The following is a 71,340-nucleotide window of genomic DNA, read 5'->3' as shown; positions in this document are numbered from 1 at the left end:
ACTGGGGCACAACACCTGGTTTGTTAAGGCCACAAAAATGGAGGCAGGAACCTCTTCTCTCCTGCTGGCAAAGAACCCCAGGTACCTAAAAGACAGAGACTCACATCCCTGAATGGGCTTTAGAAAAGGCAATGGTTAAAAAGTTTGGCCCCGACCATTTCTTGTTTCCACAGACTAGACATTTTAGCAAACTTTAGAATTCCTTGGTGCTAAACACTGTGAAACTCCCCTTTCTCCTTCACACAGGGCTTTAACGCCCCTTATCTCACTCAGGCTCTCGACTGCCCAGAGTTCGAGAATTGTCCCTGTTCCTATTGGGCAGATGGGAAGGAGCCTGAGGTATAGAGAAGGGAAGTGACCTGTCACCAGATGGATCAGACTGAACAGGTTTCAGACCTCGAGGAGGCTCTTACCTTCTAAACAGGGACGGCTGTTTTCTAGTAAAATCACTAAAAGGGAAGGAGAAAACTCGAAAGAGGTTCCTCCTGGCGCTCACGTGCGTGAACCCGAATACTCTCTCAGTCCTCAAAGAGAGACCTGGAGAAGGAGACTTGCTGAAGCAAAGCCACAGGGGTCTCTGAGGTTTCCCTGGCCCCTCACCCCGGTCCTGCCTGGCTGATGTCAGCATCTCTCTGTGAGGTCACCACCTCCCCACCACCTTGGACCAATAGGCTGAGGTCCTGCAAAAGGCCTTTGTGATGTCACTGCCGCACCCCTCCCTTGCTGTGCCAATGTCCTGCCCCTGCCCAGGCACTTTGGAGGTTTGAGCTACTCCCTGTGGATCACCCCACTCAAGGAGCGTTCGTTCTAGGCAGCAAGCCGGCTAGACAGGGAAACAGCAGACGCTGCTCCCAATGCTACACTCAGTTTTTCAGAAATGAGTCGACTTTATGGCCAGAAGAGACCATTAGAGCATCTAATCTGAACCCCTGCATATCACAGGCCTCCTGTATGACACAAGAGCTACTTTGGGGGCAAACACATTCCAGAAAGGCATCTTGTCTTCATTAAATGACATCAGGAGATGGAGAATCCATCACTTTCCTTGGTAGCTTGTTCCTGTGGTGAATCATCCTCGCTGTTGAATATTTGTGCCTTAGTTGTAATGTGAATTTGTCTCTTTTCACCTTCATAAAATCAGAGAATCTCAGGGTTGGAAGGGACCTCAGGAGGTCATCTAGTCCAACCCCCTGCTCAAAGCAGGACCAAACCCAACTAAATCATCCCAGCCAGGGCTTTGTCAAGCCTGACCTTAAAAACCTCTAAGGAAGGAGCCATTGGGTCTTGTTATGCCTTTCTCTGCTCGATTAAAGAGCCCTTTAATACCCAATCTTTTTTCTCCATTAAGGCACTTCAACACTTCAATGAAGTCACCTTTCAATCTTCTTTTGATCAGCTAAACAGGTTGAGCTCTTTCAATAGCTCACTAGAAGGCATTTTTCTCCAGCCCTCAGAACATTTGGTGGCTCTTTGCTGCCCCAGCTCCAATTTCACAACATCTTTTTCAAATGAGGACACCAAAACTGGAGGCAGTATTCCAGTATCAGTCTCACTGATGCCGTGTCACCTCCTGTGACGTTATTGACATAATCTGTAACCGTATAGATCACTGTTGCGACCGCTGTTCTACTTGTAGCCAATATTGTAGAAAGCTTGTCGCGTAAGGGGTCTATGGAGAGGTTCTGATTGGCTGATTATAATTATGCTATTTCTAGATGTGTATCATTTTTATAGTTGACGTTATGAATTCCTGCCCATTTCCCCACTGGCTGGAGCATGGCTAGAGTGTGTCTGTGGTTAATGATGTTGCTGTAGATTGTTCATTTCGTGCCTGGGCAATTCACACAGTTCCTTTTCCCAACATATCTCCAGCACATCATTAGTTCCAATAACAGGGGCAGCTTTTCTCTGGGGCACTGAGATTTTTTGGGGAGTTTTTTTCTTTCCTCACCCTGGAGTAAACTCAGCTTTTTATTCCATGGTTCATGTTTTATGGAATAACAACATCAGCATGCAGAAAGAGGAGAGGGAATATCTCACTGCCAGGGCTGAAGGTGGCCACGTCCCCGCTGTTTGACCATTACCATTGCAGGAGAGAAGTTGTCAATACAATCGAATGCCCTGGCTCAGACAAGAGACACAGGGAGGTTTTGCTGTTCAGGGATCCATGAAAAGGAAATTGTGTGTCTGTGTGAAACTGAGAAGGGAAATGAAGCAGCCACAGGGTGGCGTAATGCCCTAAGCTAAGGCAGGAGGGTGAAGGAATCGGGCTGAGGAATGACTGAAGTGGACTCACCTGGGATTGAAATGACATTTGTTTGTGTCAGGCAGTGAGAAATTGACATTAATTCAGTTGCAGGGTTGAGGCTTCTTTAGCTCCTTGTAAAACTTTTGAACTTGATTTCCCAGAAGGGAGAAAGGGAAAGTCTGGGGCTGCCTTGAGTCCCTGGCTGGGTCTCCTGGGCAGTGGAAAACGTCCCTTATTTGGCCCTGCCAAGGGGATCATGGATGCTGAGACGTCCCTCGGCTTGGATCAAAGGGGGAGTTGGATGGAATTTATCACACAACCCTCCCTGCTCCCCAGAGCCCCACAGGGAGAAGCTAGAGAAGGGGGAGTCATTCCTCCCCTGCACTCCCAGAAGAGCTGCTAGCAGGGCCGCCCAGATGGGGGGGGGCAAGGGGGGCAATTTGCCCCAGGCCCTGGGTCTTGCAGGGGCCCCCACAAGCAGGAGCGTAGCTGGGGGGAGCAGGGGGGGCTGCCGCTCCTCCACTGAGCACATTAAGCCTTCCTGTGGCATAACCGAACTACGGCCTAGTGTAATAAGGTGTAAAGTTTAGATTGTGAATTTATCTTTAATTTCCATGGTAACTTACTTTGCTCTTTTATGCCTACCACTTATAATCCTTAAAACTCCATCTTTCTGTAGTTAATAAATCTGTTTTATGAAACTGGTGTATTTTGCTTGAAGTTCTTGGGAAATCTCAGCTCCATTACAAGGCTGGTTCATGTACTATTCACAGTGAGGGAGGGGTGGACCCTGCGTAATAAACTCACTATTGTGTCATACAAGAGGCCTGTGATATGCAGGGGGTTACATTAGATGCTCTAATGGTCTCTTCTGGCAATAAAGTCGACTAATTTCTGAAAAACTGAGTGTAGCATTGGGAGCAGCGTCTGCTGTTTCCCTGTCTAGCCGGCTTGCTGCCTAGAACGAACGCTCCTTGAGTGGGGTGATCCACAGGGAGTAGCTCAAACCTCCAAAGTGCCTGGCCAGGGGCAGGACATTGGCACAGCAAGGGAGGGGTGTGGCAGTGACATCACAAAGGCCTTTTGCAGGACCTCAGCCTATTGGTCCAACGTGGTGGGGAGGTGGTGACCTCACAGAGAGATGCTGACATCAGCCAGGCAGGACCGGGGCAAGGGTCAGGGAAACCTCAGAGACCCCTGTGGCTTTGCTTCAGCAAGTCTCCTTCTCCAGGTCTCTCTTTGAGCACTGAGGGAGTATTGGGGTTCACGGACGTGAGCGCCAGGAGGAACCTCTTTCGAGTTTTCTCCTTCCCTTGTAGGGATTTTACTAGAAAACAGCCGTCCCTGTTTAGAAGGTAAGAGCCTCCTGGAGGTCTGAAACCTGTTCAGTCTGATCCATCTGGTGACAGGTCACTTCCCTTCTCTGTACCTCAGGCTCCTCCCCATCTGCCCAATGGGAACAGGGACAGTTCTCGAGCTCTGGGCACTCGTGAGCCTGAGTGAGATAAGGGGCGATAAAGCCCTCTGTGAAGGAGAAAGGGGAATTTCACGGTGTTTAGCACCAAGGAAATCTAAAGTTTGCTAAAATGTCTAGTCTGTGGAAACAAGAAATGGTCGGGGCCAAACTTTTTAACCACTGCCTTTTCTAAAGCCCATTCAGGGATTTGAGTCTCTGTCTTTTCGGTACCTGGGGTTCTTTGCCAGCAGGAGAGAAGAGGTTCCTGCCTCTATTTTTGTGGCCTTAACAAACCAGGTGTTGTGCCCCAGTTCTCATCTGAGATCCCTGAAAAAGAACATCTTCCCATCCATGAACAAGACAGGACCTATCTTTCAAAGGGGAACAAAGAGACCCCTGGGACTTACAGACTAGCCAGCCTCACTTCCACAGCTGGAGAGATACTGCAATACATTCTTAAACACTCAGTTTGTCAGCAGCACCTACAGGATAATTTGATTCTTAGGACGAGGGATCATGGATTTGTCAAAAACAAATCATTCCAAACCCAGCCTCTTTCCTTCTTTGGCAGGGTCACAGGCCTAGTGGAGGTGGGTAAACAGTATGAATGATGATTTGGAAAATGGAGTGGAGAGTATCGTTCTAAAATGTGCAACTGACACCAAGCACTTTGGAGCTCAGGATTGGAATTCAAAACGCCCTTAACAAATTGGAGACTTGGTCTTCTTGAGCCAAACCCCATGGCTGGGCCCCTCTCTATCGACTGGGCTGAAGTGAAACCCCAGAGCCAGACACTCCTCCTCCTGGGCAGTGCGCTCCGACCTTGAATGGTCAGATGCTGCTTAGCGCTGTCAGAGCAGCTTTGGCTGGGGGATTCTCCCAGCACTTTCCAATAGCGGGAAGGTACGAAATCCCCATTTGCCTGCTGGGGACAGAACCCTAGAGGGGGGAGCAACTTGCCCAGAGTCCCCCAGGAAAAGGAAAACAACCAGCAGTGGAACCAATAGGAAACCCAGCAATGGAACTCAGGAGCCCTGGGGGTGTGCTAGGGTGACCAGATGTCCCAATTTTATAGGGACAGTCCCAATTTTGGGGTCTTTTTCTTATCTAGGATCCTATTAACCCCCCACTCCCTGTCCTGATTTTTCAAACTTGCTGTCTGGTCACCCTCGGGTGTGCACATGTGTGGGTCCCAGCTGCTCCCTGCCCCCCTCATTGAAGCAGGTGTGCAGGGTTACTGCCCTGGGAACTGCAGGGCACCAGTGGCCATGGGGCTGGCTGCAGGCAGGGCAAGGGGCTGATTGGAGGTAGGGTCTGGCTGCAGGCAGGGCAAGGGGTGCCGGGCTTGCTGGAGACAGGGGTGTGTGGGGCAGGCTGGCTGGCTTCAGGCAAGGATGCAGGGGGGGTGCATCAGGGGTTGGCAGGGCTGAAGACAGAGGAGTGCGGGACTGGCTGGCTTCAGGCAGGCGGGTGTGGCAGGAGTTGGCTGGAGACAGGGCAGGGTGTGCACAGCTGGGGGTGTGTGGGGGCTGGCTGGCTTTGGGCGGGGCCACAGGGGGGTGCAGCAGGAGTTAGCTGGAGACAGGGCAGGGGATGTGGCAGGGGCTGGCTGTGGGAATGTATTGCTAACTTGGCGGATGGGAGTGTGGGAAGTTAAGGTATGTAGGCTTCAAGGACGGGCTAATTAGGCTGTGAGCTGTGTAGTTAGATTGGCTTTGGCTGGTTCTCATCTGCTAGTAGGCAGTAAACAGGATAATAAATCAGAAGGTTGTACAGGATGACAATTATCCAATGAAGTTATAGCTGTGCCTGTGTGTATTTTATTAACCAATTAGCAATTGCTTGATTGCTTGCCTTAATTGTATATAACAAGTATGCTGGAGAGAAATAAATGATTCTGCTTGCAATCATATTGGTTGTTGTGCTTTATCCCGGCCCGCATGAGATGCACTGAGATGCAACAAATGGTGACCCCGACGTGATTCGGATTGGATCGAGTCGTTGTCCTGAACAGGCGGGAGAACAGCCGCGGCAGGAGGTACTGGGGAAGAGCCAGCTCCTGGGCGTCCGGAAGGGAGACACATTTGAGCTCAAAGGTGAGCGGCTAGTGAATCATGGGTACCGCTGCATCAGCGGAAGAAAAAACGGTGCATGAATATTTGATACGCATCGCGGAACGGCAGGGAGAAAAGCTCCCCTCTGATACGTTGTCCCGCCTGCTGCGGTGGGGACAGAGAAGGGGACTTTTCGTTAAGCCAAGTACAATTTTTGATAAAACTGTCTGGGAGCGGCTAGGCTCCGAGCTTTGGGAGTCGGTGACTCAGTGCGATAAGGAAGCCTTCTCCCTGAGTCAAGTATGGAGTAAAACAAGGAAGATAGTAGACACTCTCGCGGCTGAGGCGGGAGTGCAGGCGGCCCTTCATGAGATCTTCCGCCCAACACCCGAAATGCCTTCTGTGTTGCCGGTTGGAGCCAGGGAGTTTTTTGGTGGCGAGGACACGGTAATACCTTTGGCTCCCGATTTGGATGATGTTGCCCCTGTTACGGTCCCACTACCCTCCAATGTGGCCCTCGGCCCCGACGTGATTGATCCTGCTACGGTCCCGTTACCCCCTGATACGACCGAGCCTATGGAGACAGCCTTGCCGCATGCACCCCCCCCCAAGGCCGTGCCGAGTTCACGGGACCTGGGGGTGTCACGATTGCGGGGAAACAGAGGAGGCTCGGATGGAACATGTGCCATCAAAGATATATCCCGATTTGACTACGCTTACTCAGTTTACTCAGTCTGATGCCTTCTCTAAGGAGATGGAGCGCCAGGGTCAACAGCTGCAGGATATTTATAATAAGTTGGATCAAATGCAGGGTTTTCCGCCTGGATCATCGCGTTCGCATCTTCATGAATGTTTTCATCCATCTCGCTTATCTGAGCCACCCCCGACTCACCTTTCCGCCCCATCTGGCCCCGGGGACCCTCCGGATCCGGTACAGCACTGGCATGGGGTTCTAAAGGAAGCCATCATTGAAGGTTTGACACCCGAGGCTTTCCCGGTGATCACACCAGACCCTCACAATCCTAACGGTAGGCGGTGGGCTCCTTTGGACTGGAAGTTGATCCGTGAAGCGCAGAAATCGATTATGGCTTATGGATTAGATAATCCGTATGTACAGTCTATAATTGAACAGGTGTTTGCTGGACAGGCAATGTGTCCATACGATGCGATTAAGCTAGCTGATATGCTTCTTACACCTACACAGAGATTGTTGTGGAAAGATGATTGGGCTAAGAGAGTTGATTTGGCTCTTGTCCGTAATCTGGATTTACCGGACGACGATGCTCGGCGCGTGGCCACCATCGATATGCTTTTGGGGACCGGCTGATTCGTTGAGCCGCATTTGCAAGCCCGCCTCAGTCCCCGAATCCTGCAGCAGTCGCAGGAACTGGCTTTGGCTGCCTTTAAGGCGGTGCCCCAGATGGGAAAGCCGATCCTTCCATACGCTAAAATTACACAAGGCCCGTCGGAACCTTATTCCACCTTTTTGGATCGCCTTCGTGAGGCTATTGATAGATCTCCTAATTTAACGCCGGAAGCCAGAACCGCAGTTGGACTTGATCTTGCCACCCAGAATGCAAATTCCGCTTGCCGCCGTATATTAGCCACTTTGCCAAAGACTGCGTCCCTGATGGAAATGATCGAGGCATGTAATAGGGCCGCTATGTTTGAGGAAGCGGATAAGGCAACAATTCACGCTAAGGCACATGCCACTGCACTGGCCGTTGCATTACAACCTCTGATCGGGCGGAAGCGGGGGGCCAGAAGGATAGCCCGGTCAACCGGCCTTTGTTTTGCCTGTGGAAAACCCGGACATGTCAGGCGGGACTGCCCTGTGCCAGACGGGAAGCGAGCCCCTGATGTGCCGCCTAAAGCTTTTACCGGCACTTGTAATCGATGTGAGAAGTTTGGACATCGCGCTTCTGAGTGCTGGTCGCGTTGCAAGAAGGATGGAACACCGCTGCCGGGAAACGGACCTCAGAGCGCCCCTCGGAGGAGCGCGACGACACAAGTGCCTCCAACCACCAAACCGGCTGCCTGGAACGCCTTACCGGAGCAACCCGTGGCAGTGCCGGAGTGGATTTGGCCACAGCGACAGACATAGTTTTAGAGAATGACAAGGTCCAAGTTCTTCCTTCTAATACTGATGGCCCATTAGGATTTGGACTGAGTGCCCTTTTGATCGGGTCGCATTCGTCAACATCAAAACAAGGTATTTTTGTTTTACCTGGCCTTATTGATGCTGACTATACGGGAAATATTGGGATAATGGTACGCGCCCTTTGTCCCCCTATAACTATAACTGCTGGTACGCGTCTCGCTCAGTTGATACCTTTTAAAGGATGTGTGCCCAGACCGACTCGGATTGACCGCGGGTCTCGAGGGTTTGGATCCACCGGACCTCCTCAAATTGCCTTTGCAATGGAAATCACTTCGCGTAAGCCCGTCCGAACTGTTCGACTTCAGGGGTTTGATGGGCGGCAGATTATTCATGAAGCCCTGTTGGACACGGGGGCCGATGTGACTATAATCCCCTCTCGGTTCTGGCCGGAATCCTGGCCCTTGCGCGATGCCGCCACACCCGTGAGAGGAATTGGCGGGACTCAGTTGACTCGCATCAGTGTGGATTTTATTACCATTGTTGACGTGGAAGATGCGGCCACAAGCGCGAAGGTTCGCCCTTATGTGATGCCGGCTCCGATCTGGCTATTAGGTCGAGACTGCTTAAGTCAGTGGGGCGTTGTGCTACAGAATTCACCTTTTGCCTAGCGGCCATTGAGGGGCGGCCGATCCTACAGCTGGAATGGACAACCTCCACGCCGGTCTGGGTCGCTCAGTGGCCGCTGCACAAAGACAAGCTCGCCCGAGTATATGAACTTGTGCAGGAACAACTGGCTAAAGGTCATCTTGAACCTTCTTTCAGCCCCTGGAATACCCCTATTTTTACCATACCTAAAAAGTCTGGACACTGGCGTTTGTTGCAAGATCTACGAGCTGTTAATGCTGTGATGAAGGACATTGGCGCCCTCCAACCTAGGCTGCCCACGCCTACTATGCTTCCGCATGGATGGCCTTTACTTGTTGTTGATCTTAAGGATTGCTTTTTTACTATTGCTTTGCATCCTGCGGACCGGGAGAAGTTTGCCTTTTCTGTGCCTTCTGTTAATAAGGCTGAACCTGCCAAACGGTATCAATGGACTGTTTTGCCACAAGGTATGAAAAATTCTCCTACCATTTGTCAGTTTTATGTTGCTTGGGCTATAGCGCCTCTGCGAGCGGCACATCCTGACTGGATTATTTATCATTACATGGATGATCTTTTGTTTACCAGCGCTCACTTTTTAATGGAAGCAGCCATTGTTGAAATTGACTCTGTTTTACAAAAGGCTGGTGTAGTAATTGCTCCAGAAAAGATTCAACAGCAAGCCCCGTATCGGTATCTTGGTATGGAGATAACCGATTCGATTGTGCGGCCGCAAAATTTAACCATTCGATTGGATATTCGTAATTTACATGATGTACAACGTTTAGTGGGCGACCTGCAGTGGATCCGCGGTCTTTGTGGAATTACCAATGAGGATCTTGCACCTTTAATTTCATTGCTCAAGGGTGGTCGTGCCCCGGATGATCCTCGCTCTCTTCAAGCTGAACATCATGTTGCCCTGCAAACCATTGCCAATAAGTTAGCCACGCGTTATTCCGGCCGCATTTATCCGGACTTACCTGTTTTTATGGCTATTTTTTCCACAGATATTTCCCTAACGGCCCTACTTTTTCAGTGGCATGAAGCTCTTTTAGATCCGCTTGTGGGCATTGAGTGGGTTTTTCCGCCCTCGCATTATGCCATGACTGTGACCATGCGACTTGATGCAGTCGCTCATCTTATTCGAGTGGCCCGACAGCGTCTGCTAGCGATTGCGGGCACGGATCCTCACATGATTTATTTGCCCTTTGATGATGCTACCGTGACTCAATTGCTTGCTACCCACCTTCCCTTTGTACTTGCCACCAGGATCTTTGGCTGCTTTGTTTGATTTTGTGTAATTGTATATTAATTGTGTTGTTTTAATATTACCCATAGGTTTGGTGACGCGCGCTCCGGACAGTGCAGCATGGTCAGTTCCCCAATGCGTTCCACAAGCCTCCGTGATTCTGGGCTGGGCTCATATTCTGTCGGATGCGGAGAACCATCCTCGCCTGGTTTTGCCTTTTTGCTTGTTGTGGCGCTCCTTGTGAGGGGAGGCGCCATGTATGATTTTATGCCCCCAGTAAATGCTTGGCTGACTTTGGCGCAGAGTGCCAAAAATACAACGGCCTTTTGCCTGCCCCATGTTGTTGCAGTGGGAGCCCTTATGGAAACCTGTTTTGTGGGTGTTTGTACCGAATTGGAGGTGCTACAGCAGCACTCCTGGCTGTTTCGTATTTCCAAGGATTTATCTTATGAAGAGTTGTATGCTTTAGGCCCTGGAGCTGCCCAATATAAGCTAGATGCCAGTATGTATTCGTTTCGTTTGGCTAATGTGACAGCTGCAATTACATGTATGAATTTTGTTAATGCTAAGCATGTAGCTGTTAATCATAATAATGTGGAACTCGTTTGTCGCCACAAGAGGGATGTATCCTTTGCTTATGGACATATGAAGTTGCCCCTGGGGTGGTTTTTGTTATGTGGCCGCACAGCCTTTACTTATATTCCGGCTAATAGTTCTGGTGGCCCCTGTGCTATTGGCCGTGTGGCCCCTTTGTTGTTTCCCCATCCCCTGGTGAAAGGGCATCGCCAACGGCGGGAGAGCATCCCCTTGAGCCCTACCTGCAAGGCAGATGTTACCTTGTTTTCAGAACGAGAGGCAGCAGCCCTTACCTTTACCCTGGTGGGCCTCCCCGGTCTGGTGGTGCATAATTACCATGCCGTAGCACATCTTGCCTGTACTGTGGCGAAAGCTTTGAATTTAACTTCTACTGTTCTTGCCTTATTAACTCAAGAAGTGGGAGAAGTTCGCCGAGGAGTTTTGCAGAATCGCTTGGCCATTGATTATTTATTGCTGCGACATGGTCATCCTTGCTCTGATTTTGTGGGAATGTGTTGCTTTAATATTACAGATGCGAGTGCGGCTATTGAGGCTGATTTGGATCGTCTGCGCCACCTTGCGGAGGGCATCCGCCAGCAACAGGGAGATTTCTGGCTGTGGTCATGGCTCTCATCGTTACGTGGCTGGGCCGCACACTTATTGCAAGGTTTAGTGCTAGGGGTGCTGTGTATTTTTTGTGCATGCCTTTTGTATTTTTGCTATTTGTGTGGCCGCCGTTGCTGTTGTGTGGCACGTACCTTGGCGGGACCCTCCTGGCCCCTTGGGCCGCTTATGTTTGCTAGAGGAGGGATGTAATGGGTAAGAGCAGGGCACTGCGGAAGATATTGTTACGGTTTATTTAGGCAGCTGGTGTTTTTACTTGCCTTTTAGTTTTGGATTGTAATAGATTGTAGTAATGTGATGCTATGAGCTGGGAATGTATTGCTAATGCCTCCCCTTTTTTTTAATTTTGAGAAAAGGGGGGAGATGTGGGAATGTATTGCTAACTTGGCGGATGGGAGTGTGGGAAGTTAAGGTATGTAGGCTTCAAGGACGGGCTAATTAGGCTGTGAGCTGTGTAGTTAGATTGGCCTTGGCTGGTTCTCATCTGCTAGTAGGCAGTAAACAGGATAATAAATCAGAAGGTTGTACAGGATGACAATTATCCAATGAAGTTATAGCTGTGCCTGTGTGTATTTTATTAACCAATTAGCAATTGCTTGATTGCTTGCCTTAATTGTATATAACAAGTATGCTGGAGAGAAATAAATGATTTTGCTTGCAATCATATTGGTTGTTGTGCTTTATCCCGGCCCGCATGAGATGCACTGAGATGCAACAAGGCCCCCTGTGTGAAAACCAGGAATCCTGACCACTAGCCCATATGGGACTATTGGTGCATCTGATGAAGTCGGGATTCAGCCACGAAAGCTCCTGCTCCAATGCGTCTGTTAGTCTATAAGGTGCCACAGGACTCTTTGCTGCTGTTATTACTACAACTCTCTAAGCCAACCCCTCATGAGCGCAGCAGGGTCTAGCGTGACCGGATGTCCTGATTTTTGGGTCTTTTTCTTATATAGCATCCTATTACCCCCACTCCCTGTCCCGATTGTTCACATTTGCTGTCAGGTCACCCTAGCAGGGGCTGCACACAGGGCTGCATTAACCCTTCAGGTGCTGAGGTTTCCCTCTCTCCATCCCCAGTGCCTGTGATCAGGAAACAGACATCAGGGCTCCCAGGTGCTGCACAGACCATGACTGAGATCGGGACCCCATATTGCGCTAGGTGCTGTACGATCCCTAGCCAACACTGGGACACCCAGGGCGTTGCCCTCAATTTCCCTGAGCCTCTGCTGCCCAACTTCTTCTGACTCCATCTGCATCACCCAGGAGCGGTGACAGGGTTTCTGGCGCCCTAGGCGGCATTTTGTGCACTACCCGGTTCCACTCCCGTCATGCCACCGAAGAAGGACTCTCCGCCAAAATGCCGCAGGCAACAGCAGCAGTCATTGAGCTGCTCAATTGCCTGCTGCTGTTTTCCGCGGCATGTTGGCGGAGGGTCCATCTTTGGTGGTGCAACGGGAACGGAACCGGAAGCTCCCGGGCTCCCCATGGGGAGCGCACAAAATGCCACCCCCCCAAATCCTAGCACCCTAGGCGACCGCTAGCGACAGCTCCTGGGGGCGGGACTATGGCACAGACCGGGGGCGGGGCAGCTCCTGGGGATGGGGCTCTGGCACAGGCCGGGGGCGGGGCAGCTCCTGGGGGTGGGGCTCTGGCACAGCCCGGGGGCGGGGCAGCTCCTGGGGGCGTGGCTCTGGCACATTGTGACGCGGAGCCCGGGCTCAGCAGCTGCTCCCTGGTGACCACGTGCTGCCAGCAGCGCTGGAGCCGCCGGAGGAGCCGCTGTTCTCAGCTGCAGCCAGGATCTGCCACAGGTGTGACGACACATTGTGAAACCCTCCCGTTTTGCAACTAGGTGCAGTTTATGCCGCGCAACGTGACCATCTGGGCCCCTGCTCAGGACTTGCTGCCGCCTGGTCCATGGGGTTGTGAATCAGGAGAGACAGGTTTTGTGGTCGAAAACACTCACATTCTGCTTCCTCCTGGCTAATGTGCCAAAATGACCTATTGCAGGGGTCTGGGGGGTTCTGCATTTTAATTTAATTTTAAATGAAGCTTCTTAAGCATTTTAAAAATCTTATTTACTTTATATACAACAATAGTTTAGTTCTATATTATAGACTTATAGAAAGAGACCTAAAAATATTAAAATGTATTACTGGCATGCAAAATCTTAAATCAGAGAGACTAAATGAAAACTCAGCACAGCACTTCTGAAAGGTTGCCGAACCCTGATCTTTTGGATGATTGAGGCACGCTCTTTCACTTTTTTGTGTGTGAATATGTGAAAAGGGAGGTAAGGTTTGGGGGTACAGAGCACACCCCTGACCCCAAGGTGATAACCAGAGTGGCCCCTTTCATTTTTTCCACTGGCTTCCTCCTTGCTTATTTCCAATGGTTGCAAATCTGGAGGGATGGGGTTTGTGGTCGAAAACACTCACGATCTGCTTCCTCCTGGCTAATGTGCTGGCCTTCTACCTGTACCGAACCAGGCTGTTCAGGAAGTCCTTGCAACTATTCGTTGCGTCGGACAAGCGGATTGGGGGGAACCAGTTTCCATCCAGCGCATTTCCTGCTGGATCACCTTGTGCATACGCACGCGTTACGACTTGGCAGGGGTTACCCCACCGCCTATAGTGAAGGTGCATTCTACGAGAGCGCAAGCCTCATTGGCCGCCTATGTCACCCCCATCCCTATGCAGGACATATGTAGGGCTGCCACATGGTCATCTGTCCACATTTTTTCCTCGCACTATGCGATCGTCTCCCAAGCACAGGATGACGCCGGGTTTGGTAGGGTGGTACTCCGTCCAGATAACCCTTAAACTCCTACCCACCTCCATCAGATATAGCTTGGAGTCACCTACTGTGGAATACACAGGAGCAGTCACTCGAAGAAGAAAGGACAGTTACCTGTTCCGTAACTGGCGTCCTTCGAGATGTGTTGCTCTTGTCTAGTCCACATCCCAGCCTCCTTCCCCTCTGTCGGAGTTGTCTGCCAAGAAGGAACTGAGGGTGGGGGGAGTGCGCAGCTCCCCTTATAGCGCTATAGAGGCGCCATTCCAGGGGTCGCAGCAGTGCTCCAAAAACTTCCGGCACCGGTGCACGTGGCAAGCACGCACACCTACTGTGGACTAGACCGGAGCAACACATCTCAAAGAACACCAGTTACGGAAGAGGTAACTGTCCTTTTTAAAGGATGTCTAGATTTCATTCCTGTAGTAACGGAACTGGTGATAGGAAAGCAGGAAGAGAGGTGTGTGTGTGTGTGTGTGTACAGCTTAAATTGGTTAAATAGTCTAACTTTCAGTACTCAGTGTTTCAAAAATGATAGACTGGCAACCTGTGTCGTAGAGATGTCTTCTGTTTTTTAAAAAACCCATGAATAAAGCTACTTTAAGGGAAATTACTGCTTTGTCCAACCCTGAAGAGCTATGAGATCTTTGCTCACCAATTCTCATAAAGCTTGTATTTGTTATGCCTTTTTGGTGACTTTAGTATTATGATCTATTATAAATAAAGTGCATTTCACTGATTGATTTTAAAATGAAATTAGTAACTGGAAAAAATGGCCAGTATTTTTTTTAAACCTGTGACAATTATAAGCTACTGTATTCTGTCATTTAGTTTCTAGAATCAAAAGTATATCTAAGTATACTCTAAAGTTCTCCTGCAAAATGCCGGCTGTGCAAAACCTTCTGTGGCTGGATCATTCTTGGGTTTTTATTTGAAGTACAAAATAAATATGTATAACAAATTTAAACGTATGTAATTAGTAATTCGATATGTTGGGTGGTGCCTCTTTTTATGTGTTTGCTCCCCTGATGTTAGAACCTGGCTATGCCACTGCTGTACAGGGCTCATCACCCAGCAGCTGGGGGCCACCATGCGGGCTCAGCAGGGCTGCTGGCCACGGGGCCAATGGGTGTGGGTGGGCTGGGTGGGATCTCGGGAGTCACGTCTCAGGGATCTGCCCCGCTCCCCAGCACTGCTCCAGCTCTGAGCTGTCTCCACTGCCTGGGACCTGTGGGGCCCCACCTGCCTCCCCGGGGGAAGAGCCACCTGGGACTGGTGCAGAGGCTGGGCCAGTCTCAGCCACTCACAGGGGACAGTCGGGGAGGGGGGAGGCTCAGCTGGGTCCTGAGGGAGCCTGGCCCGGGTAGGCTCTGCTCCTGCTCCAGCCTGGCTGCTTCCACCACTCCCAAGGGGCCGGAGTTCTCCTGCCCCAGGACCAGCTCTGGCTGCGCTGCCAGCTCAGCCTGGCAGACACAGTCACCTCCCATCAGGGCCGGCTACTGTGGCTGGGGGTTAGGGTGTGGGAGAGTAGGTCTCTAGTGGGTCTGGGGGGGTGCTGGGCACTGGGGGGTGGGGAGATCTGTGTGTGTTGAGGGGCTGTGCAGTGGGGGAGATCTGTGTGTGTGTGGGCGCTGGGAAGTGTGGGGGGTCTGTGTGGGGCACTGTGCAGTTGTGGCAGTGGGGGGCACTGGGCAGTGAGGGGATCTATGGAGGGACTCTGGGTGGGGAGGTGCAGAGCACTGTGCAGTTGTGGCAGGGCTGTGGGGGTCTTCAGCTAGGGGGGCACTGGGCAGTGAGGGGATCTGTGGGGGGTGTTTCTGAGTGGGTGGGGCCATGATCTGGGAGGGCACTGGGCAGGGGGGTTTGTGGGGGTTTCTGGGTGGTGCGGCACTGGGCGTAGGGAGATGGAGGTGTGCTGGGCAGGGGGTAGCATGGTGCAGCATGAGCCCACCCCCAAGGGGAAGAAGCACGATGGCAGTGCAGGGCTGGGCTGGACAGCGTGGGTCTGGCAGCTCCCGGTTGGTAAACAGGGCCCTTGTACTGGGCTGGGGGGAGTGGGGCTGTCCCTGCCGTGCCATGACCCATCTCCCATTGCCCCCAGCCAGCCCCTCGCTCTGAGGACTCTGCCCCCTGCCCCCTGCCCCCATTTCCCCCAGGGGAACCCACAGATATGTTTAGCGCCGGGCCCACAAAAGGTTAATCCGGCCCTGTTTGGGGTGCAGGCTCTGGGGAGGTTGAGTGAGGGGTGCAGGCTCTGAGGAAAGCCCCTCCCCCCCGCTGCGATTTGCCCCCCGGGGCTTTTCACCCCCCCGCGGAGCGGGCAGGGAAGCGCCGGGAGCAGTGAGGGCAGAGAGCGGGCAGCGGCCACAGCGGCGGTTACTGCGCAGGCTCCGGTCGGCTGCGCATGCTCAGTGCAGCCCAAGTAGCGAGTCCGGAGCGGGGACTGTTACTGGCGTTACGCCTGACCCGTCACGTGACCCCTCCCCCCCCCGGTCCCCCGCGGTTTGCGTCACTTCCGGCCGCTGCGGGGGGGAGGCTCCGGGCGCGCGGCAGAACCGGTAAGAGCCGAGCGGGGCGCGGGGAACAGACACCTGGGCCCGAGACACCCCCCTCCCCGCCCTGGGCCAGGCCGGGAGCTGGGGCGGGGCGGGGGGTCCCGGTGCGGCCTCCGTAGCGGGGCGTGGGGGGCCGGGAAACCCCCCGTGGGGGGGGAGGAGGTGGTGAGTGTGTGTCCGTGTCTCGCACCTGCCCCTCCCCCACTGCCGCCCCCTCCGGGCTCCCTGCGGCCCGTGTGAGGGGGGGGAACCGTCACTGCCCGCGTGCGCTGGAGCGTCCCGTAAAAATCCCCCCCCGCGGGGCCCCTCGCCCCGCCCTCCCCCGCGCTGGAATCGGGACCGGGAGCTGTTTCTGTCGTCACTTCCGGTCCAGGGAGCGTCCGTTCCCTGGGCTGGAGAGGGCGGAAGCGCCCCGGGGCAGGCTGGGAGATGTAGTTCCTCACTCTCCCTGGACCGGAAGTGACGTTGGGTGGAGAGACCGAGCCGAGTTGCAAACGCGCGCGGGCCCCTGCGGCTCTGCCTGGCTCGCGCTGGGCCGTTGGAGCCTCTCCCGGGCCGGAGAAGGGTCGGTGCCGGTGGAGCTCTGGGCATGCGCAGATCGCGGCGGGAGAGCCCTTTATTAACCGGGGGCAGGTGACCCCCGAGGAGCGGGGAGAGAAAGGGGGGGGCTGAGATCCCCTCGGATTTACCGCTGCCCCCTCCCGTGGGGACCCCCCTCCTCCCCCGTCCTGCCCCCTTTCTCCCTAGAGAGCCACGAGCAGCGCCCAGGGTGACCCCCCCTCCCCCACCCCTGAGAAGTTCCCTGTCCCCCCCCCCCCGATTGTGCCCCATTTTCTCTCCCCTTCGCCAGTGGCCAGTTCAGGTCTCAGGTTTGGGGGGTTTCCCCCATTTCCACCTGCAGGGATTTGTCCTTGTGCGGGTGGGAAATGGTTCCCCCCAGTGATTCCTGAGCTGGGCAGAGGGTGAATGGGCAGAGGCTGGGGGGGCCCTGAGACAGGGACACCTCTGGGCTGGGCTGGGCTGGGGGGGCCCTGAGACAGGGACACCTCTGGGCTGGGCTGGGGGGGCCACTCTCTGCTGGCAACGGGGCCTGAGAAGGGCCAGGAAGGGGAGGGAGGAGCAAGTGTCCCCCATGGAGACGGCCCAGCCCCAGGTTTCCCTTCCCAGCTACTTCCCCTCCCCCACCCTGCCCAACCCAGCAGCCCCCCCCCCCCCCACCACTTGCTAGTCACATTCCCAGACCCCACTGCCAGGCCCTCCCCACTGATAGTCACTTTGTGACTCCAGCCCCCTGCTGGCCATGTGAGTGTGGGGCAAGAAGAATCCCTCCCATTCTGTTGTTGATTCAATATCCTTGTATAATCGCCTCCAATTTCCCATCTTTTCTCTCGAGCCTTTAAATGGTGACACAAAATCTCCCAGATGTTGGTGCTTCTCTCTTATATTGGCAAATATTTAGTTTGTGCCCCATTTTCTCCTCAGTTCTGAAATACTGATATCTAATGTTCAAAAATCTTCCCCCTTTTCTCTCCAGGTGTGTGACTGAGATCAGGGCTCTTATCGTACTGCCAGGCGCTGCAGAGACCCCAACTGAGATCTGGGCCCTGTTCTGCCAGGCACTGAAGAGACCCCAGGTGAGATCAGACCCCACTGTTGTGCCAGGTAAAACTGAGACCTGGACTGAGATCACGGCCTCCCTTGTCGCAGGCAGCGCACGACTGCGACCCAAACTGCTGCCTCCATTGTGCTGGGCACTTCAGAGACCTCGACTGAGATCTGTGTCCCCGTTGAGTCTGGGTCTGGCACTGCACTGACCCTAATGAAGATCCCGCCCCACCACTGTACTGGGCACTGCACAGACTCTGACAGAGATCCTGGCCCCACAATTTGCCAGATGCTGCATGGGCCCTAAACAAAATCCGGGATCCTGTAATGCTGGGAGTTGCAGAGCCCCCGACTGAGGTCAGGCCCCCTGTTGCGCAGGGCTCTGCACAGACACTGACGAAGATCAGGGTCCCCATTGTGACAGGTGCTGAACAGACACCAAGGGTATCTCTACCCTGCCATTAAAACCCCCAGCTGGCCCATGCCAGGTGACTCAGGCTCACGGGCTCAGGCGAAGGGGTTGTTTAATTGCAGTGTAGATGTCTGGGCTTGGGCTGGAGCCAGGCTGTAGGACCCTGCGAGGTGGGAGGGTGCCAGACCTTGGGCTGCAGCCCCAGCCGGAACATGGACACCACAATTAAACAGCCCCATAGCCTGAGCCGTGTGAGCCCAAGTCAGCGGGCACGGGCCAGCCGCCGGTGTCTGACTGCAGTGTAGACATGCCCACAGGGACAGAGAGACCTTGCCACAAAAAGCTCAAAGGCTAAATAGGCAATTATTCACAGCAATAAGATTTACAGATCCATTTGTGCACCAAAGTCCAGATAGCAGCATGTGTATGTGTGTAGTTTGGTTGGGGCTGGTGTAATTGTGCCCCCAGCCGCCGGTGTCTAACAAGTTTGCATGGAGAATTTGGGGCAAAACTGGGAACTGAACCCAGATTGTTTGAATTCTTGCCTCTCCCCTTAACCCCAGGCCCAGCGTGTGTGTGTGCAGCGTTGTTTTGGTCTGTGTTTGCCTTGCATTGGCTTCCAAGGGAGGCTGTGGAATTTCCTACATTGGAGGTTTTTAAGACCAGGTTAGAGATGCACCAGTCTGGGAATGTCTAGGGATACTTGGTCCTGCCTCAGCACAGGGGGCTGGAGTAGATGCCCTCTCAAGATCCCTTCCAGGCCTACACTGAAATAATTCTCTTTTGTGCTGTGTCCTGTTCTACGCTGATCTGTTTTGCATGGTGCCATTTGAAACTGTGATCGCACCATGCTGTGTAGCAGTTTTATGGTGAATTGTTTTGCCTCAGCTTGTTTGGTGCCTGTGCTGTGTTGGTTTGAGTTGCGCTATTTTCCATTGTGTACTTTTGTCCTAGGATGTCGTCGTTTGCATCTGTTGCTTTCTTCTCCTTTGTATTGTCATTTTATGCTGTGGAGTGTAGGTTGTGTTTTTTTTCCCCCTGAATTGCCTGACATTATGTTGTGGTGGGTTTTATTCTGTATGTTGGGTTTTTATACGTATATATCGCATCGCATCCTAGAAATGTAGGGCTAGATAGGACCTCAAGATGTCATCAAGTCCAGCTCTCTCTGCTGAGGCAGGACCAAGTATCTGTAGATTATCTCTGACAGAGCTTTGTCCTACATGTTCTTTAAAACTTCCAGGGACAGAGACTCCCCAGCCCCCCTTGTAAGACTATTCCCGAGCTGACCTGCCTTAGCTCTGGGGACACCCACACAGACTGTAGTGGTGAGCAGCTCTGGAGAGAGAGGAGACCCCAGTGAGTGGCAGCTGGGTACAGAGACTGAAGTTGGGAGGAGAAACATTGACATGTCCAAGGTCACCTAGGCTGTCTGTGACCGAGCTAGAAATAGGTTCTAGTGCCACCGTACTGCTGTTTCTGAAGGTCTCTGCCACACTGGTGTTTTAGGCACTAGTGCAAACCCTTAGTACAGACAGAAATTACACTAGTGCACTCTGATTGGCACTGGTGCACCATGTCCCTGTTTGAAGGTTTGAGGTGGTGGAGGCGGGGGAAGTGACCTCATAGAGGCCTGGGGCTGGCTGAACAGTGCAGCTGGTAAGGGAGGGGCAGCAGTGAGTGCTGGAGGGATGAGCCAGGAGCACAGCCCCACAGGGCTGGACACTGACTTCTCCTGACCCAGGGGACACCCCCCTGCTAGGTGGTTTGTCCATGGATGCACAAGCTGTCTTGGCAGGGCAGCTCAGCTGCAGTCCCTGCACACCTCTTCCTGCAGCCTAATACAGTGTGCTCGGGGGGCCTTTCCAAGCTGCGGGTGACGGGGCTCTGGCATTAACAGGGTCTGTTCCTGCCTCTGTCACAGACCTGTTTACTGACCATGGGGAAGTCACAGCCCCTCTCTCTGTAACGCTGTCTTCAGTGACTCGAGCACGAGCACCAGCCTCGGGCAGACTGGTAAGAAGCAGGGCACAAACCCCAAATTGGGTGTGAGGTCTGTATGGAGATTTCACCAACCAAGTATCCAGTGTAAACGCTTCAGGCACTGTAACAGCATTAACATGGAATCTCAGACAATCCCCTTGGGTGATCCCATATATCTTGCCACGCAGGTGAGCTCACCTTCGTGACAGATGATCCCTTATTCCAAGGGTTCTCAACCTTTTTCTTTCTGAATCCCCAATGATGGAGATTCCACAACCTCTCTAGGCAATTTATTCCAGTGCTTAACCACCCTGACAGTTAGGGAGTTTTTCCTAATGTCCAACCTAAACCTTCCTTGCTGCAATTTAAGCCCATTGCTTTTTATCCTGTCTGCAGAGGTTAAGAAGAACAATTTTTCTCCTTCCTCCTTGAAATGACCTTTTATGTACTTGAAAGCTGATCATGTCCCCTCTCAGTCTTCTCTTCTCCAGACTAAACAAACGCAATTTTTTCATTCTTCCCTCATAGGTCATGTTCTCTAGACCTTTAATCATTTTTGTTGCTCTTCTCTGGACTTTCTCCAATTTTTCCACATCTTTCCTGAAATGTGGCACCCAGAACTGGGCAAACATTTCCAGTTGAGGCCTAATCAGCGCGGAAGAATTATTTCTCGTGTCTTGCTTACAATACTGCTGCTAATACATCTTAGAATTATACTTGCTTTTTTTGCAACAGTGTAACATTGTTGACTCATGTTTAGCTTGTGATCCACTGTGACTCCCAGATCCGTTTCTGCAGTGCTTCTTCCTGGGCAGTCATTTCCTATCTTCCATGCGTGTAAGTGATTGTTCCTTCCTAAGTGGAGTACTTTGCATTTGTCCTTATTGAATTTCATCCTGTTTACTTCAGACCATTTCTCCAGTTTGTCCAGATCATTTTGAATTTTAATTCTGTCCTCCAAAGCACTTGCAACCCATCCCAGCTTGGTATCGTCCACAAACTTGATAAGTGTAACAGAGAGAGACTGCTGCTGGGAGGGTTTCACCATGTCTCAGAGGGTTACACCCTGGTGGGAGGGGGCTAGGCCTGAACTGGGATAAGGTCACTCTGTGCTTCACAGTGTGGCAGAACCTGGAATGTCCATTAGCAGGGAACAATGCTGGGGGGAAACGACATGTGGAAAGGACAGAAACCCTGTCTGAATTCTCTCACATTGCCCTTCTCGCCCTGGCAGGCTACAGAATAACGTCCACATTTCGCCCCAAATCATCCCCTCCTTCCAGCGGGAAGGGAATGGCTGCAATGGAGCTGGCTCAGGTAAGGGATTCTCAGGGAGGTGGTGATGGGTTCTGGTTGGAGGGAGAGGAGCAGTAAATGTATAGGAGGGTGGGAGGCAGGAACTATCTAGGGTGCGGAATGGGAGGGGAAAGGATGTGAAAAACCTGCTGAGACTTGTGTACTCTAGGGTGTGATGGGTTGTCACCCCGGGGTGCAGTCTGGGGAGCTTCTGGGAACCGCTGTGCCCTCTAACCCTCAAGCTGGGCTGGCCCTTCTGTCACGGAGTGTGGGGGAGTCCGGTCCTGCACCCTTCTTCCTGGGACTCACAGTGACTCTCAGCCAGCCAGTAAAACAGAAGGTTTAATGGACAACAGGAATGCAGGTTACAGCAGAGCTTGGAGGCACAGCCAGGACCCCTCAATCAAGCCCCTCTGGGGTCCAGGAAGCTTAATCCCCTAAATTCCAACCACCCAGCCCAAAACCGAAACTAAACTCCCCTCCCTCCAGCCGGCCCCTTCCTTTGTCCACCTTCCCGGGCAAAGGTGTTGACACCCCTCCCTGCTCCCTGGATCAGGTTACAGGCTGAGCACTTGTCTCTCACCTAAAGTAATCCCCGGCTCTGCCATCTCCCACACAGACAGCCCCTACTCCATCACACCTTCTCACACTGCTTTGCTGGAGATTCCGCCAGCCTCTCCAGGCCCTGTTATCACCCAACACGACAGCAGGTGGCGCCATACACCCAACTAAGCTACCTGAGTGCTTTACCTGAGCCACTCAAGGAGAGACAGACGACAACAGCCAATTTCCCAGCCATAACTGTTAGCAAACAGATCAAAGCAGATGACTTAGCAAATGACCAAAAACTCAAAAAAGCCTAACATACTAGATGGATAGAATTTGAATTAGCAATTTCTCACCCTGACTGATGATAGAAGCAGTCCCCCAAGTTTCCATACACAAGCTAGAAATCTCTTTACCCTGGGACCAGCACTTCCCCCAGTTCAGTCTTTGTTCCTCAGGTGTTTCCAGGAGTTCGCTTGTGTGGGGAATGAAGCCAAGAAATGATGTCACATCCCACCTTATGTAGCCTTTCCATATGGTGGGACCCCTTTGTTCCAAACTCAGTTCTCAGTCCAGTTTGTGGAAAAATACAGGTACCAAAATGGAGTTTAGTGTCAAATGGTCTGGTCACATGCACTACCATGTCCTGCTGAGTCATAGTAGCAGTGACTCATAGGCTGGCTGAAACATTCACAAGAAGGCTCAGCTCTTCCATGGTCCATTGTCTTTGTTGATGAGCCATGAACACTGTCTGGCTTCTTTGTTGTACCTGAAAAGCTCGTTGTGGCTGTTACCCAGAGTAAGCACATTTGAAAGACAGATACAGAGTCAATATCCATAACTTCAGATACGAACATGATATGTGCACACAAATAGGACAGTCATATTCAGCAAATCATAACTTTTCCAATGACACTGAACATGACGCATCTTGCACAAAATGAATCATAATTATGTCCTAATCATTTGATAATCATACCACTATGCTGAATGTGGGGTGTAGTGTCAGGGCCTAATTTCAAGGCACAGGAGTTGGGAATGGAACTTCCCTCTTTGTGGAACAGGAAATAACCCTCCAGCCAGGGCTGGGACAACTTCCCAGTCTCCCAGTGCTGGAGCCTGAACCTACTTCATTAGTTACCACCAACCCCAATCTTTGTGGCAACTGCAAACGTTATCAGTGATGATTTTATATTCTCTTCCAGGTCATTGATAAGAATGTTAAATAGCACAGGGCCAAGAACCAATCCTTGTGGGAACCCCCTAGAAAGAAATCCACTCGACCATGGTTCCCCATTTACAATCATAGTTTTTAATCTATTTAATGTATGTTGTGTTTATTTTGTATCTTTCTAGTTTTCTAGTCAAAATGTTGTGCTGAACCAAGTCATATGCCTTACAGAAGTCTAGGTATATTACATCAATACTATTAGTTGCAACCAAACTTTTTGATCTCATCCAATAAGGATATCCCGTTAGTTTGATTGGATCTGTTGTCTCTGAACCTTTAATTGTTACTAATTATATTACCCTCCTTTAATTCTTTATTAATTAAATCCATATTCGCTGCTCCATTATCTTGCCCAGTATCAGACTAACACTCTTGAAATTAGCTGGGTCATCTCTTTTAAACTTTTAAAATATTGGCACGGCATTAGCTTTATTCCAGTCTTCTGGAATTTCCCCAGTGTTCCAAGTCCTAATTAAAATCACCAGTAACAGTCCTCCACACTCCTCCACCAGGTCTTTCAAAACTCTTGAATACAAGTTATCTGGACCTGCTTATTTAAACATATCTAACTGTAATAGCTGCTGTTTAACATCCTCATGAGTTATTGTTGGAATGGAAAGACTGTCGTCGTCAACATCTTATATGACTTACATCATCCGTTTCTCTCCAAATCCAGGAGAGAGATATTTATTGAACACTTTTACCTCTTCTACATTATTTTTTATAATTCTGCCATTTCCATCTAGTAATTTGCCACTTCCATTGTTAGGATTAATTTTGTACTTAATATATTTTTTAAAAACTTCCTTCTTATTTTCATTAATTGGTCATTGATTTCTGATGGCTTCCCTTGCCAACTTTCTACAATTCTGACCTTCTATTCTTTACTATTGACTTCCCCTTTCTTCCATATATTTTATTTGGAGAGTGGTGGGATTCCTACCAGGGAGCCACCAGCAGGGTCCAGAGACAGCCCCATCTTATATCAAGCCCTGGCTAGTAGGTATGTGATAAACATGAAGACTCTACCTCCGTCTGTCAGCTGGGAGACACAGAGGTTCTCTCTCTCCACCCTCTGATGCCTCCTGGCTGCTCTAGGCAAGATGGGGTGGGACTCTGTTAACATGTGCCTCCCGGAGCTTCCATTTCCCTGGTGCTGCTGTTCCATGAATAGTGGGGTTGTGAGTGGGGCAGCAGGTCCTGAGTGCTGGACTCTTGCTCTTTCAGGAGCCGGTGACCTTCGAGGAGGTGGCTGTGTATTTCACCAAGGGAGAGGGGGCTCTGCTGGACCCCACTCAGAGAGGCCTCTACAGGGATGTCATGCAGGAGAACTATGAGACGGTGACCTCACTGGGTAAGGAGTCCTGTCCCCTGGGTTATTAGAAGCTGTGGGGTCTCTAAAGAACCTGAGCAGTAATAGCTTTATACCTTTATTCATCATACAAGTTTTGACAAGTTTCCTTGCCCCCCCTTTTTTGCCTTATCGCCCACCCACTAGTATCATTTTTGTCATGTGCCTTTTTGGTGCCGTCAGTCATTTTAAAATTGCATTGAATATATCCTTATTGGCTACATGAATAACTACATTAATCACTGTAGCTTTCATGCCTTGTCCTCATTTTAAGAGGAAAATACGCCACCTGTAGAATTCTAAATTGAGTAAATAGGTGTATGACTCATGCATGGCTTGTGTGACAGTCAGATGAGCTCCTCTTTTGATAGGAGAGCGTATAATGTTTCCATTCAGGACCCCACGGGTGAAGGGAGAACAGAGCTGTGGGAGGGGAGGAGAAGGGGGGAGTAGATAATTCTGGGGTGCCAGGACATGGGGAGGGTGTGTGCAGGGTTAGAGCTAAGAAGCAGCAGGGAGGGATGAGGTTGTGAGACACGAGGAGGGAACACAAGAAGCTCCCAAGGTGCCGGGAGGTGGTGCTGGCTGAGAATAATGGGAAGAAGTGGAGAGGAGTGTGCAGGAAGGGCATTGTGACGTTATTGATATAAATGGGGACCATATAGAACATGGGTTGCAACCAAGGTCCTGTAGTGGCACCAAATCCTAAGTAAAGGGGGTCATATAAGGTGTCTAAGACCAGGTTCTGGGTTGCTGGTTATGATTATGCTGTCTGTATGTCTGTGTATCATTTTGTAGTTGAAGTTATAAGTATTGGCTCTGTAATGTCTGTATTCTGTATTATGCTCTGCCTCTGGGAAGTGTCCCAGACAAAGCTGATGTTAGCCCGGCATAGCTGGCTTGATGGCCCATTAAAGGGCCATCGGCTACACAATTGACCCATGGAGAGAAGGCAGATACGCCTTGTGACTCAGCAAAGTATGCAGGGACTGGCCCATGTGACTCCAGGCTCCATTTTGCTGTAAATTTCCACAGTGAAGACAAAGGGATTCTTACACCTGGAAAAGTCTATATAAGGCTAATGCCTCATCTCCATCTTGTCTTCAATCCTGCTTCTAACCTCTGGAGGGACTTGGCTACAAACTGAAGCTCTACACAAAGGACTGAATGACCCATCCCAGTGGGGGATGTTCCAGAGACTTGATCTGAACCTGCAGTTTATGCCAACGCTGCTGCAAGCCTGAACTAAGAACTTTGCCATTACTGTATGTAATTGATTCCATTTAACCAGTTTTACCTCTCATCTCTACCTTTTTCCCTTTGTAAATAAACCTTTAGATTTTAGATTCTAAAGGATTGGCAACAGCGTGATTTGTGGGTAAGATCTGATGTGTATATTGACCTGGATCTGGGGCTTGATTCTTTGGGATCGAGAGAACCTTTTCCTTTTATTGGGGTGTTGGTTTTCATAACCAGTTATCCCCAGGACGAGTGCACTGGTGGTGATACTGGGAGACTGGAGTGTCTAAGGAAATTGCTTGTGTGACTTGTGGTTAGCCAGTGGGGTGAGACCAAAGTCCTTTTTGTCTGGCTGGTTTGGTTTGCCTTAGAGGTGGAAAAACCCCAGCCTAGGGCTGTGACTGCCCTGTTTAAGCAATTGGTCCTGATTTGGCACTCTCAGTTGGGTCCCGCCAGAACCGCACCGTCACAGTGGCGTAGTCGGCAGGATCCACAGAACCAGGTCAATTAAGCTTTGGGTCAGAACCCCACGCTATCCAAATTTTAACTTTGGGATTGAGAGTTTGGTTGGTTAAAGATCAGTGACCATGAGACAGAAAGCATCAGGAAAAGCAAGGAAACTGCAAGCCTTGAGAGACAGCCTGCAGTTTGATTATGAGCAAGAACTGGCAGAAATTCGAATGGAGAAAGAGGCTGAGGAGAGAAAGAAAGAAGTTGCTAAGAGAGAAGAAAAAGCTCGTAAGAGGCGTCTGGAGCTGCTGGCTGCTGAGGAGAAAACTCGACAAATGCAACAGGAGACAGCTAGACTCCAAATCCAAGTCAAAAAAGCAATGGAAGAACAGCAGAGACTGTATCCTCTTGAAAGTCCAGTTTGTAACAATGTTGGTATGTTGTATAAATCTGAGCAGTTGTCTGGGGGTAACCAAATGTACCCCAACAATGCCACCTTTTATGTCAATGCTGTTACTGTGTGTTCAATAGGGGTGGCCCCATAAATTGTGCCAGTGCTATGGATGGGAATGGTAATGGAAAATTCATAGAGTGTGTAAAAGTCAATGGTAAAAGCTGTTTAGGGCAAATTATGGCTTCTAACATCACTCTTGTTAAAGCAGATCTGGTCAAAGAGGAAGATTATTTACCAAATCAGAGTGTGAATGTTGTGATCCTCTGTGAGTTTACTGTCCGTGTGCCTTTAGCCAGAATCCACCTTGAGTGGAATGGGACTCAGCATGAAGTGATAGCTGGTGTCAGGAAGTTATTGCCTAAAGATCTTTTAATTGGGGAAAATGTGAAAGCTTTGTTCAGTCCAGGTAGCCAGTCACAGGAGAGGAATAATCTTAAACCTGTGTCTAATGTGAGCAATGATTTGCCTGAGGAGGGTTGCTCCAAAGGTTTGTCTGTGCAAAAAAGCAGTGTGTCTGGGAATGAAGTTTCTGAATGTCTGTCTGATGTCTCAGAAGGAAATCTGAAGTTAGATCAAGAGCAGAAAAATCTCATTGGGGAGGAAAATGTTTCTCAGGTTAAATCCCTAACTGAGGAAGGAGAGGGTAAATTTGTAATGGGTAATGGATTGGTGGCTAGTGCAGCTTGTAGAAGTAAACCTGAAATGGGTAACTGTGATTTGCTAAAAGTAGCTCAGTGTAGCGAAAAGAGCAGCAGCTTATCTGTTGGGAGAGGCAATGTGCCTGGTAGGGAAAGTTTGGAGGAGCCTAGGCAGCCTTGTGAGCGGATGGCTTTGTCTAATCAGCAGTTTGGGAAGGGAGGGATAGTGGAAAATGAGTGTCCATATCCCTTACCTGTTTCCTGTGTGGAGAAATGTGACAGTGGAGGGAATGTGCCTGTGTCTGTCAGGGGTATTGACTTGCCTATGAAGGAAGCTACCCCAGTCTCCAAGCAGTTGTCTGTGAACAGCCCTGTGTGCTGGGACAAGGGAAGTGAAATCCCAAGCTGTGTGTCTGGTAAAGGAGAATGTGTCTCCGGCGCTTCTGTGTCTGTGGAGCAGACAGAAGGTGCCTGTCAGCCTGTGATGGTTGAGGGTGATTCAGTTGTCTCGGAGTTGGTTGTAAATACAGCTAAAGCCCAGGAAGGGAATAGTCCTGAGTTTGTGTCTGCTGGGGAGAATGGTACTGTGACTAGGTTGCATCCAGTTAGTGTCATAGCAAGGTCCCAAAGACCAGACAGTTCTGGTGCTTGTAGTTTGCCAGTTGCTAATGTGTGGTTGGAAAAGGGTGCAGCAACTCTGTCTGATCAGGGAGATACCCTAGCCAAGGCACAAGGAGAGCATGAAAGTGATTTAAGTGTGTTACTTACTGACAGTTTGACAACTTGTAGCAAGAAGGAAAAGATTCCTGAACTTGTTCATGGCCAAGGGAAGGAGACTGCTTCTGACCTGTTATCTAGAAAGTCTGTAGGTGTGCCTAAAAGGGGATTGTGTAGAAATCCGCCTGTGGGGCCTGAAGTGAGTCTAAGTGTAGGTGAGACCCAGAAAGCGGCTGTGGTTGCTCAGGGAAGTGTTCCTGTAAAGCAAGCCCTAGGTGGAGAGGGGAAGGGCAGAATTTCTGTGAGGGGTGAATTGCTGCTTAGAGAAGCTCCTAGGGAAAGGAATCCTCATGGTAGCCTGTGCAAGCAGTTTACTGCAACTGAAGGGTGTAAAAGTGATTTAATCAGGGAAGTTTCAGTTCCTAACAGCCCCTATTCCACGCAACAGAATCAACTTGGAAGAGAGACGCTACATGTGCCATGAGTGCGGGAAAAGCTTCAATCAGCGCTCAAACCTTATCAGACATGAGAGAATCCACACTGGGGAGACGCCCTACACGTGCTCTGAGTGCGGGAAAAGCTTCAGGCTGAGCTCTACCCTTATTGCATATCAGAGAATCCACACAGGGGAGACGCCCTACACGTGCTCTGAGTGTGGGAAAAGCTTTGGGCAGAGCTCTACCCTTATCACACATCAGAGAATCCACACTGGGGAGATGCCCTACACCTGCTCTGAGTGTGGGAAAAGCTTCAATCAGCGCTCAAACCTTATCACACATCAGAGAATCCACACTGGGGAGATGCCCTACACATGCTCTGAGTGTGGGAAAAGCTTCAGTCAGCACACAAGCCTTATTGGACATCACAAAATCCACATGAGAGAGAACTGTTATAAATCCCTTGACTAGGGCTGGCCAAAGTTTGTTTTTTTAAATCACATTTGTTAATTCCCACATAGTGATTTTTGCATCAGCTCCACCAGATCAGTTGCCTGCTTCTGCCTTTTGCAGCTCACCCTTCTTTGGGGTCAGTCCTGTGATCTTTTCTATCAACTCCTTTCCTTCTGAGTCACAGGAGTGTGTCCCTCCTGCCAGGAATGTTCATCAGCTCCAGGTGGGAGAGAGGTTTGATTCCAACAAGCTACACTGAGGCTAAAACTACCTGTGCCTGAGATCCACTAGGGCTGTACATGGCGTTGGCTGCTCAAGTTAGTGATCTTAATGTAGAAAATTGTAGTGCAGATGCAGCCCAGGTGCAGGGGTTGCCATTAGCTTTCCCCTTGACCTGACCTGAACTCCATCACTTTTCCTAGTCTAAACAAACCCTGAGCATCTCGGTTATATTGTTCCCCCATTTCACAGCAATTGTTAGTCATCGAGTTCTCCCTGGGGAACCAATTGTTTTATTCCCAGTTGCTCTGATGTTGTTTCAGGTTGTGCTGGGGAGCAGATATTTTTATTATCATTTTCCGCACTTAAAATATATTGAACTATAACAAAGAGCAGGAACAGGGCAGGGATAGGGAAAAAAAGTCATTTCCCCCATTGTAACAACAGATGTCGTTAGGGTAAGTCAGAGGGATTCCCTTATTCCCCATCACCATCCTCCTTCAATCCGTGCTAGAGCCTAAGAATCCTTTTCCTTTTCCCCAGTTGTGAGATGGGAGACTTCCAAAAGTGCTCCCTGTGCTATAGCACATGGCTAAGCTCAGAGAATAAACCCCCAATAGCCCCTGAGCTTTGCTTTTTGAATTCTGTGTTTCCGATTACTTCAAGCCTGGGCATTGTGATTATTTACCGGTTTCTCTAGCATTGTTCCTACCACTGTTTCTGTAACATATTTTGTTTTTTATGGGACAGGGTTGTTGTTCCTTTGCCTAACCCCAACCTGGAAGGCCAGGGTGTCTGTTTTCTCTGGCCCCTCCCCACAGACAAATCTGACATGGTTGCACCTGCAGGAGCAAACAAAAAACCCCACTGGTCACACACACAAAGCAGATAGACACACACAAGACACAGAAGAAACTGAATTATTTGAGCTATCAACATTTCCACTTTCCCACAGCATGTTAGTTCTGAAGGTTGTTTTAATTTGCTTATTTTGTTGGAACCAGAAATGGGGAAAGAGACACTGGAGTCAGTGGAATTACAGCAGGAAGGGATAAGTCTCATGATTCATCACTAACCAAAGGCTTTGTGAACAGAGCAATAATGTTACTGAATGGTCTGGCTAACCCTGCAGTTAGAAACAATCAGCTCTATGGGTGGTAAATTTACAGAGGCTCTGCTGCTGATCATGAAATAGAAGCACATTACCTTTAAACAGCTGCTATTTCAGTGCCTCTGGAAGTACAGAAAACAATGATATGTGTTAAAGGAAAGTTGCCATTTCTCAGAGCCCCAATTTCTGTTGTGTGTGTACAGGAAGGTTTGAATGTGTAGCAGGTAGTTTGGTCAAGCTTAGCTATTTTATGTGTGTAACAGGCTCCTGCCCACCTCCAGCAGAGGTTTCAATCACATACGACGGCAACTTACCGAATGTCACACAAATTAGTCCATCCGTCCCCATATTCAGTCTCTGACGGGAATGTTCGAATGAGGCAGAGAACTGGGAAAGTATCGCAGTAGGAATACATTAAAAAGTGGGATTAATCAGAGCTGAGCTGCAGACAGAGCCTGTTCTACAGCTGGTGAAGTGACAGGGACACACTCCCGCTAGTGCTGGCTCTGAAATAACAGCAGAAGGAGATCGAAGAGCTCATGGGCAGCTGCCCTGTCAGTGCATCACTCACCTGGCAGGTGTTACACAAAACACAGCACTTCCCGCCACTGCCACCACTTCATTATACTGTCCATGGGGCTGTTTGTCCTGCAGGACTTTGATCTCTCCGGGTGGTCCAGGGTGATTCATAACAGAGCCATTGGGGAGCAGGAGTCATCCTAATGGAAATCTCTCCACTTCTTTCTCAGTGTTACCTTCTTAGCCCTGGCTTTGGAGATGACATTAGCCTTACTCCTGTCTTGATTTTAGGTAGGATTTTGATCACCTTCTGGGGCTTGGCAGCTTAGAACTTTTGAGGGCTTTTCTCTGCCATTTTGGTCCCTGCTGCAGTCAGTACATTCTAGACATGGGCATGGTGACCTCCCTGAGGATCTTGACAGCTTTAACCAGCTTCTTGGTGGCTATTTTCCTGCTCAGAGCCACTGTCTTCTTCTCATGCCTTGTCCTGGGGGCCCAGCTGCTGGTTGAATGGGAAGGAGCCAAAGTGCTGGTGACTTTAGCCCACACCAAGTGCCCTTTGCTCGTCAGACTCCTGAACCCCAACTGGATGTGGGTCTTGTTCTTCTGCACAGCACAGCCCTGGAGAGGAGGAATCTGCAAATGTACATTCATATGATCCCTTTGTTTAATTGATGAAAACATAAACTAGACACTTAGAGGATTGGAACTGATTTCAGCTGATGGGCAGGTTTGCTAGGTTTTTATGCATTTGGACAGTGAAATGTTGAGTGTTTACATTCATTTCAAGCATCCCCGTATAGTGGAGCTCCTGAACATAATGGAGAATGGTAATCAAAATGTTTTCCCTTTTTTTTTAAAAATAAAAAAAATAAAAGAATAAGGAGAGGCTTATTAGAGGGCACTTGGATTTGAAGCAGGGACCACTTGATCTGCAGTCAAACACTCTACCACTGAGCTATACCCCCATGAGAGCAGATGCTTTCCCCGTTGTAGCTGAAGCACATCAGTGATTCCAATAGCAGGGGCAGGTTCTCTCTGGGGCACAGAGATTTTTTGGGGAGTTGGTGGCTCCTTTCTTTCCTCACCCTGGAGTAAACTCAGCTTTTTATTCCATGGTACATGTTTTATGGACTAACAGCAGCAGCTTGAAGAAAGAGGAGAGTGAATATCTCACTCTCAGGGCTGAAGGTGGCCATGTCCCCTCTGTCTGACCGTTGCCATTGCAGGAGAGAAGGTTTCAATGGAATTGAATGCCCTGACTCAGACTAGAGACACAGAAAGGTTTTGCTGTTCGTTGAACAGCAAAGGAAATTGTGTCTGTATGTGAAACTGAGGAGGGACATGAAACGCCCACAGGGTGGCGCAATGCCCTAAGCTAAGGCAGGAGGGTGAAGGAATGGGGCTGAGGAATGACTGAAGTGGACTCACCTGGGATTGAAATGACGTTTGTTTGTGTCGGGTAGTGAGAAATGTGACATTAATTCAGATGCAGGGTTGAGGCTTCTTTAGCTCCTTGTAGAACGTGAACTTGATTTCCCTGAAGGGAGAAAGAGAAAGTCTGAGGCGGCCGTTAGTCCCTGGCTGGAGCAGTGTATGAAAAAGGCTCCAGAGACGCAGCTGGCAATTACAGGCCACTAAGGCTAACGTCAGTACCAGGCACATTGGGTGGAATTGTAGAGCCCAATGATTAGACTCATAGCTAACCAGGATTTGCTGGGTGTATCTATTGGGTTTCCGGGAAACGGGGTGGGCGGAAGCCCGCCCAATGCTAATGGATCCCCCCCTCAGCCTAAGGGGAGGATCCACAGGGCCTCAGAAACCCACTAATTCCGGGGGACAACTAATAAAAGAACAGGGACAGGAGTGCGGTCAAAGGGTCATAAGAAGGGAGCCTGACGGGGACACCGAGCAGAGAACCCCGGACAGCGCCCACTGCTCCTCGAAGGTGTCAAGGGAGCCAGCGGACGCCGCCCAGAGGAACTCCGCCCGGATACGTGAACGGACTAAGGACCGGAAACAATCCCCACAGTCGCAGGACTCTCTGTTGGCCAACCGCCTCTCCCTGGTCACGTAGATGGCCATTTTAGCCAGGGCGAGGAGGAGGTTGACCAGGAGGTCCCGCGACTTTGTGGGGCCACGGATAGGGAGTGCATGGAGAAGGAGGTGGGGGGAAAGTGCAGCCAGAAACGCAATAGGATATTGGTGAGGAGCCAGTATAGGAGCTGCAGCCTGGTGCACTCTAAACAAACGTGCACCAGGGTCTCCACTTTGTTGGGTGTAGTGGGGTGGTCCCCTGCTCCTGCCCTGCGGGGCTTGAAGCAGCCCAGGAGAGGGCTGGGGCTGGGGCAAGGAGCCTGGGCTGATTGAGGAAAGCAGGCTCAGCTGTGGCCATGCCCCAGTCAGGCCCAGCTGGCCCCTATAAGAGGCTGTGAGCCAGGAGCCCAGTCAGTCTCCCTCTGCTTGTAGCGAGAGAAGGGCCTGGCTGCAGGGACCTAAGCAAGACACCTAGAGTGGGAGCAGGGCCAGAGGAGCTGGGAGCTCTGGCCTGGAAAGCCCCAGGCTGCAGGCCTGACTCTAGGCTGAATAGGTGCAGGGCTGCAATGGGGCAGCCCAGGGGGAAGCAGAGGTGGCAGGTCCAAACCCCTTTGCCTGTGATGAGTGGCTCATACTGCAGTCTGCCCCAGTGAACGGGGGCTGGATGGAGACTGGGCAGTAGCCAAGACTGAGGTGAAGTAGGGATAGTGGGTGGGGGTTCCCCTGGGAGGGGGAGACCCAGAACTGTGGGGGTACTGCCAGGGTAAAAGGGGCACTGGGGTCCTGGGAGGGACAGGGGGCCAGCTGCGGTAAGGCAGATCACCGGCTTGCAGAGTGTGCTCTGACGGCTGGAGAGCTAATTCCCAAGACGACCAGCAGGAGGTGCCGCCGGGTGAGTCTGCCCCCGCTTACATTGGGGAAGAATGAACATGGTTTTTGTAAAGGAAAATCATGCCTCACGAATCTACTATAATTCTTTGAGGGAGTCAACAAGCATGTAGATAAAGGTGATCCCGTGGATATAGTATACTTAGATTTTCAGAAAACCTTTGAGAAGGTCTCTCCCCGAAGGCTCTGAAGCAAAATGGGATAAGATGGAAGATCCTCTCTGGGTTAGGTAACTGGTTCATGTCTGAATTAGCTGGGGGTTCGTCAAGCTTGGTATTGAGTGAGGAAAAGACAGGCAGGACCAGGGTAACACTAAAAAGCCAAGTGGCTGCGTTTATTTAGGGGATAATTACAACTTGGGCTGGGGGAGTAGGCAACTTTGGCTGGGATGGTATCAAAAGTACAAACACACCCCAAAACACAGTAATAATACACTTTATACTGCTCACCACACCACACCAAATAGGCAGACACACCAATCACACAGATAGGAATCGGGTTCGTCAGGGCGATGCCCGGTGCAAACACAGAAAAGAGACCCACGGGCCACTGCCTCGGCCACCCTTGCTTTCACACAGAGGGTAAACCCAGAGTGTGGTGCGGCTGCAGCTGGGCAGATTCCACTCACTCAGACCGCGGGGACTGGACCCCCTTGGTCAGCTACCCTCTAAGTAGAGGCAGCTCCCAAGTTAAACACACACACACACTGGACACAGACAGAGCAGTGATTCAAACACATAAAGCAGTTGGCAATTAACAATTTAATAACAGCTAGAACTATTATACAAGCTAGCTAAGCAATTGTGCAATTCTGAGCTCACTAATACAATCCTGATATCCTGAGTAGATATTTGGTACCAAGTTAGGGAGGGGAACAAATAAAAGGCTAGATAAGCTAACTGTCAGATATCAAAAAGCAAATACCGCACTCCAGGCGCAGCTGACCAGCAGAACAGACACCAGAAGCATGACGAGCAGACAGGGATCGGGTCCAAACGACAACGAATCCAAACGATACGACACGAGTGCACTTTACCGGGAGGAGACCCTGGCCGAACGAGTGATCAGGTCCTTCAGCTAACACGCGGATGCTCCACACAAATTTTGGGGGGAAACCTAGTTTTATAGAAGGGTCTCACTCCCTCGTGTCAGCATCTGATTGGCTCCCTGGTCCCTCCTCCCTTCAGGTTTCGAGCTGTTGCCACCCCACGTCGGAAGGCTTTGCACACGGCACACTGGAGTTGACGAGTAAACAAACCTGACCCTTAGATGACTGGGTCCAAAAAAGAGCAGGAAAATGAGTCTCTGGGCAGAATTAACCTGACCTCCAGACGACCGACCCAAAAAAAACAGGTTGCTGGGCAGAATCAGGCCTCCACACACAGAACTAGCCTGACCTTTAGATGGCCCAGCAGGAGAGAAAAAAAAACAAAAACACAGGAGAGCATACACAGCTAGTGTTGCTGGGCAGGATTGAGTCTCTGCCCTCTCTTATACAACAGGAACCTGGTCCAAAATGGAGGCTGCCTTGTCCTTTTAACAGGACAAGATGGCCATGGACCGACAAGTGGCCATACATAGCCATAACTATGAATCGGATTGCGACAGTTCAAAGACAAGAAAGAAAGGGTCTGATTTTCAGAATGGAGAGAGGTAAATAGTGGTGTCCCCCTGGGGTCTGTACTGGGACCAGCACTGTTCAACATACTCCTAAGTGATCTGGAAAAAGGGGTAAACAGTGAGGTGGCAACATTTGCAGATGATGCAAACCAACTCAAGTTAGTTACGTCCAAAAGAGAGTGCGAAGTGTGACAAAGGGATCTTGCCAAACTGAGTGAGTGGGCAACAAAAAGGCAGATGAAATTCAATGTGGATCAGTGCAAAGTAATGCACATGGGAAAACATGATCCCAATTCTACATCTAAACTGATGGGGTCTAAATTAGCTCTTACAACTTAAGAAAGAGATCTTGGAGTCACTGTGGATACTTCTCTGAAAACATCTACTCAATGTGCATTGGCAGTCAAAAAAGCCAACACAATGTTGGGAAGTCATTAGGAAAGGGATGGCTAGCGAGACAGAAATATAATATTCCCTGTCTATAAATCTATGGTATGCCCACCATTGGTTTGATCCAGTATGGCCATTCTTATGACCAATAGAGGGCAGTCCCCACCAGCAATATTTATATTTGGTGCGCTGAAAGTTCCAACATTCCAAAGCTGACCCAAAGGTTTAGTAAAAGTGTTTTGGAGAAAAACATTAAACAGAACAATGTAAATGAAAACTGGGAGCTATTGTTTAAGAGCTTGTTAGATGGGGCATAAGCCACATTGCCTAATTAGCTGAGCTTGCAATGGCCTTCCACTCAACTCCCTGACATTTCTCCATCTGCAAATGTGGTACCCACTTTAAAACCTAGATCCAATCAATTACAACATGTCAGGGAAGATTCTAGGCATCAATGATCTGATCATTGGGTTGATGGCGGTAAACAAGAGATTCCCATAAGGCTCCCTCCCTCTTCCCAAGAGCCACCCTCATCCTCTCTCCCCTTTCTGCTCCCGCATCCTCTGCAAACTTTCGAAGACAGATGCTTCATGATGGCCTTTGCTCGTGGGGATGTTGCCTCTTGGTCAGGGTTTCGGCCCTTTTGGGGGGAAGGATGCAGCAGATGGGGTGAGGGGGGAGCCCAGGGCCTCCCATGGGCTCTGACCCAGGCCACTCTGAGGGTAACACTTCTTACCACCCCGCTATTGTCCTAAGTTCACAGTTTATCACAGGAAGCTCTGAACGATGTCAGCTCACTGCTCGGTACCTCTTCTCAGCTGGGCGTGGCATGGCAGCTCTCTCCTTGGGGTGGCAGCTGCCTCTGTTATGCTGACAGATCCAGGTTGGTGACGCGGTGGTGGGCGGGATTGAACCGGGGACCTCTGGAGCTTAGTGTGGGGGCCTTTACAGCATGAACTAAAAGCCGCCTGGCTGTTAGCGAAGGCTGTATAGAAGACAGGTTTTATTGCTCCTTCTAAGTGATCTCGGTGCCACTAGCTGGGACACACCACCACGCCCTGGAGGTGTGTGGGTTACATACTTCCCCTAGCTCAGGAAGCGCATCCTGAGCGTCGGAGAGTTCCCGGATGACCCCTGTAACAATGCGACCACTGGTGGGACACTGCTGAGAGTATCAATTCAGGACAAATTGCTTGGAGCAGGGCAGTCACACCCCAAGGCTGGGTGCCTTTTACTATTAAAGCACGTCACACCAGCCATGCAGAGAGGACTTTGGTTTCACCCCACTGGCCAATCGGACGTCATACAAGCAATTCCCTCAGCTATTCCAGTTCCCTTGTATCACCACGAGCACCACTCCCTATGGGGATGAATGGTTATGAAAACCAATACCCCAGTAAAAGAAAACCGTTATGGAAATGGCCTCCCCGAAGCTGGTTACAGACAGCCTTATAAAGCTTAAAACCACAATCGTAATATGCAAGTTACATACATCATTTCCTTATTATTTTGCTAAAAAAATATTGCAAAGTTAATGCTGATTGGAGCAGGAGTAAATTTCTTCCATATTAGGCTTTTCCTGTTATTACTTATCTGTTCTATGCGGTTACGAGTTGACAGTAGGGGATATTACAAAATTGTTTTTCAGTTGGGGACTGTTAGGACTTTCCACTGTCTCCTCCGTGCCCCCTGCTTGACTTGTCTGGCCGGCCCTGGCAGCCTGACATGAGGCCTGGGCCTACAAGGCCTTGGATAACATTGGATTTTCCCTTACAACATCTAAAATATAAAGGTTTATTCATAAAAAGAAAGAAATATAGATGAGAGTTAAAATTTTTAAAGGAATTAATTACACACAGTAATGGCAAAGTTCTTGGTTCAGGCTTGTAGCAGTGATGGAATCATCTGCAGGTTCAAATCAAGTCTCTGGAGTCCATCCACAGCTGGGATGGGTCATTCAGTCCTTTGTATAGAGCTTCAGTTTGTAGCAAAGTCCCTCCAGAGACATGAAGCAGGATTGAAAACAAGATGGAGACGAGGTATCAGCCTTTTATAGCCTCTTCCCATGTTGTCTTTGCTTTCTTTGTCCCAAGGACACTCTATCCAGCACGTGGCACAGAAAAACCTTAGAGTTCTGTCCATAGGCAGGTCCCTGCAGACCTTGCTGAGTCACAAGCTGTATCTGCCTTCTCTCAATGGGGTGATTGTGTAGTTGATGGTCCTTAATGGGCCATTAAGCAGGCTAGGCAGAACTGACAGTAACTTGTCTGGGGTGTTCCCCAGAAGCAGAGCACAAGTTTGAAATACAGGCAGCATAGAGCCAATATTCATAACGTCAACTACAAAAATGATACACATCTAGAGATAGCATCATTATAATCAGCCAATCAGAACCTCTCCATAGACCCCTTACACGACAACCTTTCTACAATATTGTCTGCAATTATAGAACAGCGGTCGCAAGGGTGATCTATACAGTTATAGATTATGTCAATAATGTCACAGGAGGTGACATGGCATCAGTGAGACTGATACTGGAATAGCCTCCAGTTTTGGTGTCCTCATTTGAAAAAGATGTTGTGAAACGGGAGCTGGGGCAGCAAAGAGCCACCAAATGTCCTGAGGGCTGGAGAAAAATGCCTTCTAGGGAGCTATTGAAAGAGCTCAACCTGTTTAGCTTATCAAAAGAAGATTGAAAGGCGACTTCATTGAAGTGTTGAAGTGCCTTAATGGAGAGAAAAGTTTGGGTATTAAAGGGCTCTTTAATTGAGCAGAGAAAGGGATAACAAAACCCACTGGCTGGAAGATGAAAAGAGACAAATTCATATTACAAATAAGGCACAAATATTCAACAGCGAGGATGATTCATCACAGGAACAAGCTACCAAGGAAAGTGGTGGATTCTCCATCTCTTGATGTCATTTCATAAAGACTAGATGCCTTTCTGGAATGTGTTTGCCCCAAATGTAGTTCTTGTGTCATACAGGAGACCTGTGATACGCAGGGGGTCAGATTAGATGCTCTAATGGTCTCTTCTGGCCATAAAGTTGACTAATTTCTGACAAACTGACTGTAGCATTGGGAGCAGCGTCTGATGTTTTCCCGTCTAGCCAGCTTGCTGCCTAGAACGAACGCTCCTTGAGCGGGGAGATCCACAGGGAGTAGCTCAAACCTCCAAAGTGCCTGGCCAGGGGAAGGACATTGGCACAGCAAGGGAGGGGTGTGGCAGTGACATCACAAAGGCGTTTTGCAGGACCTCAGACTATTGGTCCAAGGTGGTGGGGAGGTGGTGACCTCACAGAGAGATGCTGACATCAGCCAGGCAGGACAGGGGCGAGGGGCCAGGGAAACCTCAGAGACCCCTGTGGCTTTGCTTCAGCAAGTCTCCTTCTCCAGGTCTCTCTCTGAGGACTGAGAGAGTATTCGGGTTCACGGACGTGAGTGCCAGGAGGAACCTCTTTCGAGTTTTCTCCTTCCCTTTCAGTGATTTTACTAGAAAACAGCCGTCCCTGTTTAGAAGGTAAGAGCCTCCTGGAGGTTTGAAACCTGTTCAGTCTGATCCACCTGGTGAGAGTTGAATTCTAGGCATGGAAAACATGAGCTTAAAGAGGCAGAATTTTATTCCACACCTGGTATTTTGTCCCTTAGAATCACTGGAGACATTGTGGTTTGTGCTTTTTGTTTCACCTTTTCCTCCATCCCTCCCTCCCTCCTTTCTCTTCGTCTCTTGCTTCTTTTGTCCTTTCTCCTGTTCCCCTCCCACTACCACCTGTGTGTGTGTGTGTTGCGGGGGAGTGCTCTGCAGCTCCCACTGTGGGAGGTCCACTCAAAAATGTGTGGCTGAAATAGTGCTCAGGCAGTGATCCCCACCCGTGACCTGGGCCATCCTTTGGGCTCTCTGGTGAGAACCCTCAGCCTCAGTCTCTACCCTGATTGGCTGAGCAGGGGGTTATTGACAGGGAGGAGACTCAGGTCCTTGTTGGTCTCTTTTAAGACCAAGGAAATAAGTCAGAACCAGTTCTGTGTTTGATGAATTTTGCTGCTTCTCTGCATTAATGGTCTCTGAGCAGTTCACGATTCTCTCTATCATTGCAGTTCTCCTCAAATACTTGCTGAATAATTCCTGTTCACTGTTGTGGTCTGGAGCTCATCTGAGAGCACTTTATTGAGTTCATTCAATGTATGAAATTCAAGATCCGAGGGTTAGTTTGAAAATCAGAGCTCTTGGGTTCTATTCCCAATTCTGCCACTGGCTGGGTGTGTGACCTAAGACAAGTCAATTCTCCTTTCTCAGCCTCAGCTTCTCCCTCTTTCGAGTAGGGATAATAATGATCCGCTCCTACCTACCTCACGGTGGGTGGAGGCAGGTCCGGCTCTAGGTTTTTTGCCATCCCAAGGAAAAAAAATTTGGCTGCCTCCACCCCAGCCCTGGGCTCCCCCCTGCACCCCCTGCCATCCCAGCCCTGGGCTCTGCCCCCCACATACCCCATGCTGCCCCAGCTCTTGGCTCCACCCTTTCCCCCCCACTGCTCCCCCACCGACACACCCCCTGCCACCACAGCCCTGGGCTCTGCCCCCTCCACCTGCACCCCCTGCCACCCCAGCCCTGGGCTCTCCCCCCACATACCCCCTGCCACCACAGCCCTGGGCTCTGCCCCCCCCTCCCCCCACACACACATCCCTGCACCCTCCTTCCACCCCAGCCCTGGGTCACTGGTAACTTGCTCCCAAGGTGGGTCATTCAGCAGGGATTTTGGATGTGCACAGAACACAGACAGGATTGGTTCCCATAGGGTTACAGAGCTGCAGTAAAATGGAACAATTTTCAGCTTGTGTGATTGGAGGATACCTGGATGCATATTATAAGACTGTCCTCCATAAATGAGGAAAAGATGAGGTGCCTTTATTCTTTTGTTCCACTCTTTGTTTCTCTGGGGAATTTGCCAATGCAATATCACTGTCTTCCTTTTAAACAAATAAAACAAAAACAAAAAGGCAATGGCAGTTGAAAATTGCAATTCCAGTCCTAATAACCCCTGGGAAGCATTTCTTGCTCAATTTCTTGCTCAATTTTATCCTACTTTTTCTACAGCAAATGACAGTGGGTCAGCATATTTGATTTGGGAGAAATGAAGTTCCCTACCCCCTTACCACACTGCCTGGAGCCAGGACCGCGACTGGCGCCGCAGGACCCAAGTCCCTGATCCGGGCTGGAGCCGCTCGGCCGGGACCGGTGCTGCAGGGCCCAAGCTGGGCCATTTTGGAGCCGCTCGGCCGGGACCAGCCCGAGCCAGGGGTGCTTGGCTAGGACACGGCTGGGGTGCTCGGACGGGGCCAGGAGGAGCCGCTCAGGTGGAGCCGAACTGGGCTGCGAGCTCTGTCCCCCTCCCCGCCCGGCCCGGCTTACCTGCCTGCAACCCCACCACCCCCCATTGCACCCCCTGCCTGCAGCCAGCCCTCGTCTGCACCCCCTGACCTGCCACCCCCATTGCACCCCCTGCGTGCAGCCAGCCCCTGTCTGCACCCCCTGCCCTGCCACCCCCCATTGCACTCCCTGCCCTGCCTCCAGCCCCCTGTCTGCACCCCCTGCCCCCTGCCTGCCCGTCTGCACCCCCTGCCCTGCCGCCCTCCTGCCCCCAGCCCCTGTCTGCACCCCCTGCCCCCAGCCATCCCCCTGCCCCCAGCCAGCCCCTGTCCTGCCATCCCCCTGCCCCCAGCCAGCCCCTGTCTGCACCCCCTGCCCCCAGCCAGCCCCTGTCTGCACCCCCTGCCCCCAGCCCCTGCCTACAGCCACCTCCTGCTCCCAGCTGCTCCCCCTGTGTGAGTGTCTGCACCCCCCCCGCTCCTCCCTGCCCACAGCTGCCCCCTGCCACCCTCCCCCACCCGCAGCCTCTGCCGCCCCCGCCTCCAGCCAGCCCCTGTCTGCACCCCCTGGCCAGAGCCAGCCCCTGCCATCCGTCCTGCCACAGCCCCTGCCACCCCGCTTGCCTCCTGCCACAGTCCCTGCCCGCAGCCCCTGCCACCCCCCCGACCCCTGCCACAGACCCTTTCCCCGCCACAGCCTGTCCGCACCACCTGCCCGCAGCCAGCCCCTGTTGCAGCCAGCCCGTGTCTCACTCCCTGCCTCCAGCGAGCCCTGCCCCACGCCCCTGTCTGCAGCCAGCCCCATGGCCACTGGTGCCCTGCAGTTCCCAGGGCACTAACCCTGCACACCTGCTTCAATGGGGGGGGCAGGGAGCAGCTGGGACCCACACCTGTGCACACCCGAGGGTGACCAGACAGCGAGTGTGAAAAATCAGGACAGAGGGTGAGGGGTAATAGGATCCTAGATAAGAAAAAGACCCCAAAATTGAGACTGTCCCAATAAAATTGGGACATCTGGTCACCCTCGCACACCCCAGGGAGTGGTGGGGACCCACGCATGGGAAATGGAGCTCAGTTCTAGTTCAGGCCCATCTTTGTAAAAAAGAACTGTAGGTCGGGTTAACATACATCTGTATTTTCCCAGAGATGTCAGGCTTTTAGGTTCTTAAATCGCTGTCTGGGTGGTAAATTTTAAAAATTCCTCCCGGGATAATATGGACGTATGGTAACCCTATTGGTACAAAAAATCCATACTGTGGCACATCTCTTCAATCAGAACTTTTTATAGGGAACCGGTTGTTAAGATTTTAGCAGCTCATCACTGGAAGGGAGGCGCACGTGTCCCCCATGGAGACTGCCCAGACCCCCGTTTCCCAATCCCAGTTGTTGCCCCCTAACTACCAACACAGTTGCCCCCAACCATCAGTTGCCAGTCACCCACCCATCCCCCACTGCTGCCCCCTTCCTTTATCCAGGGACCTTTCAGCTCCCCCTCCCCCTCCCGCTCCCTTTTAATCAGCTCCTCACAGGGCTCCCTGCTGCCCATGGGAATGGTGGGGGTGGGGCAACCATCACTTTCTGTTTATGTATTGGACAGTTGTATAAAATCCAGTCCAACAGTCCCCCTTTTCCACTAGTTCGTTAACAGCAATATAAAATCCCCTCAGATCAAATACGCAGTTTGTGACACATTTTCTGTGCAAATCTCAAAGATTCATATAAAATACCCTAAACGTTTGCCTGACTCCCCTCTAGTTGTCTATTTCTAATTGAATATGCCCTGAGATTTCCCCCTGTCTCTCTAATTATAAAATACCAAGAAAATCTCAGATTTACACCTTTTCTCAGATTCTTGAACCTGGATATAAAATGTTTGCAAATGTTGCCCATTTCCTCTTTATTCATTTATCAAATATTGATGTGAAACACTCAGATTTTGCCTCCTATCAACAACTGATATAAAATCCCTCTGATTTTCCACTTTCCTCTCTATAATTTGAAAAATGGATCCAAAATCTCTAAGATTTCCACCCTTTCTCTTTCATTTCTGAACGTTGCTCTCAAAGCTCAGGTTTTGCCTCTTTCTGTGTCATTATCAAATGTCAGTTAAAAATCCTCTTGGGTTTGGGGCTGTTCCCCGTGTTTCTAAATCCCAGCAACTTCTTCCTTGAAGGCAACCTGTTGCCCTGAGTTCTTCTCCATCCTGGAGGTCGCAGGGGGTGAAATTGCCCAGAGATCATCTTTCCCGACTCCTTTGTGAATCATTTGGTCCCTCCTTTTCCTCTGTTAAAATGTTTGCCAAAGAAAGAGATCAGCCAGATATTTAATACCCATCAAAGCCAGAGGCCTCCCCCTGTTTGGGGGGTCAATGGTTCCCAACCAGTTACAGAAGAGTTGGCTGGACCCTTTTCTCCAGCTGGCACGGGATGATGTGGTCACTCTGAGTGCAGTGTGAGTTGAGCAGTATCTCACACCCCATGGCAAATGGCCTTGGTGAGGGGTTGCTTCCCACAGTGCTAAGATGCAGCCACCTCTGGGGTGGATCCATGGTGGCCATTATTTGCTAGTGACAGGCCATGGACATTTCTTATGTATTTTGTCCCTCCAGGCCTTCCATTCTCCTGTTCCAGAGACATCCCCCAGGGCTCCCTCTGCCTGTGCGACTGGCCAGCAGGGGGCGGTGGTCACTTTCTATCCACTTCTCAGGCACTGTGAGGTAACAGTGTTGCTGGGTGGGGGTGGGGCTGTGGGGGGAGATAGCAGCTGAAGGGGGATTGTGGTGGGGGGAGGCCTCTGGGTGGCTGGGCAGGGGGTACCCTAGTGAGGTTGGTGGGTTCTGGAGATTTGGGGTTTCGGGGGGTGGGTGTGATGTGCCCAGCCCTGAGGCTGTGGGTCCTGGTGGCTGCAGAACAGCCGGGGTGGGCGTCTCTTGGGGAGGCGGGACAGGGGGTTAGAGGGAGCCTGGTGCTGTGCCAGGGGCTCTGTCTGGGCGTCCCCCGCAGACTCCTGGGATCGCTGCCGTGCCCAGTGCACAGAGTGTGTGGGGGAGAATCCCCGGTGCTAGGCCAGGGGGTGCCCCTGTAAAGCACCAGGGGATCCCGCAGGGGGGAGGAGGGGGTGCCAGGCAAAGGGCAGGGCAGATCCTGCTGGAGGGCGGCGGGGGGGATCCTAGGCAGGCAGTGAGGGACTGAGTTCCCAGTGGGGGTCCCTTTTGGGGGGTCTCTGGCTGTTGGGGTCTCTTGGTGGGGGGAACCCTTTGGGATTCCCAACCTGGCAGGGATGGTCTGGTGGGGTTCTCTGGCCGGTGGGGCTCTGAGGGGTATCTGAGGTCCCTGGCCAGGGACACTGGGGACTGGGTCCCAGGGAGTATCTGGGGGGGCTGACTGGGGCTCTGGGGGCTGCTCCCGACCTCGCTTCTTCTCCCTAATTAGCTTATGCCAGAATCCTGGCTCCAAGCACTGCCCGACATTCCCCGGCCAGGCCCCATCACTGTGATAACTTTCTAGCCACTTATCAGACACTGTGAGGTGAAATCACAGATTTGTGCTCTTCTCCCCTCTTTAAAACTGCAGGAACTTCCCGTTCCATTGTCCTAGATTGTCGAGTCCATTGTCCAGTCCTTGTCCTGGATCTGGGGGTGAGGGAGGTGGGAAGTGGGTCAGCATTGCCGCTCAATGGTCCCTTCCACAGCATTCTGGACTCATTCTTTCTGAACTCTGGTTTCATTGAGACCATTGTTAATCCAGAGTCACTGTATGGAAAGACAAGGAGTGACTCTGGATGGACAGTGGGGCAAATGAGATCAGCAATTCTCCCTGTGAGGAGGGGCTCTCATTAGCTGCTCTCCCCAGAGAGCTAAAGGAGGGAAGCTACTCAAACGCTCTGTCCCTCTCTGCTCAGGATATTGGGGTTCAGCTTCCTGGGTCAGACGCTGCAGCCTCTGTTGTGATCTGGGAAACCAGGCTTAGTAGCTGCTGCTCCCCCAGTGGGGTTCTGTGCTGGGAAGTGACCTGAATTAAAGCTGCTTCTCTGCCTGGCCCAGGGGATGACTTTCTCCAGCTGGTCCTAGCCCCCTAGGGCAGCCCTGGGCCCTGTTAATACTAAATTCTGAGCCAGAGTCTCCAGGTAACTGAAAGACCTCAGGGAAAGTGCTGGGGTCTGGCAAGAAAGTGACTCTGCACAAAAATCCCCTCCCTATTTCTCCTCCCATTAGCAATTGCCAGTAGAAAACCCAGCCATGGGAGAGCAAAGCCCCCAGGAATGGGACTGTCCCAGCCCAGAGGGGCAGGGAGAGAGGACAGGGGAAGGAGAGACTGAAAGGGGCAGTGGGAGAAATGAGGGGGGAGAGATTTCCAGCTCTGTAGTCCACCCAGACACATGTATTGCTGCGTCCCTGGGCAGAACCACTTTCCAGTGAACAAAACAAGGATCAGAGAGAGGAAAAGCCAATTCCTGACTCCATATTCCCCCTGCTGGGGTGTGGCTGCCGTGGGGTCAGTGTCCGAGGGAATCCCCCACAGTGACTCCTTTGGTTCTGCTCTTTTCTAGCCTTGTGTTCAGAGACTTTGTTAGGGGGTGAGGGCAGTGAGAAGGGAGGTAAAAAATGTGTCTGGGCTTAGCATGGCAGGAGGGGCCAGATCTACATTGTAATAAACAGACTGAGCATTTCCCAGCATGGCAGAATCTAGGGCGTCTGACTGCAGGGAAATTGCCTGGGGGAATCATGATGTGAAATTAACTAAAACTGGTTCTGAAACACCCACAACTGCCCTTCTCCCCCAGACAGGCTGCAGAATGACGTCCATGTTTTGCTCCAGCTCATCCCAGCCTGGCGTGGGACAGGGAAGAGAAATGGCTGCAGTGGAGCCAACTCAGGTAGAGATTATCGGGGGGTTGCTGGAGGGTTCCTGCTGGAGGAGAGGGACAGCAAATACACCGGAGATGGGAAGGTTTGCACAGTCTGGTCTGGAGGTTGGAGCGGGGCAGGAAATTCACAGGGTGGTGAAAGGAGGAGGCCAGGGTGTGGCAAACCTGCTGGGAGTTATTTAATAAGTGGCCTAGATTCTAGGAACAGACCCAGGAGGTTTGGAGGTGGAAATGCCCTAATTTGTGAAGAGAGAAAATAGCCCACCTACATGGGGCTGGTAAAACTGACCAGACTCCCAGGGCTGGAGCCTGAGCTCACTAACCAGCGGCTGCTGTGAGATATGAAGGGGGCACCCATGAGTCAGGCTTATTGGAGCTGCCTCTCCCTTCATATCCCGCTCCTCACAATGAGGTGATTATTGGACTTCCTACCAGGGAGCTCTCCCTGGACCCTACTAGGGGCTCCATCTCCTGTATCAGTCGGTGGCCAGTAGGTGTGTGATGGATCTGCTGGGAGAGACGAGGGGCTCTCTCTTCGTCCCCTCACCCTGGTATTTGCTGGATACGCTGAGCGGGGTCGGGCTGGGACTCTGTTGACTGCGATCCACCCAGAGCTTCCATTTGATTCGCTAATCTCTGCCACAAATAGTGGGGCTGTGAGTGGGGAAAGAGGTCCTGAGTGTTGGACTCTTACTGTTTCAGGGGCCGGTGACCTTCGAGGAAGTGGCTGTGCATTTCACCAGGGAAGAGTGGGCTCTGCTGGATCCCGCTCAGAGAGCCCTCTACTGGGATGTCATGCAGGAGAACTATGAGACTGTGACCTCGCTGGGTAAGGGTTCCTGTCCCCTCGGTTGTTGGAAGGGGAAATGAAGAGTTAAGGTTCATGCCAGCCCCACAATGCCACCTCTACTCTGTCCTGTTTCAGTATCACCCCAATATGCCAGTGACACACACACACTACCAGAGACCCTCCCCTGCTGCAGAACACTTTGGGAACAGAGCACAGGAGCCGTATCGCACAGTGTCAAATAGCTCCTGTTTGCTCAAGTGAAACTGGGGATTAGGTCTGGCATAACTGTTCCATACCCCTAATCATTTTTGTTGCCCTTTTCTGAACCTTTAAATTCCAATATATCTTTTTTTGAGATGGGGTGACAACATCTGTATGCAGTATTCAAGATGTGGGTGTATCATGGATTTATTTGCTGTTTTTACAGTTATGATATATGATATATTCTGTCGTATTTATCCCTTTCTTAATTATTTCCAACATTGCTCGCTTTTTTTCACTGCTGCTGCACATTGAGTGGATGTTTTCAGAGAACTATCCACAGTGACTCCAAGATCCATCTCTTGAGTGGAAACAGCTAATTTAGACTTCATATGAGCTTGCGTTGTTCAGTAGCGTGCTGGACAGTGCAAAATGAACATTTCTGGGGGAAAGTTGGGCACTTGAGAATTTGCTGGTTTTCTCCTGAAGTGTAATTCATGAGTGGCTGTCTAGCAGCACTCAATACTGTGTAGCTGGGAGTGAGTTAAATGCTGGAGACTGTGTGTTAATTGGCCAAGAGGGGCTGTTCTCACGGGAAAACAGTGGAAAAGGCACCCCAGGTTGGAGAACTGAGGGGACACAGCTATTTAACAGTCCAGATTGTACTCTGGGTAATGTAACAGACCCTCATTATGACAGAGCCTCTTACAACACAGAGAAAGTAAATCCATGTCCCAGAAATCGAAGACTCTAGAAAGAGGGCAAGTGTCCCTGGCTCTGCTTCTTGCTGACAGAGAGGTTCAGAGACAGTGAGAAAGTCCTGGGGAAGCTGGGAACAGGAAGCATGGGCTGGTGGGGTTCAGTGGAGAAAGGGAACAGGAAGGGCAGGGATATCACTGAATGCAGGATCTCAGCAGTGCTAGATGACAGAATAGCACATAGTGCAGCCCATTGGAAAACATAACCCATGTGGGGGATCAGAAGCACAGTTGGTGACTGGTCGGTGAGTTTAACTTCAGTGTTAACCACCAGTTCTGGGAGCATCTGCTCTCCCTTTTTCAGCCTGCCCTGATCTTGGCATTTTCAGTGAGAACTGCCCCTGGAGCACCAGGTCACACTAAGCACTGAAGTTAAATGAATAGAATGTTTTTTTATGACCAAGTCTTATGAAATCAACTGAAGTCCTTTGTTTTCTTTCATCTGAGCAGGGTTTCTAGTTTTCCAACATAATGTGATCTCCCAGCTGGAACAAGGGGAAGAGCCATGGGTCCCAGACCTCCAGGGTTCAGAGGAAAGAGAGATCCTGAGAACTCCCTGCACAGGTGAGGAAACATTTAAACCAACTCAGAATCTGTAAGTGCCTGAAGGAAACATCTGGAATGCCCAACAAAGCCCTTGGGGAGGTCTCTCAGTTCATTATTGTCCCTAGCAGGGGTCATATCCTCTGGGTAAATATTGTTCATGGCTTCCTATAGATCCTAGCAGACACCAGGCAGTAGCTTCCTCCCTTCCCCCTGCGTATTTGGATGGGATGTGAAGGCTGAATTCATCCCCCTCCTCTCTCCTACTTGGGGGAAGAGTTTGGGGGAGTTCAGCTCCTGATTTTTATTTGACCTGTCTTCAGCACTTGTTTGTGTTTGGTCTTCCCCTTTCCATCCCTGTTTGAGGTTTCTGTCTCTATCACAGCAGGTGATGCAATGGCATGTGAGAAAGAGGAGCAGAATTCTCAGCCTGAAAATGTTGAGCCAGTGGGTAAAAACAGAGCATTATCTCAAAGATGGAAAAGGAATGTGTCCAGGGCCTGGTCTACACTAAGAAGGGGGGTCGAACTAGGGTACGCAAATTCAGCTACGTGAATAGCATAGCTGAATTCGAAGTACCCTAGTTCGAACTACTCACCCGTCCAGACGCCGCGGAATCGAATCCGCGACTCCAAGAATCATAGAATCATAGAATTCAAGATTAGAAGGGACCATTATGATCATCTAGTCTGACCTCCTGCAAGATGCAGGCCACCTAAGCCGATCCACCCACTTCTGAACTAATTCTCTCCCTTGACTCTGCTGTTGAATGCTCCAAATCGTGATTTAGAGACTTCAAGTAGCAGATAATCCACCAGCAAGCGACCCCTGCCCCATGCTTCGGAGGAAGGCGAAAAACCTCCAGGACCACTGCCAATCTACCCTGGAGGAAAATTCCTTCCCGACCCCAAATATGGCGATCAGCTGAACCCCGAGCATGCAGGCAAGACTCTCCAGCCAGACCCTCTGGAAAAGGCTAACCATATCCAAACATTGACCCTTTGTACTAATTACCAGTGTGGCACGTTATTGACCTATTGACTAAACCCGTTATCCTATCATACCATCCCCTCCATAAACTTATCCAGCTTAATCTTAAAGTCATGGAGGTCCTTCGCCCCCACTGTTTCCCTCGGTAGGCTGTTCCAGAATTGCACTCCTCTGATGGTTAGAAACCTTCGTCTAATTTCAAGCCTAAATTTCCTAACTGACAATTTATATCCGTTTGTCCTCGTGTCCACATTAGCACTGAGCTGAAATAATTCCTCTCCTTCCCTGGTATTTATCCCTCTGATATATTTAAAGACTCTGCCGTTTGCAGTGGTGGAGCTCCGGTGTCGACCGGAGCGCGCGGGAAGTTCGAACTATCGCGTTTAGATTAGACGCGATAGTTCGAACTCCGAGAAGTCGAACTCTCCGCGTCGACCCGCGCGGTAAGTGTAGACCTACCCCAGGAGTCCTGAGCAGGGAAATCCACACAGGGGAGAGGCCCTATGAATGCAGTGAGTGTGGGAAAACCTTCTCTTGGCACTCAACCCATGTTAACCATCAGAGAATCTGCAAGGGAGCTCAACATTGTAAAAATCTCTAGGGCTATCAAGACTTTCTTTTCTTTAATACTTGTCCTGATTCCCACATAGTAACTTTTAAAGCTCTTTGAACTGTGTGCAGCACCGTTATCCCTCAGCTTGTCCAGATGAGTGGCCCATTTTTGCCTTTTGCAGTTTGTCCTCTTTTGAGATGGACCTATTTGTTCTTTCTATTGTCCCACAAGTAATTTGAGTGTGCCCTTCCTATGAGGAACCAGGGAGCGTCACATTTATACCATTCCTCCTATTGCAAAGTTATTGTTAGAGTCACCAGTGATACAGATTGTATCCTTGCCAGTTGTTCTCACGTCGCTCTGGGTTGTGCTGAAGAGCAGATATATTGGGAATTTTTCAAATTATATGTAAATGAAGAGGAGCAGGGGCAGGAAAAAAGTATAATTTCAACTTCTGTGACACTGGAAGGAGATGGGGTGACTCAAAGATTCCCTCCTTCCCCTTCAATGCAGAACTGTTACCTTTTGCCTGAGCCAGGCAGAGTTTATCTTCGTCACATTCTATCTATCCACTTCTCAAAGTGTCATGTGATGAAGCATTCTCCGTTGTCTGTGCTTGCAGATGATGTTTTGACTTCTTTAATCCTATATCAGAGTCGCTATGACTGGAGATGAAAGTGTCAAAGTCCTGGGGGGTGGGATTCAAATGGATCCCAAATACAGTGTGATCATTTAGAGTTTAAATTCCAGGTTCCATCTATTGTAAAGCCACTTCTGGCAAGAGGGCTGTTTTTCCCTCATTATGGGGATGCTAGGATAGAAAAAAAATTGTAAATAACATAACTGACTATGGAGACAGGGATGAGTGAAGCAGGTTTGAATGGATCAGAGGAGAATGTGATGGGAGATTCTCTTGTCCCGATTCTGAATAATCAGATGTAACCTGCTCTGGAATTTCACTTGACACTTTCTTTGTAATGTATTCTCTCTCTGTGATCTGGGTTTCTCTCTTTCCTGAAGGCTGTTTGGTCACCCAATTGGATATTAGTTCAGTTTGATAGGATGTAGCTCAGATTTATTGAAGAATTTAAGACAATGACCCTTTGCTAAAGTCCTCATTTATGATTTCAGCTTTGCTTTTTCCCCATCCCTCCATGATGACATGGAGAAAGTTGAAGTGCAGTTCTATCAACAGGAGAGAACTCTCTAATTTACTGGACAGGCTAACAAAGAAACAGCAGTGATTTAAAATCTCCACTCAGAAATGGTGAACAACAGCAGAACCCCAGCTAACTGAAGGATGTGCATCTGATCACAGTGTATTTCAGTTGTTTAAGGCAATATTGTCTCCAATGATCTGGGAAGAGAATTCCATGGTAAGTGGTTTTGAACTAGGTAAAATGCCCATGTGTTTGGTTCCTAAAGCATTTGTAACCCAGGCCCTACAGAAGATCTCTCCTAGCTAATCCTATGCTATGGGAAATGCTGCCCTTCATGACACAGATGTTGAGGAAATAGAAGTGGAGTTTTTGTCGAATTTATCCTTTGTAGGTGCTAAAGATGTGTATAAAATGAAACCAGTGTTGAAAATGTAATAGCTTCAGAAAAATAGCCATTTTTTAATAGAATCTCCAGCTCTGGTAACTAACGAAGATTCTGATCCAGGCCTGTATCCAGTCCCTTCCCTGGACCTGTGCCACCGAATTAAAGAAGAGCTGGGCATGTTTCAGGAAGCCATTCCTCATTAACACTGCTGAGATTTTAAGTGGTTTTGTAAAGGATTCTACTTCAGAGAACTGTAACTTTACCCTATCCAAGACCAAGGATTTGGAAAGAGCTGAGGTTGAAAGAGTCCACACCCAGTTCCTAGTTCAGTGTCACTGATTACACTTCCAAAGTATGCCAGGGTTAGATTGAGAACAGTCATCCTTCACTGTTTGGATGCAAAGAGAGAGTGCTTCATAGGACAGTCCTTCCCTCTGGATCCCAAACTGGTTGCCTGGTTGGGTAACAAGGACTTTCAGGCTGTAGAAATTATGGTAACCAATGAGGCAACAAATGTGTCAGCCTCCAATTTCAGACTTCCGGAAACACGCATGTTGAGTCCTGATTCTATGGTTTTGTGTCTGAGGCTGTGGCTACACAATTAAGCTGATGTTGGCACAGCTGCACCAATGTAGCTGCGCTGCTCTAGCACTGCTATAACAGATGCTCTAAGCCGATGGGAGAGATTTCTCCCATCGGACTTGATTAGTCCAGCCCCCGCAAGCGGCGGTGGCTATGGTGGCAGGAGAAGTTCTCCCGCTCATGTAACACTATCTACACAGGGGGTTAGGGCTGTGTAACTACGTTGCTCAGCTGTGTGGATTTTTCACACCCCTAAGCAATATAGTTATCCCGATAAATGTCTTTAGTGTAGACCAGAGAGGTTTATCTTGTGTTTTATGCATTTACATTACTTCTCTACCTCCTCCTACTTTGAAAGATTAAAAAGTGTGAAAAGAGAGGTATTTTTCTCCATGATGCAAACATTCCGACATAGAAGACCCCTTCTACCAACACACATGGCAGAAGATCCTGAGATATGTGAACTCACAGAAGTGGTTGGGACCTACGTTGGGACAAACCACAAAAAGAACCAGGGTTCAGTTGTTGGCAATGGGGATTAAAAGAAAGCTAACATATATGACAAGAATTTGTGATCTTTGAATATGTTATTGTTACCAATTAAAATGAAATTATAGGTGAAGTTATTGGTTAAAGAGTAAGAGACTGTGTGATAATCTGAATTATTTTGGAAAATGAAAGTTGTCTTGTTTTTTGTGTTTTGTTAGTCGTACAGGAAATGATGGCTAATCTTTAAAAGTTAATTAGATTTAATTTACCCTGGTTCCTCAACTATTGCTACAGCTCTAGTACCCATCAATCCAAAGACTAAGAAAAATGGAGAGTTCCAACCATTGTCTTTTTAGTATCTTATTGTTCCTCTCTCTGTTTTTTGTGCTGCCCTTTCTATTCTATCATTTTCTGCCTTTGTTTAGTTGGTAACAGTTGGTTTCCATCACTCACGTTTGTTTAAATCTCTATCCGTTGTGAAATAAATGTTTTGCTTGTTCGATAACTGTACTCAGGTGCTGTGTGAGATACAGTAGCAATGGTCCACAGTAAAACTAGTAACCTGGGATACTTGGGGAAGAGAGGATCTGGGATTTCACCGAGTAGCTGGTGATCCAGACTGGACCCCAGAGGGGGACACATTGAAGGAACTCAAGGGTTAAGGTGGCTGCTGTAGCTCAGAGGAGGGTCCTTGAGTTCCAGCAGGCTGGTGAGTTTGGTCACTAACATCCAGCTGCCAAATGCAAAACTCCCTCTTCCTTGTGGCAGGTGGCAACAAGAGACTCACAGTCCTCAGCACCCTGAGAAGGGTCACAATGTGTCTCTATGTTGATCCACCTGTCAAATTCACACAGGGAAAGCTCCCTATAGCATAAAACTCTGCCCTATGAAATCATGGAACATGTGCTCTTTGCTCTGTGGGTACGTCTAGACTACCCGCTGTATCGGCGGGTAGCGATCCATTTCTCAGGGATCGATATATCGCATCTCATCTAGACGTGATATATCGATCCCCGAAAGTGCTCCCGTCGACTCCGGAACTCCATCAGCGCGAACGGCGGTAGCGGAGTCGACGGGGAGCCGCAGACATCGATCCCATGCCGTGAGGACGAGAGGTAAATCGATCCAAGATACTTCGACTTCAGCTACACTATTCACGTAGCTGAAGTTGTGTATCTTAGATTGATTCCCCCCCCCCCCCAGTGTAGACCAGCCCTGTGAAAGCATGTAAAGAATCCAAGCACTGGAGGACAGGGTTTGGGTCCAGAGCGACCTAGACAAATTGGAGGATTGGGCCAAAAGAAATCTGAGGAGGTTCAACAAGGAGAAGTGCAGAGTCTTGCACTTAGGATGGAAGAATCCTATGCACTGCCACAGACTGGGGACTGACGAAGTGAGGGGGGTTTGATAGCAGCCTTCAACTACCTGAAAGAGCAGCAGTGTGGGCTTTCTCCTGGCCACTTTTGCTGGGCTGGGCAGGCAGCCTGGAGGCCTTTCTAGAAGAGAATTGGGAACTGAGTTAGAAAAACCAATGTGAAAACCAGAACCTCAGGTTTAGACTCATTTATTTATAATATTAAATCTTCAATTCTAGTGTCACAGTCAATACAATTGCTTCAGCCTGATAGTTGCCCAAAGGGAAACTTAACTTCTCTCCAAAGGGAGTTGAGAGAAAACACTTTTCAGAGTCCAAGAGAGACAAGGCGGGTGAGGGTAAGAGCTTGCAGAGGACCAACCTCTGTTGGTGAAAGAGACAAGCTGTGGAGCTAACCCAGCACCCTTCTTCAGTTCTGTGTAGCCTGGAAGGTCGTCTCCTCCATAACCAGCAATTAGAACATAAGAACAGCCACACTGAGTCAGACCAGTTCATCTAGTCCACTATCCCGAAAGTGGCCAATGCCCGGCGCCCCAGAGGACCCCTGGGACCAGCATGGATACAAAACCACCACAAACAAGGTTAAAAGTCAATGCACAGGGGAGAAGGATCTTGTGTTTCATTCCTTATGTTCTTTTCCCATCATGCGGCTATTTCCTTTTCTTCCTTTCTGTTAAAAGCTTTGGTGTTTTGCACAGAAACATTATTTCCTCAGGAGAGACCCAGGAGTGGGGGCTGCATTCCTGTGCCAAACAGTCACTGGAAGGGGGCAGACAAAGGCCTTTAGGACGAGGCGTCCGTCACTGTCAAAAGATCATCTCCCTCCTGCAGGTCACTGGCAGCCTGAATTTGTTCCTTATCCTCCCAGAGTCTGGGGGCTGGAATCAGCACTACCCAGCCCCTCCGTATGTAGCAGGAACAAACACAAACCTGGTCTTTAAAACAAGCTGTCCCCTTCCTTCTCAGGGAAGATTTTTCTGATTGAAGTTGAGCTTCAGTTCCCCTCTCCTAGGGGCGGGGCAGGTGTGGGGCCAGCTCCCAATGAGATCTGTTTTCACCTTTGCCCCCTTTCAGTCACTCTGGGATGGTCACTCTGCTCCCAGCTGTCAGGCAGCTTCCAGCCCATCCACCCTACTCACTAACTCTGTGGTCATGTGTCACCCCCTCTGCCAGCACACAGAGCCTGCAGGAAAGCTACTCCTGCCAGATGCATTGGTGATATAGTGGTGTGTGTAGGTGTCTTCCAAGCAATTCATCTGGGTTTGATTCCCAGCCAATGCAATAATGGCTTTTCTCTTCTGTTGTTTCCTTATTTGGAAGTGGTTTAATTTCAGTCACATCGTGTTACAATCACATTATCTATAGAATGAAACAATAAATGTGTCAAAGTCCAGCAGGTCATTCAGGATGGAGGCACACAAGGGGCTGGAATGTGTCATCTGAGAAAGACAGAACCCTTGGAAACCTGCATCTCCCATCCCCTGGCCTTGCGTGTTATGATTCCAGCTGCGTGAGCGGTTTGTAGGCTGTTCCGGCATGGTGGGGAAATGAAGTTTTGAGTCAGTTTTTGCTCCTGCAGATTCCTTTGCTGTTACAATTATAATGACATGAACAAAAAGGAGGTAAAATAAACATAAACCCCAAATTGCAATACAGGTGGGGAAAGAGACGATCACGGTTAAGCCAAACACGTCAAAATAAAAATTAATACTAAAAAAGGGGAGAGGGAAGAGATCAGGTATGTGGAGATCCCCTTGGTATTTCAACGCACATTGTTAGAATCAAAGTTCAGACTTGACACTGGAAAACCCGCAACTACCTGTCTCTCTGAACACCTGTGATGAGCAAGATGCAGTTGGGACACCTGTTCTGCTTCAATCGTTTATTGTCTCTCTGTTCTCTCCATCTTCTCCCCCCAATTCCTCATCTCCAATGTCTCTGCCTTTCTCCTCTTGCTCCCTCTCCCCTGCCCTTTCCAGGAACTCACACTCTACAGCATTTAGGACAAGCCAGAGCTCCCATGTTCTGCACATGATCCTGTGTCAGAGGACGTGGGACCCAGGTCAGAACCAGTCACCAGAACAATATGACCCTTTATGGGCGACTTCTCTGCCTGCTCTGCAATTTACACCCCCCCCTACTGAAGGGGGTGGGGTACAGCTCTGACTGAGAGGCCTCACAGGAGAAATTTCAGCCCAAAGACAATTTTGTGTGAAACGCTGAGAAATGAAGAGCCCCCTTCCCCTCCCACCAAATCCCCAGAACTCTAGTGTCACCCCCATGGCACCAGCACAGGGAACCCAGTGAGATGGGGTTACAGAATACAAGGGGGGAGGCAGCAGGGAGAGAGGTGACAGGGAATCTCTCTTTTTCTTTCTCTCTTCACTTTCTGTTCTTCTCTTTCCTTCCAGGAACTGCAGTCACAGCAGGAAGGGTTTGTCTCCGTGTCTGTCACGGAGGTGGTGGAAGTGATGGATTCTGTGACTTCCTGCAACCTCTGTGACTTCTGCAGTGGCCACAGTGGCTGACTCCAGGGCCACTCCATCAACTGGCTCCTGGGACTGCCTAAATTTGACTCCTTCTGCCTATCTTCCTTTGCCCTGAGTGTCTTTCCTTCCCCATTGGGGACATGCAGAGATGAACCCCAGTCAGTCTGTGTCACAGAGAGTCTGTATCTCCTAAGGGATGTGGGTGAAGGATTCCAGCTGAGAACTGAATTAACTCTGCTCAGCTGGGTTAGAAACTTGTTTCTTTTGAGCAGATAGTGGGAAATGGGACATTAATTCAGACCCAGGAGGCAAGGCAGAGGCTTCATGATCTTGATCTCCAGGAAGGGAGAGAGGATCCCCAGGAAGGAACAGAGCTTCCTTTAGTCTCAAGCTGGGGTCTCCTGGAAGTTGGAAAAGACTCTTGGTCACTGAGGATCTCATGGGATCGTGCTGCTCCAGAGGCTCAAGAGTCCTGGGTGCGGGGAGGGTGTCACTGCACAGTCTGAAATGGAAGGGAGGACCCTGGAAGGGAAGGGGAGGAACAGAAAATGGAGAGGAATGAAACAGAATAAACGCCTCTTCTCTCTCCCCTCCCCGACCCAGCAAGAAATGTTTTCAATGGGGAAACTCCCCACCATGAATGGCAGAGACCACAGAGACATTCACCTCACACTGAACAGTAGGGTGACCAGACACCAAGTGTGAAAAATCAGGAGGGAGGGTGGGGGGTAATTGGTGCCTATAGAAGACAGAGCCCCAAATATCAGGACTGTGCCTACAAAATCAGGACATCTGGTCACCCTGCTGAGCAGCGATAGACTTGTTGTCTCCTATCCCAGTGAGAGCAAAGAGCTGCCAGAGCTGGAGCTGTGGGCTGCTGCGCTTTCCTTCCCAGAGGCTGGAATAATTTGCAGCACAGAGACCTGGCTCGGGGCTGATCAGGTGGAAGATCTGCCTACCCCTGTGTGGGGGGGAGTTCTCGGGGGGAGAGTCCGAGCTGGGGCAGGGCCTGGGGGCAGAGCACAGGCGGGGCCATGGGCTGGGTACTGGTGGCTCCCCCACTGCTTGGGAGGGTCTGTCGGTGGCACTCTGAAGGGGGCAGGCTGCAGCCCAGCCCCCCTCCAAAGGGGGGTGCATCACATCCAGCATTTCTTGCCCCCTCAGCCTCGCCAAGCCCCTTAGACCCCCCACCCACGTGCAGTGTCACTGGTAAATACGGTCAGAGGAGACTCGGGGGCCTGGTGGGTGAAATACCTGCACGAAACTGGCTGCCTGAGCCCAGCCCTCAGTGAGTAAATCCTCAGACATCTCACCCCTGGGTTTGTCATGTCAGGCTCCAGCAAACCAGTCCCTCTGTGTGAGGGGAGGGGCCATGCAATAGACCCGGGAGGGGAGGCAGCTCCGTGCTCTGCCCCTGCCCCAGGCAGGGCATGGGGGCCCTCTGCTCCCCTCCCCCCAAAACGGGTGTGCAGAGATGTGCCAGCAGCACTAAGGTGGCTCCCTGCCCACTCTGCCTCCGTCCCTCCGTGCCGCTCCCAGAAGTGGCCGGCATGTCCCAGCATCCCCACCCACCTAGGAGCTGCTGCCGGAGAGTTGTGTGTACCGGTCACTTTGGGAGCTGCAGTGCCCGGGGTAAGCACCACCCCTCCTGCACCCCAACCCCCTCCCCCACTGCAGAGCCCGCACCCCACTCCCAAATCTCCTCCCAGAGCTTTGCTTGTCGTCCTTTCACCAGAACCATCCTTCCTCTCCTGGGCTGCAAGTAGCCACCCCAGGGAAGCCAAGAGGCAGGCACAGGATTCTGCCTCCCAGCAGCCAACCGCACCTCCCCCGGCTTTGCAGAACGAATGGTGACGCTCTACTAACCCCACTTAGCCGCACTGAGGCGCTTAGCTTCTGCCCTGCCTTCCTCAGCTCGACTTTCCTCTTTTGCCCCATTCCTGCCTCACTTCCTCCTTTGGCAAGTCACGCAGAGGAGGCCAGCAGGAAGAGCCGGCCTCCACCGGCCAACCTCCCAGGGCAGAGGAAGCCAAGCCACAAGGCTTCAAAAGGCGACCGGCCCAGATCCTCTAGCTTTCCCCTGCTGAGGCCAAGGCTCTTTCTCAGCTCATTTCACCACCCTCTGTCCTGCAGGGGTTGGGCTTATCGCAGGTGTTACCTGAAATTGGGCCAACTAGTCAGCGTAGGGAGGACTAATGACCCACCAGAGTTTGGCAGAAAGCAGCACGTTAATTATACTGACAGCTAAGCTCAAAAGAAGGCAGGGGTCACACTCACACTCCCATACTCACGCTCCCAGGACTGGCTCGGCACTGGAGATGTCAGGATTCTGCCAGGTAAGTGTCCCCCAGCGCCAAGATGGACGGTGCGATGGAGGTAAGTCTTCCCGAGGCGCGATGGAATGTAACGCAGCGAACCACTGGCCAGGCGGTCGGGGCGAAGGGCATTCACTGGAGGTACCAGCTTGTGAGTGCACAGCTGAGCACAGGGCCCCTTCCCCTTTTAAGGACCTGCTCCTCATGGCCTGCGACTGGAGATGACTTGGCTGCATCTGGTGGGTCACACTCCACCTTGGGCAGTGTCCATGCTCTGGGTGTGTGATCGCTGCCTAATGAGAGTCCCAGACACCTTGTCTACCTGGAAGCTCTTCTGATCTTCAACCAGCCCATTCATCCCACAAGCATTGCAGGAGGGAGGGGGAGGAGGAGGGGGAAAGCCACTTCACAGGCATTCAGAGAGGGAGAAGAGACAAAAGCAGGAGGGAGGGGAAGGATAACAGACCTATTGAGCATAGAAATCACTGCTGCTCCTACAACAGCAGGGACAGGCCACTAGGAGCTGAGAAAAGGAAGCCATCATGTTTCTGCCTGGCTTCAGACCAGGGACCTTTTGCGTGTCAGGCAAACGTGATAACCATTACACTACAGAAACTATGTCATGGGGCTCTGCCCCTCCCTTCATAAGAACATAAGGTCCATCCAACCCCATATCCTATCTGCCAACAGTGGCCAATGCCAGGTACCCCAGAGGGACTGAGCCTAACAGGCAATGATCAAGTGATCTCTCTCCTGCCATGCATCTCCATCCTCTGACAAACAGAGGCTAGGGACACCATTCCTTACCCATCCTGGCTAATAGCCATTAATGGACTTAACCTCCATTAATTTATCTGCAAAAAGAACAAGGAGAACATGTGGCACCTTAGAGACTAACAAATGTATTTCAGTATAAGCTTTTGTGGGCTAAAACCCACTTCATCAGATGCATGCAGTTAAAAATACAGTAGGAAGATATATATACACACAGAGAATGTGAAAAAAATGGGTGTTGCCATACACACTATAACGAGAGTGATCAGTTAACGTGAACTGTTATCAGCAGGAGAAAAAAACCTGGTGTTGGGAGGGGAACAGGAGAAAGGACAAAGGAAGCAAGAGATGAAGAGAAAAGAGGGATCAGACAGTGGATGGAGCAAGAGGTGAAACCAAAAGGACAAACCCCAATGTCCCCAGTGATTCTCAGGGACAGAATCCCAGGTGCGCAATAAAATTCTGCCTCCTTAAGCTCGTGTTTTCCATGCCTAGAATTCAACTGTCACCAGATGGATCAGACTGAACAGGTTTCAAACCTCCAGGAGGCTCTTACCTTCTAAACAGGGATGGCTGTTTTCTAATAAAATCACTAAAAGAGAAGGAGAAAACTTGAAAGAGGTTCCTCCTGGCGCTCACATCCGTGAACCCGAATACTCTCTCAGTCTTCAAAGAGAGACCTGGAGAAGGAGACTTGCTGCAGCAAAGCCACAGGGGTCTCTGAGGTTTCCCTGGCCCTTCGCCCCTGTCCTGCCTGGCTGATGTCAGCATCTCTCTGTGAGGTCACCACCTCCCCACCACCTTGGACCAATAGTCTGAGGTCCTGCAAAAGGCCTTTGTGATGTCACTGCCGCACCCCTCCCTTGCTGTGCCAATGTCCTGCCCCTGCCCAGGCACTTTGGAGGTTTGAGCTACTCCCTGTGGATCACCCCACTCAAGGAGCGTTCGTTCTAGGCAGCAAGCCGGCTAGACAGGGAAACATCAGACCCTGGTCCCAATGCTACACTCAGATTTTCAGAAATTAGTCGACTTTACGGCCAGAAGAGACCATTAGAGCATCTAATTTGATCCCCTGCATATCACAGGCCTCCTGTAGGACACAAGAGCTACTTTTGGGGCAAACACATTCCAGAAAGGCATCTAGTCTTCATGAAATGACATCAGGAGATGGAGAATCCATCACTTTCCTTGGTAGCTTGTTCCTGTGGTGAATCATCCTCGCTGGTGAACATTTGTGCCTTAGTTGTAATACGAATTTGTCTCTTTTCACCTTCAGGCCACGGGGTCTTGTTAGGCCTTTCTCTGCTAGATTAAAGAGTCCTTTAATATCCAATCTTTTCTCTCCATTAAGGCCCTTCAACACTTCAGTGAAGTCACCTTTCAATCTTCTTTTGATAAGCTAAACAGGTTGAGCTCTTTCAATAGCTCCCTAGAAGGCATTTTTCTCCGGCCCTCAGAACCTTTGGTGGCTCTTTGCTGCCCCAGCAGAGCAGTTTGCAGGGACCACTGGAGCGGTTCATGGAATGGCTGGTGGAGCGGAGCGGCTCAGACTCCCTGCTTGCGAGAGGGGAAGTTTTGCCTCCTAGAGGCGCCTGGGGTGGGTGGTATGTAATTGTCCCAGGTCACTGGGTGGGGGCTCGAGCCAGTTTTGCATTGTGTTATTGAAACAGAACCCCTGGATACTGAACCCGGCCCTTGTTTCTGCCAACTCAGAGGGGCAGAAGGGTTACAGGAATTTATCACACAACCCTCCCTGCTCCCCAGGGCCCCACGGGGAGAAGCTAGAGAAGGGGGAGTCATTCCTCCCCTGCGCTCCCAGAAGAGCTGCTAGGACTCCTTCCTGCCAGCTACTCACCCCTGGATCCATCCTCAGCTCCTGGGATCGTCCTGCTCCAAAGGCTCCAGAGGCCTGGGGGGGGGAGGGCGTCACTGCACCGTCTGACACACAAGGGAGGTTTCTGGAATTGAAGGAAGGAGCAGAAAACGGAGAGGAAAGAAACAGAGAGAAAACGCCTCGTCTCTCCCCTCCCCCTCCCAGCAAGAAATGTTACCAAGGACCAGCGTTAGGGGAAATGGTGCCCTGGGCAAAACTTGTACGTTGGCACTTCCCCATCGCCCCTGGATGATCCCCCTGCCCCTTTACCCCCAGCTCCTGCACTCCCAACACTTGCGCCTCCCCCACCCCTAACTCTGCCCCCTCCTGTGCCCTAACCCCTACGCTGTGTCCCCTTTGCCCTTAACTCCTGCACCCCCCTCCTGTGCCCCCAGCCACTGCCCCTCTCCTGCACCCCTTCACCCCAACCCCTGCACCCCCTCCTGTGCCCCCAGCCACTGCCCCCCTCCTATACCCCCTTCACCCCTAACCCCTGCGCCCCCTCCTGTGCCCCCAGCCACTGCCCCTCTCCTGCACCCCTTCACCCCAACCCCTGCACCCCCTCCTGTGCCCCCAGCCACTGCCCCCCTCCTATACCCCCTTCACCCCTAACCCCTGCGCCCCCTCCTGTGCCCCCAGCCACTGCCCCTCTCCTGCACCCCTTCACCCCTAACCCCTGCACCCCCTCCTGTGCCGACAGCCACTGCCCCTCTCCTGCACCCCCTTCACCCCTTACCCCTGCACCCCCTCCTGTGCCCCCAGCCACTGCCCCTCTCCTGCACCCCCTTCACCCCAACCCCTGCGCCCCCTCCTGTGCCCTCAGCCACTGCCCCTCTCCTGCACCCCCTTCACCCCTAACCCCTGCGCCTCCTCCTGTGCCCCCAGCCACTGCCCCTCTCCTGGGCCCCCTTCACCCCAACCCCTGCACCCCCTCCTGTGCCCCCAACCACTGCCCCTCTCCCGCACCCCCTTCACCCCTAATCCCTGCGTCCCCTCCTGTGCCACCAGCCACTGCCCCTCTCCCGCACCCCCTTCACCCCTAACCCCTGCGCCCCCTCCTGTGCCCCCAGCCACTGCTCCCTCCAGCACCCCCTTCACCCCTATCCCCTGCGCCCCCTCCTGTGTCCCCAGCCACTGCCCCTCTCCTGCGCCCCCTTCACCCCAACCCCTGCTCCCCCTCCTGTGCCACCAGCCACTGCCCCTCTCCTGCACCCCCTTCACCCCTAACCCCTGCGCCCCCTCCTGTGCCACCAGCCACTGCCCCTCTCCTGCACCCCCTTCACCCCTAACCCCTGCGCCCCCTCCTGTGCCACCAGCCTCTGCCCCTCTCCTGCACCCCCTTCACCCCTAGCCCCTGCACCCCCTCCTGTGCCCCCAACCACTGACCCTCTCCTGCACCCCCTTCACCCCTAACCCCTACAACCCCCTCCTGTGCCACCAGCCACTGCCCCTCTCCTGCACCCCCTTCACCCCAACCCCTGCACCCCCTCCTGTGCCACCAGCCACTGCCCCTTTCCTGCACCCCCTTCACCCCTAACCCCTGCACCCCCTCCTGTGCCACCAGCCACTGCCCCTCTCCTGCACCCCCTTCACCCCAACCCCTGCGCCCCCTCCTGTGCCACCAGCCACTGCCCCTCTCCTGCACCCCCTTCACCCCTAACCCCTGCGCCCCCTCCTGTGCCACCAGCCACTGCCCCTCTCCTGCACCCCCTTCACCCCTAACCCCTGCACCCCCTCCTGTGCCACCAGCCACTGCCCCTCTCCTGCACCCCCTCCACCCCTAACTCCTGCACCCCCTCCTGTGCCCCAGCCACTGCCCCTCTCCTGCGCCCCCTTCACCCCTAACCCCTGCTCCCCCTCCTGTGCCACCAGCCACTGCCCCTCTCCTGCACCCCCTTCACCCCTTACCCCTGCACCCATTCCTGTGCCCCCAGCCACTGCCCCTCTCCTGCACCCCCTTCACCCCCTAACCCCTGCGCCCCCTCCTGTGCCCCGTGCCACTGCCCCTCTCGTGCGCCCCTTCACCCCTAACCCCTGCGCCCCCTCCTGTGCCCCCAGCCACTGCCCCCTCCTGCACCCCCTTCACCCCAACCCCTGTGCCCCCCCCAGCACCCACATGGGGACACTGACCTGTGTGCATGGAGCAGCTGGCATTGCTGCCCCCTGCTCCTCCCTGGGACGTTGCTCCTCCTGGGCACCCCTAGGAGTGGGGGACGGGGCGGGGGGGGGAGGCGAGAAGGGACGTCATCCGAGCTCCCTGCATCCAGGTCACTTTCCTTAGCCGGGCTGCGTCAGGGGAGGGCAGAGAGCAGCAGCTTCTGATGCTCCCCTCACAGCCCAGCCCAGGTGGGGAAAGTGACCAGGACGCATGGGGCACATAGTGCTGCTCCTCGCTCCCCCCACCCTCTGTGGGGCCACGGAGGAGCACTGGGGCAGGGGAGAGCAGTGAGCACCTTTGCATGGCCACACGGTGCCCTTTGACCCCCTGGAGCCCTGGGTGGCTGCCGGGGGCCCCACCCCTAAGGCCAGCCGGGCTCCCCAGCACGAGCAGCAGAGACACAGGGAGACTGGCCACACGCTCTGTCCAACCATTGCCATTGCAGGAGAGAAGGTTTCACTGGAATCGAATGCCCTGGCTCAGACAAGAGGCACAGGGAGGTTTTGCTGTTCATGGATCCATGCAAAGGACATTGTGTCTCTGTGTGAAAATAGGGAGGGAAATGAAACACCCGCCTGGTGGTGCCCAAGGCGGAAGGGACCCGTATCGGATTAGAACAGGACACGTTCTCAAGCAGCATGTTTCTTACTCTGCCCATCTGTCAGGTCTGATGATTATCGATGGAAATATTTTGCCATTGGGTCCTGTGTTTACACAGACATTGACATTTACCAACGAACACGTAATTCTCCCCGTCCTGCCTAGCCTGCCGGGGGGGAGTGTAGAAGGACAGAGTCACTCTGCCCAGTGCCCGTGCCAGGCCTGGGCTCTCCATGCTGCCCACTTCCCACAACGCTGGGATCCTGCCCTGACCTCCCCTCAGACCTCTGCCCCCCACCCCCACTGCTGGGCTCCCCTCCCCACACTGTCCAACTCCCCTGCTTCCAGGATCCTTCCCCACTGCCCTCCTCCCCGCTGAGCAAAAACTCAACATTATTCCAGGGCCGCCCACAGGATTCAGGGGGCCTGGGGCAAAGCAATTTCGGGGACCCCTTCCAGACAAAAAAGTTGCAATACTGTAGAATACTGGATTCCCGTGGGCAGCGGCGTAGCCAGGGTCTCACATGAGGGGAATCGAACACATAAAAAAAGGCACCACCCAACATATCAAATTACTAATTACATCCGCTCCCTCCCACTTCCTGCCCCCTTCAGAACCCCCAACACCCTCCACTCCTTGTCCCCTGACTGCCCCCTCCTGGGACTCTGGTCCCTGACTGCCCCCTAGAGCCCCACCTGTCCCCTGACTGCCCCGACCCTTATCCACACCCCTGCCCCCAGACAGACTGGCAGGACTCCCACACCTGTCCAACCACTCCCCGCCCCCTGACAGGACCCCCAATATACACCAAGACACACCCCGTAACCCAAAGTGTGTGTGGGGGGGCAGGGCGAGGGACCACGCACCGCTCCTGCCATTGAGGGTACATGGGCAGCTGCTTCTGCCCGAGCACCTGGCTTTAGTGTGTAGCCAGAAGCCCTGGCGAGCAGGCGGAGGGATCCTGCTAGCAAAGGGAGCGTTTGATTTTAGAGTCTGATCCAAACAGACCCAGCAGAGAACCCAACAATAGCCCTGCCTTTGCCATCCCAGCACAGGGCCCATGAACAAGAGAGGCAGAGATGTGCTTGATATCGTGCATGGGGTGGGGAGGGAGCACAGGCCAGGGACGGGGCATGGAGAAAAACCACAGAGAGGAAGAGAAGGAGAAAGTGAGGAAGGAGGAGAAGCCCGGAGGCTGTGTCTCTGGAGGGAAGGCGCGTTCGGATGCAGCATGTTAAATGAGCCCCTTGCAAACACAAGGGAAAGAAGCAGGGAAGGGATTGCAGAGGACAAGCCGGGCTACTCACTCAGTCTCCCCTGTGGGGCCCTGTGGCATTGGGTAGCAGGGCCCAGGAAATGAAAATCTCTTAACCACACAGAATTGTTAACTGCTCCCAAATCCTTTTGTGCCAGGGCCGCAAGCTAAGAAGAGCTTAAGCTGTGAGCTGCGTGGACGGCCTCAAGAAATCTCTCTTGTGCGGAGCCTCAAGCAGGTTTGCATTGTGTGACCCCGATGAAAAGCCCAGCAGAGAAAGCTTGCAACTTTCCCAGCTCTTTCAGCCTTTAAATCTTTGGGGCCTTTAAATCACTCAGGCTGCATCTTCCAAATAAAATGCATCAACAATACAGCTCAGGCAAGTGGGCTGGGGGCGGTGCAGGCTGCCCGGGCCAGCTGATAGCACTTCCCGCTAACGGCTGCTTTTCTATGCTTGTGTTTTGCTGTTGGACAGAGGACCAGACTTCCTCCCATCTAACCCCCCCTGCTCCCTGACTGCCCCAGCCCCCAGAAAGTCCCCACCCCGAACCATCCAACCAGTGATGAGCTGCCAAAATCTTAACAACGGGTTCCCTATAAAAGTTCTGATTTAACAACGGGTTCCCTATAAAAAGTTCTAATTTAAGGGATGTTCGTCCACAGTATGTATTTTTGTACCTTTTCTCCATAAGAAATGGCAATGCATTGAATCATTGGAAGTCATACTTAAGAATAAAAAAACATTTTTATAAAAGTTTATTACAATAGAAACAAAGTATTGCTTTATTACATGAATTTAAAATACGTTTGAAAAGAAAAAATATATAAAGATGTATGAGTAAGCAAACAATAATAAAGAATGAAATGCCTTTTCTTGTATTTTAAAATTACATGTGAACTACTTAAGTTATTTAAAAAGTAATATATTTATGTTGAAGTATACAATGCAACAACAAACAACATTTTAAAGAATATTTAAGTATTCTCCAACACCCCCTCCCTGCCCCCTTACCGCGCTGCCTGGACATGGCTGGGCCGGGACAGGAGTCGCCCGGCCGGAGCCGGAGGATGCGGTGGGAGCCCAGTGGCCGGAGCCAGGTGGCTGGCCGGGTGGAGCCAGGGAGGGCTGCAGCCAGAGCTGGAGCCGGGCAGCCGGGGCCGCCGCCACGCCCAGACCCGCGCTGCCGGAGCCCGGCCCCCTGGCAAAACAGCAGGGGCGGCTGGAGCCACGGGGCCAGGCCGGGCTGGAGGTGGGGGGCCATGTCCAGAGCCGAGCATCCCGGTAGGTGGGGGAACGGCAGGGCCGGGGGGGGGGTGCGGCCGGAGCCGGGCGGCCGGGGAGAGGTTCGGGGGGGGTCGGGGATGCGGGCCGTGCCGCAGCCGGTGAGGGTAGGGCGGGGACCCGGGGACGGGGGGGGGCCGGGCAGGGTCGCGGCCGGGAACGCGGGGGGGGGACGCGGCCAGGGCGGGTCGGGCGGGGACCCGGGGAGGGTGCGGCCGGAGCCGGGCGGCCGGGGAGGGGTTCGGGGGGTGTCGCGGACGGGGGGGGGAACGCGGGCCGTGCCGCAGCCGGTGAGGGTCGGGCGGGGACCCGGGGATGGGAGGGGGGCCGGGCAGGGTCGCGGCCGGGAACGCGGGGCCGGGAACGCGGGGGGGGACCCGGGGAGGGTGCGGCCGGAGCCGGGCGGCCGGGGAGGGGTTCGGGGGTCGCGGCCGGGGACGGGGGGGGACGCGGGGCTGTGCCGCAGCCGGTGAGGGTCGGGCGGGGACACGGGGCCGGGGGGGGCCGGGCAGGGTCGCGGCCCGGAACGCGGGGGGGGGACGCGGCCAGGGAGGGTCGGGCGGGGACCCGGGGAGGGTGCGGCTAGAGCCGGGCGGCCGGGGAGGGGTTTGGGGGGGGGTCGGGGAGGGTCGCAGCCGGGGACGGGGGGGGGACACGGGGCCGTGCCGCAGCCGGGGATGGTAGGGCGGGGACCCGGGGACGGGGGGGGCCAGGCAGGGTCGCGGCCGGGAACGCGGGGCCGGGAACGCGGGGGGGGGACCCGGGGGCGGGGGGGGTGGGTGGCCGGGCAGGGTCGCGGCCGGGGAGGCGGGGACGGGCCGCGGCCAGGGACCGGCCGGGGCACACGCCCCCCCCTAGTTTCCTACCTCAGTGTCGTCTTCCTGGGCCGGGGAAGCCTGCTTGCTTCTCAGCCCTCCCAGGCTTCCCGCGCGAACAGCTGATTCGCGGGAAGCCGTGGGGGAGGAGAAGCAAGGAGGAGCTTCCTGGCAGGAGGTGGAGGCAGAATTCGCAACGGTTCGCGTGAACCGTTTGCTAAAATTAGACGCCGGACAGAGAACTTTAGCATCCGGTTCTCTGTCCGGCGTCTAATTTTAGCAAACGGTTCGCGCGAACCGTTGTGAACCGTCTGCAGCTCACCCCTGGTTACCAACCCTCCCCTTGCTCCCCCAGGACTCCTCTTAGCACCCGGCAGCTCTGGAGCCAAAGTTAAACACGTGCCAGCACACAGCCCCTCCCCCGCAGCATGCTGAGTCAGCGGGGGTGGGGGTGTGTGTGCAAGGGGGGGTCTGGCTGCTGGAGGCCCAATGGGAGCAGCTCAATCAGGCCTCGGTGGCCAATCAGCAGTGTCGCACTCTGTGGGGGGGGGGGGCGGAAATTCCAGCTCTTTCCACCTTATTCCAAATTCCTACTAAGGCGCCACTTTGGGGGAATGTGCTCAGTGGGGGAGCGGCAGCCCCCCTGCTCCCCCATAGCTACGCTCCTGCTTGTGGGGGCCCCTGCAAGACCCAGGGCCTGGGGCAAATTGCCCCACTTGCCCCCGCCTCTGGGCGGCCCTGCTAGCAGCTCTTCTGGGAGTGGAGGGGAGGAATGACTCCCCCTTCTCTAGCTTCTCCCCGTGGGGCTCTGGGGAGCAGGGAGGGTTGTGTGATAAATTCCATCCAACTCCCCCTTTGATCCAAGCCGAGGGACGTCTCAGCCTCCACGATCCCCTTGGCAGGGCCAAACAAGGGACGTTTTCCACTGCCCAGGAGACCCAGCCAGGGACTCAAGGCCGCCCCAGACTTTCCCTTTCTCCCTTCTAGGAAATCAAGTTCAAGTTTTACAAGGAGCTAAAGAAGCCTCAACCCTGCATCTGAATTAATGTCACATTTCTCACTGCCCGACACAAACAAATGTCATTTCAATCCCAGGTGAGTCCACTTCAGTCATTCCTCAGCCCCATTCCTTCACCCTCCTGCCTTAGCATAGGGCATTGGGCCACCATGGGGACGTTTCATGTCCCTCCTCAGTTTCACACAGAGACACAATTTCCTTTGCATGGATCCATGAACAGCAAAACCTCCCTGTGTCTCTTGTCTGAGCCAGGGCATTCGATTCCATTGAAACCTTCTCTCCTGCAATGGTAACGGTCATACAGAGGGGACGTGGCCACCTTCAGCCCTGGCAGTGAGATATTCCCTCACCTCTTTCTTCATGCTGCTGTTGTTATTCCATAAAACATGAACCATGGAATAAAAAGCTGAGTTTACTCCCGGGTGAGGAAAGAAAGGAGCCACCAACTCCCCAAAAAATCTCAGTGCCCCAGAGAAAAGCTGCCCCTGTTATTGGATCTAATGATGTGCTGGAGATATGTTGGGAAAAGGGACTGTCTGAATTGGCAAGGCAGGAAACGAACAATCTACAGCAACATCATTAACTACAGACACACTCTAGCCATGCTCCAGCCAGCGGGGAAATGAGCAGGAATTCATAACGTCAACTATAAAAATGATACACATCTAGAAATAGCATAATTATAATCAGCCAATCAGAACCTCTCCATAGACCCCTTACGCGACAATATTCTACAATATTGGCTGCAAATATAGAACAGTGGTCACAACAGTGATCTATACAGTTACAGATTATGTCAATAATGTCACAGGAGGTGACACGGCATCAGCGAGACTGATACTGGAATACTGCCTCCAGTTTTGGTGTCCTCATTTGAAAAAGATGTTGTGAAATTGGAGCTGAGGCAGCAAAGAGCCACCAAAGGTTCTGAGGGCTGGAGAAAAATGCCTTCTAGGGAGCTACTGAAAGAGCTCAACCTGTCCAGCTGATCAAAAGAAGATTGAAAGGTGACTTCATTGAAGTGTTGAAGTGCCTTAATGGAGAGAAAAGATTGGGTATTAAAGGGCTCTTGAATCAAGCAGAGAAAGGAATAACAAGACCCAATGGCTGGAAGGTAAAAAGAGACAAATTCATATTACAACTAAGGCACAAAAATTCAACACTGAGGATGATTCACCACAGGAACAAGCTACCAAGGAAAGTGATGGATTCTCCATCTCTTGATGTCATTTCATGAAGACTAGATGCCTTTCTGGAATGTGTTTGCCCCAAAAGTAGCTCTTGTGTCCTACAGGAGGCCTGTGATATGCAGGGGGTCAGATTAGATGCTCTAATGGTCTCTTCTGGCCATAAAGTCGACTAATTTCTGAAAAACTGAGTGTAGCATTGGGAGCAGCGTCTGATGTTTCCCTGTCTAGCCGGCTTGCTGCCTAGACCGAACGCTCCTTGAGTGGGGTGATCCACAGGGAGCAGCTCAAACCTCCAAAGTGCCTGGCCAGGGGCAGGACATTGGCACAGCAAGGGAGGGGTGTGGCAGTGACATCACAAAGGCCTTTTGCAGGACCTCAGACTATTGGTCAAAGGCGGTGGGGAGGTGGTGACCTCACAGAGAGATGCTGACATCAGCCAGGCAGGACAGGGGCGAGGGGCCAGGGAAACCTCAGAGACCCCTGTGGTCTTTTTCTTATCTAGGATCCTATTACCCCATCCCGATTTTTCACACTTGCTGTCTGGTCACCCCAGGGTGTGCACATGTGGGGTCCCAGCTGCTCCCTGCCCCCCTCATTGAAGCAGGTGTGCAGGGTTACTGCCCTGGGAACTGCAGGGCACCAGTGGGCATGGGGCTGGCTGGAGGCAGGGCAGGGGCTGACTGGAGGCAGGGCAAGGGGTGCGGGGCTGGCTGGAGACAGGGGTGTGTGGGGCTGGCTGGCTGCAGGCAGGGCAAGGGGTGCGGGGCTGGCTGGAGACAGGGGTGTGTGGGGCAGACTGGCTGGCTTCAGGCAGGGGGGTGCAGCAGAAGTTGGCTGGAGACAGGGCAGGGGGTGTGGCAGGGGCTGGCTGTGAGCAGGGCAGGGGGCGTGGGGATGGCTGCAGGCAGGGGCTGGCTGCGGGCAGGGCAGGGTTGCAGAGCTGGCTGCAGACAGGGCACGGGGTGCGGGGCTGGCTGGAGGCAGGGCACGGGGTGCGGGGCTGGCTGGAGGCAGGGCAGGGGGGTGGAGCAGGGGTTGGCTGGAGCCGGGGCATGCGGGGCTGGCTGGAGACAGGGGCTGGCTGCAGGGAGGGCAGGGGGTGTGGGGCTGGCTGCAGACAGGGGCTGGCTGCGGGCAGGGCAGGGGGTGCGGGGCTGGCTGCAGACAGGGGCTGGCTGCGGGCAGGGCAGGGGCTGCGGGGGCTGGCTGCAGACAGGGGCTGGCTGCGGGCAGGTCAGGGGGTGCGGGGCTGGCTGCAGACAGGGGCTGGCTGCGGGCAGGGCAGGGGGTGCGGGGCTGGCTGCAGACGGGCTGGCTGCAGGGAGGGCAGTGGGTGGAGGTCACGCAGAAAATGTCCTGAGAGGTATTTTAAGGTGAAGATAACACCATGGTTACCAGGTGACTGGCACATCCTGGGTTAAAGAAAGGAAGGGACCTGGAGTTAATAGTCTGAAGTATTTGTGTTACCAGCCCTGTCGCTATCTGACCCCCCTTCAGTGCGGAGCAGGTGTGTGCGTTGCTGGGTGGAACGCACAGACTCCTGCAGAGCAGGGGCAGCTGTTTCCATGGCAGAGAGCCTGGCACTTAGGAGACTTTCCTGACTTGCTGTTTTGAAGC

At 52.0% G+C, this 71,340-nt stretch overlaps 1 non-coding gene across 1 annotated transcript; it reads right to left on the bottom strand.

Moving 5' to 3' along the window:
• Positions 1-59,300: 59,300 nt before the first annotated feature.
• Positions 59,301-59,373, bottom strand: TRNAV-GAC. The gene has a single exon. It is a non-coding gene; the product is annotated as a tRNA-Val (tRNA).
• Between the last annotated feature and the right edge of the window lie 11,967 nt (positions 59,374-71,340).

Source organism: Mauremys mutica, unplaced genomic scaffold (genome assembly GCF_020497125.1).
Source record: "Mauremys mutica isolate MM-2020 ecotype Southern unplaced genomic scaffold, ASM2049712v1 Super-Scaffold_100046, whole genome shotgun sequence".
Classification (NCBI taxonomy): domain Eukaryota; kingdom Metazoa; phylum Chordata; order Testudines; family Geoemydidae; genus Mauremys; species Mauremys mutica.
This window is presented reverse-complemented; position numbering and strand designations above follow the sequence as displayed.